This window comes from Malaclemys terrapin, chromosome 4, assembly GCF_027887155.1.
Source record: "Malaclemys terrapin pileata isolate rMalTer1 chromosome 4, rMalTer1.hap1, whole genome shotgun sequence".
In the NCBI taxonomy this organism is placed as follows: domain Eukaryota; kingdom Metazoa; phylum Chordata; order Testudines; family Emydidae; genus Malaclemys; species Malaclemys terrapin.
In genome coordinates this window covers 136,876,825-136,948,913 of record NC_071508.1, presented here as the reverse complement: position 1 = coordinate 136,948,913, position 72,089 = coordinate 136,876,825, and the positions used below count along the sequence as shown (strand labels likewise).

Genomic DNA, 72,089 nt, shown 5'->3' with positions numbered 1-72,089 from the left:
TGAATTTCCACCACCCTGCATCTATCTTGTCTATTTCAACTGTAAACTGTTTGGGGTGTGGCCTGCCTCTAACTATGTGTTTGTACAGCTGAGGAATCTTGATGCCACTGGACCACACCATTGTCACCCTGACCGCCAGAGCTATGCTGGAAAAGACCCTGAAGGACACCATCCGCTGCCACTATGCCGAGAATCTCAAGCGGAAGCCGGACCAGGGCAAGGTATTTGAGGTGTCCAGCAAGTGGGACGCCAGCAACCACTTCCTCCCGGGGGCAGCTTCACCAGGTTCGTTGACTGGCGGTTCATCCACAGGGCCCGACTTAACTGCGTCCCCCTCAACAGGGCCATCCGTCACGGCAACCGGGACAAGTGCTGCAGGAAGTGCGGCTATGCAAACGAGACCCTGCCCCACGTCCTGTGTGGATGCAAACAGCACTCCGGAGCCTTGCGGCACCGTTACAATGCCATCCAGAACCAGCTGGTGAAAGCCATCCCGCCGTCCCTGGGGAAGATCACCTTCAACTCCGCCATCCCCAGGACAGACAGCAGATTGCGACCCGACATCATCGTGATGGACGCAGAAAAGAAGAAGGTCCTCATCATAGATGTCACGGTGCCTTTTGAAAACCGGTCACCAGCCCTCCACGAGACCCGAGCACGGAAGGCGTCGAAGTACACCCCACTGGCCGAGACCTTGAGAGTCCAGGACTACGAGGGCCAGATACACGCCCTGATCGTGGGAGCCCTGGGCTCGTGGGAGCCCCACAACGAACTGGTTCTGAGAGCGTGCGGAGTCGGTCGATGCTATGCCCGGCTCATGAGACAGCTCATGGTGTCCGACACCATCAGGTGGTCCAGAGACATCTATACGGAACACATCACAGGACACCGTCAATACCACATTGAGTAACCGAGACTGCCGATCAGGAAAATAACCCACTTCCTTCCCTAACAGACCAAGGGACTAACCCCACCCATGTACTCATCCGCTACACCGATACTGACTTGGACTCCTTATTCATTCCATGGGTGGCGTACCCGAGCCCACCTATCCACTGACACTTTAAAAATCCTTGCACCCCAATCTGGGTCTATGCAGGTTATGCAATATGTATGTATCTTTTCATCCTTGCAAACGATACCTGTAACCCCCCATAACCCAAGCCTGACCCTAGATGTACAGTACCTTGCCTCTTAACTCGCGTATATTTCATTTTAAACATTTACTACTAGCTTAATTCTGAACAATTAGTCCAACATCTGAATTTGTCCCAATTTGATATTAAACAATGCTGGTGGGGTATTAAGAAACATTTGACATGAATTATTCCTAAAGAAGGACACACCTGAGGGGGAGGAAGCAGTTATGCCTTGGGATAAGATTTTAAAATTGTACACAACAGGTGTGTGCGCAAACCAAAGCTTCTTGCCTAGAGATGTTTGCTATGTTCTTTTGTTTCTCTCTTCTGATACTTTAGTAGTGTCAAGCCATCATATTCTGTACTGGGGAATGCTATATAAAAGAGAGATGTATATATGCAGATAATTAATAGAATGACATCTGCTGGCACATAAGAGTATTTAGTATTGTTCCTAAGTGAGTAGGTTCAATAAAGTTGTTATACATTGGAAATGGCTTCCTGTATTCAGCTATTAACATTCTGCACAGTGACTAAGCATATGTAATGAGGACTTTGCATTTGGGACAGAAAGATCCTCCAGCACAAATACTGTAAAGTCATAGTGGTTTCCCAGCTATCCTGGAGAAGAACTGAAATAACTTGTAGGCATCACTGTGACATGCAAGTTATTGTAAATTTCTCCCCACCTGAGACATTTACCAGTACTTCGTTCATGCTACTGCAAACTCTCATCTTTTGATGACAAATTCCCTTTCCTCTGTGGCATGGGGCTTAATCTGGGTCTCTGTACTTCCTTGCTGCATTTAATCAGGCTAGGCATGTTAACTACAACATTCTTGTAAGGATTTTAAACACTTGGGTCTCTGATCTGTGCCCTTAACTGCAACTTAATGAAGTTTTTTGCTTGTAAATCCACTGAGAGGTTTGAATATTTGTTCAGTTCCCCAGTCAATATGGCACTGAAATAATTGGGGTGTGTTGCCCAGGCTTATTGTGTATCTCTATCTATTTAAATGTCCCCGCATTGCTATAGTATGTGAGCATCTTACAGAGAACTAATTAATTGATTCTTATAATACTCCTTTGAGGTAGAGAAGTATTAATAACCTCACTTTACAGAAGGGGAATTGAGGCACAGGGAGATTAAGTGACCAGTCCAAAGTGACACAAGAGATCTGTGGCAGAGCTAGGAATTGAATGCAGATCTCCCCAGTCTCAGTGTAGTGTCTTATTTACAAGAGCATGATTATAGAAAATCTCCTTCACTGCTGGAGTGCACATCACTTCTTATCATGATAGACATTGCTTTCTTTAGCCACTGGGTTGATATTCTCTATTTTCTGGTGGTCTCTCCTTTACCACAAATGGAACGTATATCTGTAATCATGAGGACACGTTTTCAAAAGAGGGTGCAATGGGTGCACTCGCAAAAATGCAAGAGCACACACATTTGCTCATGCAAGTGAGTAACAAGGTGAATAACTGCCTCATTTGCACAAACAATTGCATCAGGTATAAATACCTGGCCCAGGTATTTTAAAACCTAGTTCAGAATATACACCTGTCTACATTTAAACTACACATTTGAAAATCCACAATGGCCTAAATTTTCAAAGTGATTAGTTACTTGGGCACCCCAATATTGGGATGCCCTAACTTGAGAATCTTGAAAGGGCCCTGGGTACAGAGTACAATTGCTTAGTGCTTTCTGAAAGCCGGACTCCATTAAGATATCTCAGTTAGAAGGGATGGGGAGTTTTATGGCCTCTGTTATACAGGAAGTCAGACAAGATGATCACAATGGCTCCTTCTGGCCTTGGAATCTATGAATCTCAACTGGGCACCCAAAACCACTGCCCATTTTTGAAGATGCAGATCATTCTCGTATACTGACCCACCAATACCTAATTTCAGGGCTCCCCAGCTGCATATGGTGACATTGATAATACCTAAAACAAAAGCTTGGCTAAACTGTTCCATCTAGGCACAGCCCTGCAGTGGGAGCTGTGCAGAGCCACTCCAACCCCAAAGGGAGCTTGGGGAAAATGTGTGCATCAGAGGAGCACAGTCTCTCCATAAATTCCCTGGGCCAGGGGTGGAGCGGGAGTTGCACAGCTTTGTCCGGTCTCTTATGATGGGTACTTCAGTCTATCAGAGAACAGCTGATCCATAACAACACAACTCCCTGCCATTGTTGTGTATATCTAAACTGACTAAAATGGTTTCATGGAGTCAGAAGACTTTAAACAAGGATTAATCTGCCAGGAATCAGACTGGCTGCTGCAGGCACTGGCTCATATATTCCCAAGAGTATTGTAGGCTGTTGGACCAAAAAAAGTTGCTAATTTCCATATTGGGTCTGCAGCAATATGTAGGTTACCGAACATGCTTCTCTACATTGACTCAGGTTTGTTGTCTTGGTATGTTACTTTTAAAAAAAATATATTTATGCATTTGCATTAAATTTTGGCTTTTGTGAGGGCGAGTGGTAATCATAGGCTAAACGTGTCTCTGTGATGGACGTTCACGTTATTATCATTGAAGTTTTGTCTCTTTAAATTAAGAAGCAATAAATAACTTGTTTAGCACCATGGGCTGATTAAAATCATTCTGACACTAGTTCATAAAAAGCCCTCCATCTTAGGCACTTTGGCAAAGCAGTTGAAACCCATCAGTGGTTCTGTTTTGTGAGAGCTGTCTCAGGGAGGATGGGAATAAACTGCTTTACGCTCTCTGAGAATACCGTTTGCTATCAGGCTGAAGCCGCAAAGGCAACATTATCCCAATTATGTTATATATTTCATGTCTTTATAACGGTGGTTTCATTTGTCCCTATCAGAAAATATTTGTTGTTGCTAACCAGAGTTCTGAGGAGAAGAACCATGGCTTAGTAGTAAAGGCATGGTCTTAGGAGATCAGGGCATTTCTAATCCCAGCTCTGCTGCACATTTGTTATGTGATGGTGTTCAAATTTCTTTATCTCTGCTGCAGTTTCCCCCTTTGTAAAATGTGAATAATACGGTTTCCTCCATCAGGGCATTGAGCGGCTTAACTCTTTAGCGTAGATACAATTTTGAGCCCATCAGGTAGAAGGTACTGCAGAAGAGCCAGAGGTCTTTGGAGCATTAACTATGTTTGCCTGTGTTTGCGCAGTGCCTAGTCCTAAATGATACATTGCAACAGCAGGTGTGGATTTCCAGGGCACAAGGAACCCCTGGCCAAGCTCCCTTTTTCCTCTTGTCACCCCCTGCATGAGCCACGGGGCTGGAGCTGCTATACTGTCTTTGTGTTAGCGGATGATACCCCTTCAATGTGGTACTCCCTGTGTGGCCAGCTATTAGGGTCACTTCCTGCCAGCAGTGTGGCAAAAACCAGCACAGACATAGAGGGAGAAACTAGGCCATTGTTCCTGATGAAAGCTCCACTGGAGTATCATACAAGGGTAGGGAATGAGGACGCAATGAACAACAGAAAACTAGGGCAGGATAGAAAGGCACTGAGCTCTTTCTTTTGAATGTGTCATCTCAGGGGGATCATTCCTTCTTCTGTACGTCCAAGGTCTGGACTCAGTCCTGTAAGGTGCTGAGCACTCTAGCACATGACTCATAAGCACGCGCTGAAGTACTTTGCTGGATCAGGGCCAGAGTGCCCAGCGCCATAAAGGCGGGATCCCTCTGAAAGCATCCCTGCAGATGAGGGCAAACAGATCCCAATTCAGGGAAGCGTCTCTGTTCAGGACAGCACGTATAGCGCATGCTGTGGGGTTGGACTTAATGCACATAGTTACGTGCTGTCCTGAATTGGAGCATTCTCAATCAGGAACCAGAGAGAAGATCCAAGAGGGACAGGCAGTTCTGAGGTTGATGTAGAAACTCCAAGGAAATGAGAAGAAATCAAAGGCTGGTTATGTGTTGGAGCACGGTCCAGGGAGGAAGGGCGGGCAGTGATAGCCCTGAAGGTCCTGGGGTCCTGTGAGTCTGACATGACATGACAGAACTGTATACAGATACAACTGGGGCGTTACATGCATGGCAGACAGAGGTATATTCTTTCCTGATAAGCTGCCTGTCAGGATGAGAGCTGTGAATGGGGCTTGGGGTGTGTTTTTTTAGTTCAGAGCTTGTGGATATAATTATGACAATCTTCATAAAAACCAAGTCCCTGTTAAGATTTAATGCAGTTTGGCATATGGATTCTGAAGTGATTAGCATGTCAGAGAGGTGCAGTCAGATCTGTAGCTGGAACTCTAATTACAAACTGAGAGGAAGTGTAGGACACCAGTCATTTAGCTGAAGGGCTGCTTGTAGGATGGTATAGGTAGCCCAGCACTTTCAGTCCCAGCATGCCTAAAGTTAGGCTCTTAAATCCACCTTTAGGCACCTAAGTAAAAGTGGGCTAGTTTTCAGTGTTTGAGCTCCAAGCTCCCATTAAGTTTTCAGCCTCTCTGAAAATCTGGCCATCTACTTAGGTGCCCACATGGGAGCTGCTAAGTGCTCTTGAAAGTCTGGCCATAAATGTGAATTTAGAAGCCTAAGCAGGCTTGGAAATGTTAGTGTTAGAGCTTTTATTATGCATGTATCAAAGGTGACCATAAAAGCTCTTTACCTGCCAAGATGGGCATTCAATTTTCTGTAAATCTCCTCTCCATGGCAAGCATCACTAACAATAAGTGGTGAACCACAAATGGAGTCTGATCCTGTGAGATCACTGACTTCAGTAGGTACTGAGGACATTCAGCATCTCTCAGGATCAACCCTTCTATTAGGAGTAAGTATATGAGTGAGCCCAAACTTTCCTGCTCCTTTAGGATTGAGAAACTAGGCTTGAAGTCTAACAAGAATGGACCTTTGCAAAAACTGTCCAGCCTTCCCTAGATTCCAGGAGGTTAGAAACATCTTGCAAATTGTTTTTGTTAACAGATTTCAGCTTTTCTCCAACTGGTGGAAAACAGGCAGTGTCGGAGGGCTGGAAAGCTGGTTCATTTCAGTTTGGGGTGAAAGTTCATGGTCCAAGGTTCTATTATCCAAAGTCAATCACAAGTATAATATACAACAGAGTTCTGTATTTTAATCAGAATGTAATTGACATAGTGGGCACTCAGCACCTCTGGGGGGGGGGGAAACAAACCAGACCACTTTTATTTAGATGCCTAAATATGAAATTAAGGGTCCAACTCTCGGCACCCAACTTTGAAAATATTGGGCTATATTCCTGGCTACACACTGTCGTGCTAATGCATAATTCAGTGAGCCCATCTCTCACGTAACACACAGCCCTACCGCCCACACAAAGTTCTACAGGGAAATTACAGAGTGCTTATGTAACTCCTTTCTTTGTCATTGAAATAGTGCCTTAGGTCTGGAAAGTGTTGTATGCGGTACCAAACTTTTTCTAGCCTAAGAAGATCTTGCTTTGATAATATATAAATTGAGTTTCCTGCATAAATCCAGTGCTTTTTTTCCCCAAAGCCGTATTGTAGCAGCACTACTCATAAATTGTAGCATTCATATTTGTAAATCTTCCGGAACTAGTCATGACGAACCAAACTTTCTGTTGTCAGGTCACATTAATTCCAGAGTTCCTTACAGGCAAAATGTATCTTGAATACTCTGCACAATTCACCAAAAAAAGGGGCCTTTTATTCTATGTAAAGCATCCACTCCCATTAAGCAGGAGAAACAAGTCACCACGTGCAAAAGATAGAAGCATCCAGATAGGCTGAGCAAGCTCAGAAAAATAAGTTCAGACCGTGGCGAGCAATTACAATCCCCTCAAATTAGCACAACAGTCCATCCAAAACCAAGGCAAACAGTCTTCCCTCAGCATTTGGAAAAGGGGAGAGATCACAGCTCACAGCTGAGTGGTAGGTCAGACAAGTTCTCCTGAGTTCTGGTTTAAACATTAGTCATTTCACCTGGCTCCTGACATCTAGATACTGTCAGGAACATTCGAGCACGGCCAGGAAGATAGACCAGATCAATACTTCTCAACCTTCTTATAGCTAGCACCAAAAGGACAGCTGTGGTTTCTTGCCATAACCCCAAATCCCACAATCCCTTGCAGCTACAAAACTGCAGTTTCAAAGGAGGAGGGGTGCACAACATGAAACTGCAGCTGGGTTTTGGGTACTGGGTGGGGGAGTGGTAGATGGGGGTTGCTGAGTATAGCACTACTTCCTCTTCCTCTCATCAATGCCACACAACATTCTGAGGGAAGTGCCTGTCTATATCATCCAGCTGTACAATGCTGTATTTTGAAGTGGTGCTTCCCCCAGTGAACTGAGCCTGGTGCAGACAAGGAGGGGAGAGGAGCAGCAAGTGGTGACAGAGCAGCAGTAGCAGCAGGAAAGTGGGTGTTTCCAGTGAATAATTTGTGTCAGGGCTGAGCCGTGGCACCTCTAGGCTTGGCGGTTTATAACCCTGGCACCTCTCGGCTTACTGCATCAGTTGTGAACGTAAAAAAATTGCTTGAGCCCTGGCATGTCTTTCATTACACATTAAGCACTGGGTGTTTCTCCTTCTGTCCCTCCTTCAATCTCACTGGGTCTGAACATACAGAAATAGCTGTTGTTTGTGTTGTGATCCATGGACTGTGACCCTGTGGTCACCCCTTCACAAGTGAAGGATGCAAAACAATCTGAGAGACACTGGTCTAGGGGAGCACCCAGGTCTTATTGTCTCTGGTCTCTAGGATTCTATGAGGAAGTTTTCATAAAATCACAGAAGAGAAGGTTACTCATCCTATGCAGTAACTGAGGTTCTTGAAGATAGTTTTCCCTTTGGGTGCTTCACTTTAAGTTGTTGGGATGTCTAAGGCTGGGACGGGGGCTGTTGTCGTCTTGCGGGTCTCTGTTTCTGTCTCTATGGGTCCTTTTGTCTCTGAGGTTGTGTATAAGGCACAGACCGGAATCTTTGCACTGAGTAGTACTTGCTCTGTTTTTTCTTATTCGTAGGCATGTATATGCCTAAGGCATTCAGCATCGGTCTGGAGTCCTTCAATGTGTGAAGGGACTCATCAGTTTTGGATGTGAATAGCATGGGGTCTTCAAATGGAAGATCCTCGACCATTGATTATACCTCTTTGGGAAACCCAGAGAGATGGAACAAGGATGCACGTCACATGACTATAGACGTGTCACCATGTCTGTTGAGTTCAGTGAGGGTTGCAAGGCTCTTTGAGTGAAAATATGGCCCTCCGAGATGGTCGTCCTGAACTGTTCCTTCTTTCCTTCAGGGAGGAACTCAAAAAAATCTGATAGTTTTGAGCAGTTTGTATAATTGTACTTAGCCATTAACACCTCATAGTTGGTGATCCTAAATTGTAGGGTCGACAATGACTAGGCCTTATGACCATAAAGGTCTAGTTTCTTCCAGTCCCTGTCACACAGGGTAGTTCTTGAATGGTGGTGTCTACTCCATTCGTTCACTGCTTCCACCACCAGGAAGTTTGATTGTGGGGATGTGAAAAAAGGAATTCTATTCCCTTAAAGGTCACACAATACTTTTCATCCACCCTTTCGCAGGTGGATGGGACTGTTGCTGGGGTCTGCCAGATGGTTTTGGCTGCATCCAAGAGGGCATCATTGATTGGTAGGGCGATTTTTGGAGGAAGTTGGCGTGTGTGTGTGTGTGTGTGTGTGTGTGTGGTATATCCAGCAGCTTATGCTGGGACTCAAGCACTTCCTCTAGTGGAATGTCCAAGGAATCTGCCACTCTCTCTTAAAGAGCTCCTGAAATTGTTTCAAATCATCCCCCATGGTGGGAGGTGGGGGCATGACGGCTTCATCCGGGGAAGAGGATGGGAAGTTCACTGCTGGTGCAGCTTCCTGGTCTGAAGCCGCCTCCAGTTCCTTGACCACCTCTTCTGGGGGCTTGGAGGGTCCTGGTACAGAGGGTGAAGGGGAATGCCTTGACCTCATCCTGGCTGGACTGGGAGGCTTGTGGTGTTGTGCTTGGTACGCTGCCCAGGGGTCCCAGTAAGGCCAGTATAGTGAGAAAGGCATGGGTAATGGCATCCGGGGTGTCCGTACCAGCTCTGAGTTTCAGATCCCGGGTGCTAATCCCTTTTTTGTGATGGACATGGTCTGGCAGATGTGTCTGGGGAGGCAAAGAGTGATGGGGAAATCTAATCCTCCCATCATTCTCAGGGTCAAATACAATAGATAATAAAAATGCTGCTAAGGAAGTGTCCTGCACTAAGTGAATTTTGATTCAATGGCAAATATAATAATATATGGAGATATCCTATCGCCTAGAACTGGAAGGGACCCCGAAAGGTCATTGAGTCCAGCCCCCTGCCTTTACTAGCAGGACCAAGTACTGATTTTGCCCCAGATCCCTAAGTGGCCCCCTCAAAGATTGAATTTACAACCCTGGGTTTAGCAGGCCAATGCTCAAACCACTGAGCTATTCCCCCCCTCCCCCCAGCTGACTGTCTCCACGTGGTCAGACTACATAGAATTGTTGCTTGCGTTAGGTTCTCCCTTTCTATCAGATGTGTTTTCATGTTTATTCCTTGGATAGATAAAGAGTGGAGGCAAACTATCCCTTTCTGTATCACAAAAATGTGAGGAAAGGCGATTACACTATGAATTGTAAAAATCCTCCTTTGGATGTTTTTAATGGTAGATCACAGCAAACTGTAATGGAGATAAAACATAAGGTATTATAAATATCTTTATTATGGGAGTCTTGGATGTATGAGATCAGTTTATCTGGGTAGTTTTAGTGACCAATGCAAAGTAGTAATTTCTTTTGTACTCTACATAAACTGTTAGATTAAAATCTGATGTAAAGTTGTTACCTCTTCCTGCTTATCAAATGCAAATAGATGATATTGCACAGAGCATGTTATTAGTAAACACTGCTGTCATTTTCTTGTTAGCCAAGATAGCCCCAGATCCAATCCCAATGGATTTATCTGGCTTTAAACATCCACAGAATTATTTAAGTCCCAAAACACCAGCTGAATTGGAAGTCAATGAGCCCATTAATGTTTCATGGAACTAAAATACTGGAAGAATGAGGATTGCACTCTACAGAGGCATGGGGAAACTAATTCACATTGTAGTGGTAGCTGCAGCTTCACCATGTGTGTGCCATCCCAGGATCCACATACAGTGAAGTCCTGGCCTCGTTGAAGGAAACGGCAAAACTCCCATTGGCTTCAGGTTGGCCAGGATTTCACCCACAGATCCTGCCAGAGCGAGTGAGAGTGTATTCTGTTCCTCTGCTGCCCGGTCCACCTGATGCTGACTTAACGAGCAGTGAGACTGAACACTGGCACTTTTTTAAGCCCTAATCCAAAGATTGACTTCAATGGGATTTGAATTGCGTCCTTACCTGGTTTATATTTCTGATCACCAAAATACAGCCACGTGCCAGACCAGGCTAGCTGTACCTTATCCTTTGAGCTCATCAAATCTATTGCTGATTAGGGACATAGCAAAGAAGTCAAGTACCCTGTACTCATTTAATTTTGTAAGACATCATAGTTGAAAACTGACTAACTTCCTGACTCCATGGACTGAATTTATCTCTGACTTTCGTAGTCTTGCTTCAGGGATGTGTTTGATCCACTAAATCTGTAACACTGGTTATGCATGCACTATCTGACACCTATATTTCAGGGTGTGGGATGATTATCTTTTGCCTGTATGTAGATAAGATGACTTGTGCTCTCATTGTGATGGACCACCTAATGATTAAGTCTTGAAAAGTTGGGCAGTATCAGTTATACTTGTAACAATGTTACATAGAATGCTTGTCAGATTGGATGGAAATATTTTATTGGCTTGAACATTTTGTGTTCCAGGCATGGTCTTATGACTTTGGATGTAATGAGCTAAGAAGGACAATACACCCTGTGGTTGCTATTAATCCAAGAAGAGAAAAAGGTGGTTTAATTTATAAAAGCACGTTGGGCTTAGGAGCCTAAATCTGACATTTAGGTGCCACTGGCATTCCCAGAATCCCCATTCAGCCACCCAATATCCCTGTAGGTGCCTACAGACCCTAGGTCTCCGTTTCTGCCATTCATGTCCCAAAGGTGCCTGACCCTGCCTAGCACCTTACCCAAGGTTTCCCAAACTAGTCATTCCCCTGCCTATTTTGCCTTCGGGGCCCAATCCGGTAGGTGTGCTTACTGGGCTATAGTGTATTCAGAGTCAAGTCTGTCTCAGTCTATCTTGAAACTGTTCCACTGTGTATAAATACTTCAATAGTCATGGGACCAGAGAGTGAGTGAGAATGAATTGCTATACTGGTGATTAAGGGCACTCACTTGTGAGGGAGACCCAAGTTCAAATGCCTGCTCCACCTCAGGCAGAGGGGGGAATTGAACCCAGGTCTTCCACATCCTTGCTGAGAGGCTAAAACCACTGGGCTAAAAGTCACAAGGAGGGTGGCATTACTGCTACCTTTTTGGCTGATGTAGCTTAAGCACCAAACTTCAGGAGTGGGTTCAAATCTGTGAATCATGACTGGAACTTCCTCCACGGGGGTAGGACTTAGGACACACCCTTCTCCTTGCATTTCCTATTGGTTAGCTTATGCAGTTCCCCACTCAGTCTGCTGGCATTTGTGAATTCTTTTCTTAGGCACCTAACTCTCCCCAAGTGTTGCATAGGAAGACTTGGCACCTAGTTTTAGGGCTGTGAATTCTATCTGGTGGCAGGGCACTGAGCGTGGTAGTACCTAAGTTCCGTTTGTGAATCTATCCCTTAGTTTCTGCCTGGGAACTAATAAATCTTGACAGTGTCAGTGAGCCACTGTGTGTAGACATAAACTTCTCATTTCACTCCCAGTGAAACCAATGTTGGCATCAAAATTCAGTGCCAGGCAATTCCTTTAAACCATGTCAATGAACTTTAATGTACTTCCAAAAAGAAGCACTCTCCTGGCACGATGGGTAGATGTTGTAATGAATATGGCCAGGAACAGGGACACACAGAGGTACAAATCAGCAATGGTGCATGACAGAAATTAGTAACACAGTGGTTTAAAGATGTTCCACAGGCTTCTTGAAGAATGTAAATGTTCATTCTCTGTGAACCAGAGCTGGATGAATAATTCACAACATAATTTATTCAACAAATTTTGCCTCTTTTAAGGGTGAGCAAATTTCCCATAAACAGACACATTTTTATTGAACTTCTCCCCTATCCTCAATTATTTGCTGAATTAGGCCCAATCCTGCAAACATTTACACGCATGCTTACCTTTACTACCCTGATTTCAATGGGAATACTCACGGTAGGAAAGTTAAGCTCGTGTGTAAGAGATTGCAGGATTGGGGCCTAATTCAGAAATAATTATTTGGGCTGTAGATTGTTGAGGAGCAGCTTGTTGTGCGGATTCACTTTTTGTGCTGTTTTGATTAGACCCAGAGTGTAAGGAATGCCAGGAAGCTGTGGTTGGAAAGGAATTTTTAAAATAATTCAAAAAGACCATATTTAAAATGTATCAGAATCTTCAGGTTACATGCAGGTTGCTAACCTAAGTAACAATTTCTTCCCTCCTATTGTTACACTGATGTTGCATCTTACCTTATATTAGATGGTAAGTTCTTGAGGACAGGGATGGTGCCTTCTTGTGTGTCTTTACAGCATCTAGTACAAAGAGGCCACACTTCGTATTATCACAAGAGTACTGTAATTACAGTGTAGTTACATTGCAATCACATTTGTAATTACACTTTTTGATCCTGGTTTATATAAACTAGTAGTAACTACAAGAAAGTTTACTACACGACTGAGAATAATTACAGTGTAAATACAATGTATTTAACAATATATGTAGTAAGAAGAACACCAAAGGGGAGATAATATTAATACTGCAGTTAATCTTCAAGTTATAAGAATGCTAATGACATGTTGGAAAGCAAAAACACAGCATGACTGCATTGTTATTGTGATTCTCTTATTATAAAATGTGACCTGATTCAGGTTGGGTCCTCAGTACAAAATTAATAATAAAGTAAATAATAATCATATACTCTGTGCTTTCTGGTGAGTATGTTAGGAATATACAGCAGTTCTGATCATGGCTCTGGAAGGATCAGAGCCTGAGCTCCTTTGCTCTCTAGTTCAGTTTCAGCACTGTGGGATACACTGACTTTTTCTTCTGCTTACAGAGAAACTAAAGCACCGACTAGGGATAACAAATATATCATGTTGTCTTCTAACGGTCTCAGAAGCACAAATTAAAGTGAACTTCAACACGTTCTAGCATGAGAGAGGCAACACTGTACTGTAATACACTATGCTGTCAGTAGGAATGGGGAAAGGGGGGATTCCCACAGAGCAGTTATAATACTAACTTGCTTCCAGATCTGAAACAATAAAACTCAGGCCTTTTCCATGTGTGAACTCTGCAACCCAGGAGAACATATCCTACAGATAAACAATTTCATTATCTTGCAAAAAGTACTTGCGGTCTGTGTTATAAGCCAATCCATGGAGAAGTTATTGGGCTCCCAAATTTAATTTGAGCAGCAATCAGTCAGTGAGTACATTGAAATTAACACAGATTTTGTACATCCACATTGTTTTTACATCCTGTAGTAAATGTGCTCTAGAGGACAATGCAAGTCAGTACTGACAGCAAATACTCCATAATATAGAGCCCCAGCTGGTATAGAAAAAAAAATACACCCATAAATCAGTGTCTCATGGGTATCAAGATTATTTTCTACCCATGCCAGTGCCATGTATCAAACAAAAAGATAAGAAATATTGTAATACTAATATCAATGCATCAGGATATGTTGAGTGATGTTGTTTTTCCTGGTTTGTAATATCACCATAACACAAACTCATCCCAATGCAGATGCAGCATCTGACTTTTTCAGTGACATCCTTTACCTAACCTTTCAGTTGCTCATCTGTCTGTCATTCAAACAGAATTCTGTGACTCCCAATGCCTCATGCTTACCAGAGATTGGTAGAACTTGGGGTTAAATTGAACCAGCTTCACAAGTTGGTATAATTTTGTGAGAGAGTTTCTGTAGCACAAGATGACAAAGCTTTCATTTTTAAAAGAGTCTTGTAGCCTTTATGGCTGGGACGATAACCTTCATGTTGTGAACAGAGTTTAACTGATACAGTGATGTCTATCTGAATTGGCAGACAGCCTGAAACATCTGAAATGTCTTAACCATCACCTCAATCAGATGTTGACTCTGAAGCCTAATGATGGTGGCATGAATTTCAACATTAACGGTTTCAGTGCTGATCAAATCGCACAGAAAAACAAGGGAAGATCACATTAGCAAAATCTGCTGTAAGTCATGTGTCATTTGGCCATCTCCTTTTGGATACTCAAGTGGGTGGGACTTGGTTTGTGGATAGAGCTTCCATTACCTTATTTTCTTTCAGATTTGGCCCCTGGGTATTCCTATTCATGGCTGCTAATATTGTTGCTTCATTACAGATTTAATTAGAAATTATAAAATATAACTGCCCCCCAACCTGCCTCCCCACTAAAAAACCTCTACACAACAGGACATAGTAAGTGATGGATCTGTGAATATTTTTCTCCCCATCTCTGCTCATAAAGATTAAAATGAAACATCTAATTTCTCTGTAATGCCAAATATAAACTCTGGATACAATGAATTAATTTCAATATGTTTCACATTTTATATTCCAGGTGCTTATGAGGCCACTTCAGTTACCTCCATGGACTAAAATTGGGTCCCTGGAACATCTACATTCCTTCATGCCTCAAAATCTCTTTGTGGAACCTGCAGTGTCAATGCTTATCCATCTTTGAAATATCTAGCTGGACTTTTTATATTTATAATTGTAATATTTCTCTAACCTTATGCACATTGGACCAGAATATCATGGGGCTTGACCATTCTCTATTTAGGAAAAAAAGGATATGGGAGTTGGAAATCCAGTGATTTCCCATGAGTGGAATTTCCATCGAATACTCCCATTACAGAGTTGGGAATTTGACCTATGTAGAATGAGCAAAAACATTTCTGCCCCGAAATCTGCTGATCCCATCAAGATCTCTAGAGATCAGAGCCTAAATTCTGGATCCCTTCCCCTCCATGGCAATGCAGCTCCCCCAAGGAGCTGGGAAGAGAGGAAGGAGTGGATTCCTTGTGATTTTTTTTTCCAGGCGAGAGGTTGCTGAAAATGGTGGCAGTCTCTAGGAGTGAATTTCACTTTCTGCAATGATACAGAATCATATTTTGCAGTTCAGGGACTTAGATGATTGCACAGAATAGATCTAAACAGTTCATTCCTTGTCACCAGTTAAATATTCTATCAGGGTTGCCAGGGGAGAATATTCAATTGCTTTTTAATCTGGAAGCTGAATAACAAGTAGTTCTTCCTGGAAGTAACCTAAAGTTACGATTTTGTTTTGTAGAAGACAGCATTCTTCCCATTCTCCCATTCTGTAATGGAAGAATTCGATGGAAATTCCACTCATGGGAAATCACTGGATTTCCAACTCCTATACACTATTTTTCCTGCATAGAGAATGGTCAAGCCCCATGATATTCAGCTTTTCGCATTGCTGAACTTCTCTGCTGGCTCCTCTAAATTTAAACATGACAAAAGGAAGCGCAAATGAGTTGAACTTTCTCCTACTTAATTTCAAAGCAAACAGAAACAGAGTGAATCTGCATATAAAAATGGGTATTTAAAAAATCTAACAAGGAAACTGATTCAGGGCCGAGGCTCATTTTGAGTGTATCCTTGCAATTAACTGAGAGAGAAGCCAGTGATCACCATACCTATTTTGAATAGATGTAGCCTTCAAAGTGTGACTGCTATTTATAGTCAAAATGAGTCTAAACATCCCTGGTATAAGCCTCAGTTACCCCAGTAGTGACTTTGGCCCAGTGTTCTATGACAATCACAAGTCTCATCAAGGATCTAAAAGGAATCAATGTAGTGGTTAAAAAAAAAAAAAAGAGTGAATTCACTTCAATTAAATTCCATAGTCCTCAAAGGAGAAGTCGGTAAACTCAGTCAGATGGGTTTATCCTTGACTAAACTACTGAAAAGAATGATGATTCTGTATAAGCAAGCTGTGATGGGATGAATAGAAAGGATGCTTTATGGAGTTTAGCACAGTTGTTGGGTACATGGAAACAAGTAACATTTATGTATTATAGAGAATAAATACTATGATGTATTCCAGTGATATGTCTCTAAGGCTTGGTCTACAACCCCAACTTATGTTGGTATAACTATGTCGCTCAGGGGTGTGGAAAATCCACACTCCTGAGTGATGTAGTTATGTCCACATAACCTCCAGTTATGCTGTGCTGTGTTGATGGGAGGGCTTCTCCCGTTGACATAGCTTCTTCCACTGGCGTAGGTGCTTCAAATCCCCAAGAGGCGATAGCTAAGTGCTACAACGGTGCAGCTACACTGGTGTGGCTGCATCGCTGCAGCACTGTGCGTGTAGAAGACAAGCCCTAAGTAATTAGGGAGTTTGCCTTTGGAGAACTTGCAAGTTGCTGTTTTGTCATGATGAAATCTTAAAAAGTGGGAGAACTCAGTCCAAGAAGGGGTGGAGGATGACTACAGCATTTGAATCCATCCCTGATTATCATGGCTGGATTTGCAAGCTTTATATTATAAGTTATTGAATGTTTTGGTAAAGTATGGTGAACTTTGTAGAGTGATCTGTGAAACTCCAGGAGTTCAGTATGGTTGCTAGTCCACTGAGTCTACTAGCTGATGTAAATACATCCATGTTTAGTTGTGACCTTGTCTTGGAGCCTGTTTGTATCCTGATCCATCTTTGTCATAATCCTAAAATGGGGCTCTCAACCTAGACTGTGACTCCCTAAGGGAGCGGCAAACGCTTGTCAGGGAATCATGATTATCCGCTTCCCATATTGCTAAATGGGGACCTAGCAAAATGAGGAGATGGTTGGAGAGGGAGGAGACCCAGTTTGGAAACCATTGAGAACCAGTGTCCTATACTTTGAGCTCTCAGGAACAGGGACTATTTTTTTTTTTTTTTTTTTTTACTCATTTGGACAATGCCTAGTTGTATGGGGCCTTGATTGGGGCCTGCTGGTGCTACCACAATATAAATAGGTAAATAAATAAATCATTGGTCCAATCTCTTTGAATTAGAACTGAGCTGAAATTTGGTAACTATATTGGATTTGGACAAATTTTCAGATTCAAGAAAACATTTGTATATCTTTAAAAAAATTTTTTTGCTCAACTTTGTGTAACTAGGCTCCATTTAAGAAAGGCAGGGTCTGATTCTGTTCTCACACCAGTTTTACACTACAGTGAGTCCATGTTTTTCACTTGAGTTACTCCTGATTTATGCTGGTGTAACTGAGATCAGAATCAGGCTCATAGGTCAGACGTATTTGAAACGTGACTATGCCCAAAATAAGGCCATGAGAAACTTGGGTGAGAGAAATACAAGAGAAATGAGTAATATGGGTGATTGAAACAAAGTTCTTCCCTCTTACTCAATGTAATGTAAATCCCAAGAGTTCTCCCTTCCTTGTACAAGTTTGGCCCAGCTGAACAGTCGTCCTCCATGTCATGGGGACACTCTGGAGCTCTCTATGCAGTATCAATTGCCCTGGGTAGCTCTGGGCCTTTTTTTAATACTGCAGAAGTCCTTTCTCTTCTGGCAGGATCTCTCTGCAACATTTGATACTGCTGACCAGAGAATCCTGCTCTCCGACATTAGAAACAGGCATAGCAGGGGTTAGAGGGACTGCACTGTTCCTGTCCGACCTCACCCAGGGAGTCATGGTGGGCATGTGCCTCTTCACCTCGAGAATTCTCACCTGAGGTATGCCTCAGGGATGCATCTTGTTTAACTACCATTTGCAGCTGCTGGGGAGATTGGACTGTCAGAAAGCCTTTGATAAGGTCCCTCACCAAAGGCTCTTAAGCAAACTAAGCAGTCATGGGCTAAGAGGGAAGGTCCTCTCATGGACTGGTAACTGGTTAAAAGGCAGGAAACAAGGGGTAGGACAGTTTTGACAGGGAAATAGCACTGGGACCAGTGTTGTTCAACATTCATAAATGATCTAGAAAAAAGGGTAAAGACTGAGGTGGTAAAGTTTGCAGATGATACAAAATGACTCACGATAGTTAAGTCCAAAGCAGAGTGTGACGAGTTAGAAAGGTTTCAGAGTAGCAGCCGTGTTAGTCTGTATCAGCAAAAAGAACAGGAGTACTTGTGGCACCTTAGAGACTAACAAATTTATTTGAGCATAAGCTTTCGTGGGCTACAGCCCACTTCATCGGTTGCATAGAATGGAACATACAGTAAGAAGATATTTATACATTCAGAGAACATGAAAAGGTGAAAGTAGCCATACCAACTGTAAGAGGCTAATTAAGATGAGCTATTATCAGCAGGAGAGAAAATGTTTGAAGTGATAATCAAGATGGCCCATTTCAGACAGTTGACACGAAGGTGTGAGGATATTTTAACATGGGGAAATAGATTCAATTAGTGCAATGACCGAGCCATTCCCAGTCTCTGTTCAAACCTAAGTTAATGGTATCTAGTTTGCATATTAATTCAAGTTCAGCAGCTTCTCATTGGAGTCTGTTTTTTGAAGCTTTTCTGTTGCAAAATTGCCACCTTAACGTCTTTAACTGAGTGATTAGAGAGGTCGAAGTGTTCTCCTACTGGTTTTTGAATGTTATGATTCCTGATGTCAGATTTGTGTCCGTTTATTCTTTTGCATAGACTGTCCGGTTTGGCCAATGTACATGGCAGAGGGGCATTGCTGGCATATGATGGGATATATCACATTGGCAGATGTGCAGGTGAACGAGCCCCTGATGGCGTGGCTGATGTGATTAAGTCCTATGATGGTGTAACTTGAATAGATACGTGGACAGAGTTGGCATCAGGCTTTGTTGCAAGGATAGGTTCCTAGGTTAGTATTTTTGTTGTATGGTGTGTGGTTGCTGGTGAGTATTTGCTTCAGGTTGGGGGGCTGTCTGTAAGCAAGATCTGTCTCCCAAGATCTGTGAGTGAGGGATCATCTTTCAAGATAGACTGTATATCTTTGATGATGCACTGGAGAGGTTTTAGTTGGGGGCTGAAGGTGACGGCTAGTGGCGTTCTGTTATTTTCTTTGTTGGGCCTGTCCTGTAGTAGGTGACTTCTGGGTGCTCTTCTGGGTCTCACAAAACTGGGTGACGGGGCAATAAAATGGCAGATGAAATGCATATTGGAAAACATAATCCCAACTATACATACAAAATGATGGGTCTAATTTAGCTGTTACTACTCAAGCAAGAGATATTTGAGTCATTGGGGATAGTTCTCTGAAAACATCCAATCAGTATGGCCATTCTTATCTTATGTGTCAAGTTTGCTCAAAGTAAAGTTCTCTTGCTTTGAACTTGACTTATCCCAGAGTTTGTTAGAATTCCAACAGGCTCCAGGTCTCTGCTCGCCTCACAGCAATTCTGTAAAGGAGAGGGGAGTCAGACAACAGAGGGGATCACAGAGCAGGCGAGGTGGTTGCAGTGGGGCAAGAGCATGGAAAGTGGAGCATGAATAAGAAGGGGCTCCTTAAACAAAGCTTTAGCTTGGTTTGGATTCAGTTCTGCTTAGGAGCTGAGGGAAGGTTTGAGAGGGTTCTTATTTCTCCAAAATCAGTTCACCAGTTTACGGTGATATGGTTCTGCTCCTGCTACTGTTCGTGGGACAAATGTGCCATAGTGCAATAGCGGATAGGTTACTATTCATTTGTTCTCCAAGGCTTAGTGGACCACAGAGGTCAGTTCATGAGCACCAGTGTTGGCCAGGAAAGGTTCGTGATACCAGTGTGCTCAAGAGATTGGGTTGTACTTGAAGGAGGAAGAATGGACTTTATGGTGTTTCTGTGTTAAGTTATTTTGGGGAACCCCCAGATACCCACTCCTAATATGGCTCATGAAGCTGTACCCTGATATTGCCAACCCAAGAAAAAGGGAATTCAACTACAGACTCAGTAGCTGCGGTTTGGTGGTGAGTGCACCTCACTGGAAATGCCTGCGGACCCATGTGGATGTCAGTGTGGCCAGCAGGATTCATGTAATCATGGCGTGCTGTGCTTTGCACAAAATATCTGAGTCTAAAGAGGACTACTTCAGGAGTGAGTGGGCACTGGACAGATCTGGTTTGCCAACCCTATACAGCCAGCTGGGTCCCACCCATGTGCACACTGCTCCTGGTTCCTGGTGGGCAAGGGAAATTTGTGATGCTATGTGCTTGCACATCGTGGAACAGTGGGGAGCCAGAAGGTGACTTTGGACTGGACTGAAGGCACTATGTGCTGCTTGAAAAGCTCAATAGATCATTGCTACACAGTTGTGTTGCACCATACCTGCATGGGTTTCGATCCCTGGCAGCTGACATGAACGTACTAACTGAAAGCAGACAATTGTGTGAGGGCCCCTCCACAAGGCTCACACTTTGGGCTGTGGTTTTGTGGGGCAGAGGGGTATATGCAATTTCATGCCAGTATTGAACAAAGTTTATATATACATCTCTACCCCAATATAACACGACCCGATATAACACGAATTTGGATATAACGCAATAAAGCAGCGCTCCGGGGGGATGGGGTGGGGACTGCGCACTCCAGTGGATCAAAGCAAGTTCAATATAACGCGGTAAAATTTTTGGCTCCCAAGGACAGCGTTATATCGGGGTAGAGGTGTATATATAAATAGCTCTGTGTAAGGATGCTCTAGGTCTTTTCTGGTCATGGTCCTGCTCCCTCTGGGCATATTCCCATTCCCATTCCCTGTGGCATGACTGCATTTCAAGGAGCCGGTTCATGAGTCCCTCATCCTGCCTGAGGAGCCCAATCCTCCCTTGCCCTAAGGAACTTGAACTGCTCCTTGAGGTCCTCCAGGGTCCTTTTCTCTCTGCCTCTGCTGTCCCTGGGGTGCTGCTCCTACCCTCCTGCAGAATAGTTTCCCTGTCAGCCACAGAATGTCCTGCCGAGACAAAGAAAAAGGACCCATGTTTCGTTTCTTCTTTGAAGGAAGCCAACCAAACCTCCATGTAACATAACTGACAAAGGCCACAATATTGATACTTTTTTTTCAGCATCTCAAGAATGCAACTGTTAGTCTCCTTCCTTCTCAGACAACTTTTGCAGCCCACAATGAAAGACCTGGGTAATAAGGGTAAGAGATCTGCAGTCCTGTTAAAATGTTGTAATGTTTACAGTGCATAAAGGGGCTGGCTGGGGTGGGGTTTGGTTCCTTTCAGGGGCAATGTTACCAGTTACCTGTTTGTTCTTTAAAGGCTGGCTACCATCTGGGCTACATAGCAGGAAGAGAGCAGTATCGTTCCAGTCCTGTGGGGAGGAGAACTGCCCTCCTATGCCAAAGAGATGTTTCTGCTAATGGTCACGGCTCTTCCCATTACTGAGTGGAGGAGTTAGGTGAGTTACACAGGTGGACCAAGCACATTTGCCTAGCCATTAAACCTGAACAATCAGCTTAATGCCAAAAATATGCTGAGTTGTGTTTACAAGACTGGGAGGCAATCTGAGAGGAAATTGACTGCATTCTAAGCCAGCAGACGGCATTCCCGGGGAAGAGGAACAGAGAATCACAATGAACATTCACCCAGCTCCTAAAAACCCCTCTGCATGGCCAGCTACTCCAGCGAACAGCATTGAAAGGAGCAGGGAAACAGACTGTCTGACTGCAAGTGCATTTTCTTCCCTGAACTATTAACACTGCAAGCCTGTCACTTTCCACTGATAAGGCACATGGAGTTGTATTTGCAACCACCAGAGCAGATCCTTCACCCATCCCCGCTTCTCCTGGCTTCTGCAGTGCAGGGAGAGTCCAGACGCCAGGGACTGGGATGGGAGAATGGACTGCTCTGACATTCCTCAGACAACTAAATTGTTTCTTCCTTCCTGGGCCTAGGCAGGCCCTCACCCAAACCAGCAACCACCCCCTTCTGTATGACTCATGTTTCTAAGAAGGAAAGACAGAGTGGGGGTGGGTGGGGGGGAAAGGGTGACTTGGGATCTTTGAACAACCATTAGGGTGACCAGATGTCCCGATTTTTTTTTTTTTTTTTTTTATAGGGACAGTCCCGATATTTGGGGCTTTTTTTATATATAGGCTCCTATTACTCCCCCACCCCTTGTCCCCATTTTTCACACTTGATAACAACCATAAATGTCATGAAACAGTTCTTTCCCTACCTGGCCCTTTTCCAAATCTGCTCCCTTCCTCCTGGTCCATGCAGCCCAGGGGCTATTGCTACCAAAGTGGTGGTAGAGAAATGCACAGACACTGGGGCACAGTGATTGATCATTAGTGATTTTTGTTACAGCTTCCACTACATGCATTACAATGTTTCAATGGATTTTAATACAATCACCAATTTACAGCTGTGTGTTGCTCAGGGGTCATGGAGGGGTGGTGGGGAGGGAAGGGGAGAGGGAGGACGCCGGCTTCAGGCATGTATCATGAAGTAAGAGGGGATATTTCCAGGGAGGGGCGGGAGGCAGGCTGGGGTAAAACTTTCCAGCCTCAGATTCTGGTTCCTGTGGAGGCTCTGGGTCCTCCTCAGACTCCTTGTTGTGGGGCTTCCTCAACTGAGTCCACCGGGTAGCAGAGGTGCCTATGTACTCCCACCCCCTCATGCATGCTAGTTTCCTTACTGTGTACTCTCCTTCAGTGGTGTGCTTCAGAGGTGAGGTCCTCACACCACAGCGCACATGTAACTGCATATAGGCACACATGTACATGTAGCCAGAGATGACTGGACCGCTTCACACCTTTCAGGGCCTCCTATGCTACAGGTGGGTGTGGAGAGGAGCCCTTTCCTTCCATCATCCCTCTATCCCTCCTGATTAAAGGATCACGTTTTTCAGTGCTCTAAAATCCACATGCTTTTATGGATATTCTTGAAATTTGCTATGCGTCATGGGAGTGCAGGGTAGGGTTAGTGACCCAAATTAGGGGTCATTTTGAGCCAGGGTTTGTAGAGATATGTCCCCCCCACCCTCCAAAAAGTTTCTATGTGTGTGTTTTTTGCCCACAGAGCTAGAGCTCAAACTGTTGGTGTGATGTGAGTCAAAGTGGTCTCAGTCGGTCATTTTTTACCCAAGATAGTGCCTGCCACCCACTAAATCTTTGGCAGACTCAAATTGTGAATGGTATTTAAGAACATGTTCACTCCTTTGCTTGAGTAGATGTGACATCTGGGAGGATTACAGTGTGCATGCACCAAGAAAGAAAAAAGGGTTTCTATTCAGCCATGGGTAGTTTGAGCAGATGTGCTGATGCCATTGCCCATGGTGATCTTCCCCCCACCCCAACATTTCTAGCCCAAATCTTTGTACACCTTTGCACAATACGGATTTATAGATTCCAAGACCAGAAGGGACCATTCTGATCATCTAGTCTGACCTCCTGTGTATAACACAGGCCATAGAACTTCTCCAAAATAATTCCTAGAGCAGATCTTTTAGAAAAACCTCTTGATTTAAAAATTGTCAGTGAGGGAGAATCCACCATCACCCTTAGTAAATTATTCCAAGGTTACTGTTAAAAATTTACACCTTGTTTCCAGTCTGTTTGTCTAGCTTCAACTTCCAGCCATTAGATTGTGTTGTACCTTTCTCTGCTAGATTGAAGAATCCATTATTAAATATTTGTTCCCCATGTAGGTACTTATGGACTGTAATCAAGGTCCCCCCTTTAACCTTCTCTTAAGCTAAATAAATTGAACTCCTTGAGTCTATCACTATAAAGCATGTTTTCCAATCCTTTAATTATTCTCATGACTCTTCTCTGACCCTTCTCCAATTTATCAACATCTGTTTTGAATTGTGGACATCAGAACTGGACACAGTATTCCAACCGCTAGTTGCACCAGTGTCAGATACAGAGCTGCTGTTTTGCAGGTGTTAAGTCTGTGTCTTCCTGATATCCTGTTCGATGGTGATTCTAGCTGAGGTGATGGGAAATGTCACTCTGTTCCAGGATGGGTATAGTTACAGTACCTCTCAATCTTTGTGTGAATCATGACTTGCTGATTTGGATTGAATTTTTATTCTTAGGCAGGTTGTGTACTTCTGATGGATTTGACTGAAATAATCAGCACATGCTCTATACCACTGATCCTAATGCTAGCAACAGATGCTCACATGCTCACAATTTCCTGGCAGATGGGTCCCATCTACCATCTTTCACTTATCCAATTTTAGGCTCAAAGCCACAAGCGAACTAAGTGAACATGCTGGAAAAGCATAAAATAACAAACAAACAAAAAAAAACCACTTTCATTCTAAATTCTTTAATCCCATTCACACCAATTGAATAATAAGTGGTACCTGATGTGTTATCAAACCCAAAGTTTTGAGACTAATAAAAGAATAAATTGGATCTGTTTTGACAAGGCAAGTACACCTTAGCATATAATAATTACACTAGTCAATGCCATTGATAATGACAAGCTCAGATGCATTATTTAGGGAAAGGGAAACAGAAATGCACACACATTACCAGCATGGCTTCTAGTGAATAACAAAACAGAGTTCTTATCCAGTTCATTTTTCTTTGGCAAGAGAACATGGGACAAACAGATAGCGTTTGAGTCTAAGTTAGATTTATTATTAGTAGTAGTATCGTAGCACCTAGTAAGTCTAATCAGGGACCAGATGTGCTAAGTACTGAATAAAGATAGAACAAAAAGTGGTCACTGCCCCCAAAAGCTTATGAGCTAAGTATAAAACAAGAGATAGCAGACAGATACAGATGGGGGGAAATACAAGGACACAATGAGGCAATACTGGGCAACAGGATAGGCAGTGGTCTTAGCACATCAGCAGCCTAACCACTGTGAAGGTGACAAGTTCAGCCAAAAGCCCATCCTGGTTTAGTGGAAAACGTATCCTGGAAAGCAGTGTCTGAAAAGGAATCGGGGTCTTGGTGGACATATGACTCGGAACATGAGGTCCCAGTGCAATGCTGTAGTCAAAAAGGCTCACGCGATTCCTGGATGTATAAGCAGGGGAGTCGCTAGTAGGAATAGGGAGGTGATGTTCCCTCTGTATATGACACTGGAATACTGCATACAGTTCTGGTGTCTACATTTTTAAAAGGCTGTTGAAAAATTGGAGAGGGTGCAGAAAAGAGCCACAAAAAGGGGCTGGAGAAAATGCTTAACAGAGAGAGAGACTTAAAGAGCTCGGTCTGTTTAGCTTATCAAAAAGATTGAGAATTGACTTGACTGCAGGGGAGAAAATACCAGGTACTAAAGAGGTCTTCAATCTAGGGGAGAAAGGCATAACAAGGACTAGTGCCTCGAAGCTGCAGTCAGACAAATTCCAATTGGAAGTAAGGACAATTTTTTACAATTTATATTTTATTGATACCCCCCAAATAAAGAGAAAACAATAAAAAAGACAACCCCTCCTCCCCCACAAAAAAAGGAAAGGAAGGGGACAGAGAAGGGAAGGGAGAACGACAGCTTGGTTTCCATCCATTAGGCATTAACTGAAGATTTCTACAGACTGCCTTCGAGGCGTAAATTATTAGCGTGATTCTTCCATAGAACAACCTGTGACCCAGTGTACCTAGCAGGCCACACTGGAAATGCCAGAGCAGATACTCCCAAGACTGGTGGGTAACACTGAAGTTAAACTCCCCCAGCCAGTCACAAATTGTGCTCCTGATCCCCCACCCTGGTTATCGAGAAGCTGAAAAAGGAAATCACAGAGTCCCCTTTATTGCATTCCGGTTCTCTGGCTCCCAATGAGCACCTAGGTCCAGTACAGTGAGAAGTTATTTAAAAAATTCTGCTCACTATACAAAATGTTCTTTAGAACCCCAAAGGGCCTGCCACATTGCCAGGCAATATTAGGTTGGCTCTTACCCAAAGTACCACGCTGCCAGCCAATCCTTTAGTGTCTAAAACTAAAGGGTTATTATAAAGAAAAAAGAAAGAACAAGATGAGAGTTGTTAAATGATAAAGCACTCAGCTATATACAGAGACTTCAAAGTCCATATATCAGGTTCTTAGCAGTAGTGGTGAATTTGCTGGCTTTAAAGTACCTCTGGAAAACATCCACAGCTTGGATGGGTCATAAGTCCTTTGTTCAGAGCTTCAGTTTGTAGAAAAATTACTCCAGAGGTAAGAAGCAGGAATGAACAAAATGGAGATGATGCCACTGCCCTTCATATTCCTTTTGCTATGTGGCTTGCACTTCCTGTGTCCCAAACACAAGCTTCACAGCATCGAAAAGCCTTAGAGTTCTGTGTCCGTAGCCATGTCCCTTCATGTCTTGCTGAGTCATAAGATGTACCCCTGATTCCTTTCAGTGAGTTCATTGTACAGTTGACCCTTGATGGGTCATCGATCAGGTTAGGCACTGCTGATGCCAATCTGTCTGGGGGTGTCACCCAGAAACAGCACAAGTTTGGAAATACAGATATATCATATAGATCTATAACTTCCAATACAGAGGTGATACAAACATATAAACAAGATTACCATACTTAGCAAATTATAACATTTTCACAGATACCTCACATGGCATATCTGGTCAGATTCCTTGCAATTTTATAATATTGGTATCAACACTATCATAAAGTGTCCCACATATTCCATACAGTGTCACACCCCCTATGCAAAATTTATGCAGAAAGGGGTGTCCCTAGACACTGCCTCAGAAGAATTCCCAGTCCTGGACAATACAACCAGTCTTGGGAGTATCTGCTCTCCTTTTTGCAGCCTGTCCTGACCTTGGCATTTCCAGTGAGGGCTGCCCTAGGCACACCAAGTCACACAGCCTACCAATGGGAACTAGTGGATTCTCCATTTCTTGATGTCTTCAGCTCAAGACTGGATGCCTTTCTGGGCAATATGCTGTAATCAGGGGTTTTCAAACCTGGGGGAGGGTCACAAGGTTCTTACATGAGGGGGTCGCAAGTACATACCGCCCAGTTAGCTAGTAAGTTTGCTGTGACATAGAAATATTACTTTAAATAGGGTTAAATATAAAAAATGGATTTTTAATTTATAAGGGTGGGTCACACTCAGAGGCTTGCTGTGTAAAAGGGGTCAGTAGAAAAAGCATGAGAACCACCGCATGTAGCCAAACACAAGTTATGCTTTAGTCAAATGCAAACTATTGGGGTCAATACAGGGATAACGGTGACATTTAATGGCCTATGGTATGCAGTTCAGACTACATCTAATAGTCTCTTCTGGCTCTAGACTCTGTGACTGTATGAAGTTTTTTTGCAGGCATCATGGAAAAGTAGGATTTTGAAGGAAGAGAATGAGGCAGCTTTGCAGAGAGCTCCTCCCAAGTGTGAGGGACACCTTGGGAGAAAGCAGGAAGGTTCTTGTTTGAAAATTTACCAAGTGGGCGAAGGAGGCAGGCATCATCGGCCAGTTGAAGGTGGGAGTCGACAGCTCGGTGGTGAATGAGAGGTGATAGGTAGGGCAGAGATAGGCTGAGAGGATCCTTGAAAGCACAGACAAGTAGCTAATGTTTGATGCCCTAGAGACAAGGGAGTGAGTCAGGGGATGTAAAGAGGGGTGACATGGTCACAGCAACGGGCTATGAAAATGATCTTTGCAGCAGCATTTTGAATGGTTAAGAACAGGGCCATATTCATTTGTCAAGAGAGGAAGGTGTTGCACTATTCGAGATGTGAGCTGACAGCCTGGATGAAAATTTTAGTTGTGTGGATGATCGGTAAAGCTCTGTCTAAGAGATGTTATGCAGGAAGAAACAGCCAGGTTTAGACATAACCTACATGGGAAGACCTAGAGAGAGGCCCAAGGTGACATCCAGTTGACAGGCCTGAGTGATGGGCAAGATGGTGGAGTGATCCACAGAGACCAAGAACAGAGGTAGCGGGGAAGTTGGGGAGAGGGGGAGATAAAGAACTCCATTTTTGTCATGTTGATCTTAAGCTGACAGCTAGGCATCCAAGGAGATGTCAGAGCGACAGGCCACCATTTTAGTTTGGACAAAAGGAGACAAGAAGAAGATGATTGAGGTGAGGGTTCAGCATCCAGAGCATTGGTCAAGATATTCTGAGCATCCAATCTCTGAAAACCAAGCACCTTTAAGGTCAAGTATCAAATTGGGTACCCAAAAAATGAAGGCATTTTAAAATCACTACATATGAAATCTTGGCCTTAGAGCAAACTCACTTGAGCCGCTCACAATCTTACCATTACCATAGTATCTGAGCCCCTCCCAATCTTTATTTTATTTATCCTCACAACACCCGTGTGAGGTAGAGCAGTGCTATTTCACAGATGGGGAACTTGGGAGCAGAGTCACAAAGCCCCAGATTTTTAAAGGTATTTAAGTGTCAAGCGGACTTAGGCACTTAGGAGCTCAAGTCACTTTTGAAAATAGAACTTAGCCATCTAAGTCACAGAAACACCTGAATGCTTTACAAATCTGGCACTAAGGGATTTGCCCAAGATCACAGAGGAAGCCTGTGGTGGAGCAGGCCTTTGAACCCAGATCTCTTAAATCCTAAACCAGTGTGTTAACCAATGGACGATACGTCCTGTAAATTAGAGCCGCTGTGAGAAAGAAATGTATCAAGATCAGCTCTTCTCATGAGTTCTATATCTGAATCAGAGCAAGAGAATAGCTCCCTGTTGGTCTCTGGAGAACTGGTTGGCAAACTTTTTCCACAGCAAAAGATTTCAATGAAAATTAAAATAGTTCTTTCATTTTCTTCAACCATATTTTTTGAGTTTTTCTTGAAAAAAACTGAAATTCCACAAATTTTTGATTTTCATTTATTAAAAGAACATTTTAAAAATTGATGAAAATAGATTTTTGTGAAAATTTTCATTACATTGAAATGACATTTTTTCATCAAAAAAAAAAAAAAAAGAAAAGAAAAAAGAAAAAAGTTTAAATGAAATTTTTTTGACTAGTTCTGTTTTTTGGATCCATTCCAGAACCAAATGAGAAGGAGGGTGAGCTCTGCTCCAGTCATTTGAAGCCATATTTCATGAAATTGAAAAGAATACAAGGTTCCACTTTGGGGGTCATCTCTAATTAAAAGGAAGATTTGCTTTCATTGCTTCTAATGCTGAGAAGCCCCAAATGTCCTTGAGCAAGCCACATCTGTGCAGAGCTGCTCTAGAAGCACGTTCCAGCTGTGATTGACAAACGCTAATCCCAGAGTCATTGAGTAAATATCCTTGAAGAATTATGGAGGAAAAGATTTTTTAAAAAATAGGAGATTACTAAGCAACACAGGAATGAAAGCCTAGAGAGAGGAGATGGACTAGAAATTACTAAAATGTGAGTAGCAAACACCCACCTCAAACGTGTTCACAGGCACTCAGTCTGTTTTAAAAAGGCTAAACTGCCTTGCTCCTGAAATCTTAATGTGGCCTGAAAAAATAAACAGTAGAAGTCAGATGAGTACATTACTTTTCATTTTTAAAAGGTTTTAAAAGACTGTTTTCTCCCAGCAAAGTGCTGCAAAGTGCTCCCATCCTTATTTATCACCCCTTAAATTACAGCCATCTGCAGTAAAGATCTGAGGTGAAAACCTGGCTCCATTGCAGACAATGGCAAAACACCCATTATCTTCAATGAAGCTAAGACTCAAACGCCCACACCTCCCCCCCCCCCCCCCCCCCCCCGGATGTACAGCCCTACCCAGTGCTGGGTGAAACAGCTGTGCTGACAGTGAAATAAAGACCATGTTGCATTATACTGCTTGGAGGTAGGATGGGATTTGAGGCACTTGCAGGAGATGGTTAATTGCCTGCTAGTTCACTTTAACTTAAAAACCTAAATAAATTCACATATCGCCAATTTTACTAAAATTGCAGGTCTCAGCAAGGGCTGGCTTTGTGTGCTCTCCGTTTTGTCTTTAGGGGTTATTTCCCTGCTCAGCTCTCGGGTAAACTTTACTTAATGGCAAAGCTGATGCAGGAGTCAAAAAAAGTGTGAAGCACAGCAACCATCATAGAGTCTGTACAATTACTGCTTTATTGCATCAAAAGAGGAATGCTGGCTCAGAGGAAAAATGACAGCTGATAAACATCTTCAGGGCCCCGGGAACAGAAAACATTTAGGGATCAGAGCACCAAAAAGTGAATTCCACGGATAGGTACATCTGGGGGTAGGGGTTTGGGCCCAAAATTGGGTGATGACAAGAAAGCAGTAACAGATGAAATGGCACATGTGAGCATAGCACATGTGTAGTAAAGTGGTCAGGAACACTCTTACAATACGACAAGCCAGGAACTTGCTGCTTTATTCCTCTACAGAACACAGTGGGGGAAACAGTAGCAGCGGTAGAGCATGGCTCCAACCCATAATACTCTGAGTAATCCAGTTAACCCCTTGATATCCACTTTACTATAGTATAATTATCTGTGGGCCTGTGCCTTGTGTAATCACTGGGTTGGTCTACAGTACACTGCAAGCAGGGGTGTGACTGCAGCATGTGTAGCCATACTTGAGCTAGATTAGATCTGGCTAGTTTAAATAATGATAACAGTGGAGTCACAGCAGCATGGGATAGCCACTCAAATACATTCCCAGGAAGACTACATACATGCCTCCCTTGTTGCTGCACGTTCACTGTTATTGTAATTTATACAAGCTAGCTAAATCAAGGTACGGGTACATTTGCTGCAGTCACACCTCTGATTGCAGTGTAGACATACCCATTTTTACAAGGGGAAAATGGGTGTAAAAGGCTCCATCATCAGAACTTTACAGCCACTTTGCACTGGTGGTAGGGTTGCCAACCTCCAGGAATGTCCTGGAGTCTCCTGGAATTAAAGATTAATCTTTACTTAAAGATTATATCATTTGATGAAACCTCCTGGAATACATCCAACCCAAACTGGTGTAAGCAGAGTCTGAATGAGCTCTCCCCTAACATCTAGTGGTGAGCTGTGGAAAAAGACTTCAGGAGCTGATCTCGTTTGCATGGAAACACCCACCTTGCGTAGGTGCTCAGCATGATGGGATTGCTTGCCCAAATGATCACTTGTGGCTGGTGTTGGATCCCCAGTCTCCTTGTTATTGGGGCAGGAGTAATAAAGGGTTGTTATTCTTGTTGCGTGAACTGAGGGCAGCAGAACTGTACGTGGCATACCCCAATGGAGGGACTCACCCTCAACTGAACGGCACTCTCTAGACAGGGGACATGGGTTCCAAAGCCCAATGAGTTGAGAGAGAGTGGGGTAGGTGCTTGTACCTGATGTTGTGGCTCCTGTTAAGGGTTCTAGACACTTTGATCCCCCCCTGTAGTATAATAAAAATGTTAATTTAGACTTAACTGTGAGTCTTATCACTGATTCCTAGGTCTAAGTATTAGACCTACTTTAGGACAGTGTCTCTATTGCAAGAGACTGCCCAGTATGCACCATCAGTGAGGCTCCACTCACTGAGAGCTGTGTTAAGTGGGGGGTCCTGAAGACATCTTGGTGAGTGACCAGCAGGGTGGCTGGTGGAGAGGCGTGGCCAGCAGGGCAGCTGGTGGAGACATGTGGCAAGCAGCCAGTGGGGCGGCTGGGAGAGGTATGGCCAGCAGGGTGGCTGGTGGAGAGATGCGGCCAGCAGGGCGGCTGATGGAAAGGGCCAGAGCAGAGCCCTGCAGAGAGGCATGGCAATTGGCCATTGGGGCGACAGGCGAGTACCCGAACAGCAGAACATGTAAGGTGCCTTCTTACCCCTCTCCCCCACAGGGTGGGAGGTGAACTCTGCAGATGAACCTCTGAATTCTGGGGCTGCACTGGCCAAAGACAGCAACTGTGAGTGGAGTGCAGAGAAGGGATGGGCACGTTAAAGGGACTTTTGGGTTGCTGGAATTAAGAACCTTAGGGAAAAGGACACTGCCCAACTTACCTGGGGGTTGGTCTTTTGCTTATGGTTTAAGTTTATGAACCCTAGTTGCGGTGTTTTCCCAAATTAATGCTGAGTTACTTCCCTCCTTTTATTAAAAGGTTTTTTTGCTACACTCAGACTCTGTGCTTGCGAGAGGGGAAGTATTGCCTCTTAGAGGCGCCCCAGGGTGGTGTGTAATTGTCCCAGGTCACTGGGTGGGGGCTTAAGCCGGTTTGTGTTGTATTGTTGAAAAGGAACCCCTAGATACTGAACCTGGCCCTTGTTGCTGCTGGCTCCACCTGGCAGAAGGGTTACACTGGCAATCCTAACTGGTGTAAATGGTTACACAAGATACAATGAGGGCAAAAACCCGTACAACTAAGTCCCATCAAGGATTGCTGACAGAACAACTTACAAAAGGTGTGCATGGGACACAGTATGATGGAGATTGAATGGTGACATTCTCAAGCATTAATGTTGAGCTGATTAAGGATGCCACAATGGGTCAAGGCAGCAGGTAAAAGTGGCAGCAGCCACTCCCTGCTAACACAGGCCTCGGCAAAACTAGGTCTGACAGATGGCAGAGATTGCAAGGCAGCATTGCTTCTCATTGGCTACATGTGTTGCAAACTTGCTCTCAGTTACACAGAAGTTCCTGTTTCACTGCCATGTGGCTGCTATTCTGACTTTAAGGCAGTTGCTAAGCAGAGAGGATTCCTTTATTCTCTGAAAAACAAAGGCGGGTGACTAATGAAGGTGCTATGATGATACCTTTGGCATATAAGCAAATGCACAACTGCTTAAACAGTGTTCAGCTATGCCTGGCTCACCAGCAGAATTCAAAGTCTGTTTCCAATAATTATGTTCTATATGAAGTTAATAGTTAGCCTTCCTCAGGTCCTGTTCAGGCCTAGGGTAATACCTTTTAGATGTGTGTTCATCACTTTCAGGACTGGGTTAGAATACAACAGCATGTTTGTCTTTTAGGAAATACCACTGACTTCTCCTGGGACAACATTGCATGTATTATAACACTTAATGGCAAAATCAGTATGTTATTTTCTTGCATTCTATTGATATATGCCCTCTTTCCAAAGAATCCAAGCACAGAGAAAACTGTTTCTCCTCCATTGAGGAAGCTTGCACTTTCTCCCAGCTAAGTCTCCACATCCACTTCTTTCCTTCTGTATCTACCACCTCTATTTTCATGGACTTGTGTCCATGAGCCAATTATCTAAAACAAGGAGGTCTCAGCTTTACTGAGTCCAGGCATCTCAGTTCCACAATCAGTCATCCATTGAGAGCACAAGTACATCATACCTGGAACTCTTGCATGACGGCAGAACGCAGCACCCTGCACAGTAAAGTCAAGAAATCCTTAATAACTGGTAAATGTTCTTGTATGTGAGCTGAAGGTGGAGATCGCTAGAGATGTTCTGATTCAGTTAACAAAAAAGAAAATATACAGCTAAAGTTTTTAGAGAATGCTAAGGATAAAACAAGTGAAACCTCAGTTAAGTGCATCATAAGTTGCTTGAAGAATCAGAGAGATGCTGCTCTGTTCTCTAGCAGACCACAGAGTCTCTCAAAATAAATATTTTGTTCTGCATATTTCTTTTGCAGGGACTGAGCTGTGTACCGTTATCCCAGGGGTCAGCAACCTTTCAGAAGTGGTGCGCTGAGTCTTCATTTATTCACTCTCATTTAAAGTTTTGCGTGCCAGTCATACAATTTAACATTTTTAGAAGGCCTCTTTCTCTAAGTCTATAATATATAACTAAACTATTGTTGTATGTAAAGTAAATAAGGTTTTTAAAATGTTTAAGAAGCTTCATTTAAAATTCAATTAAAATGCAGAGCCCCCCAGACCAGTGGCCAGGACCAGGGCAGTGTGAGTGCCACTGAAAATCAGTTTGCGTGCCGCCTTCGGCACGCGTGCCACAGGTTGCCTACCCCTGCATTATCCTATCTCCTGCTCGCTATTAAGAAGTCTTTTGTTATTAGAGCTGGTCAACATTTTCTGAATTTTGTGTTTTTGACAACAGTTTTCATCAAACTTTTGACTTTCATCAACACTTGTTTTCTTTCCTCACATAGCCACCCTCATATCACACAATGTAAAGATGTTTTTTCCTGAGAAACTTTTTAGCTATGATACAGCATTAAAACCTCTGACTGATTAAAGGTGTCCAAGTAATACAAAGTATTAAAAAGCAATCCCCAGGTTTGTTTACAATATAATTAAGGGTTTAAATTATAGAATCATGATGTTGCTAAACAATTTTTAACATGGATAAATAGAAAAATCCCATTGCTTCCTGTTCAAAAAAGTAAAGACAATCATTGACATGGAATGCCATAACCTAAGCTAATACTTGGTCATACAGCAGTTTTCTTTTTTAGGAGTAAATTTGAAATGATGCGTGTTTGATCAGTGGTAGAAACAAATGTTTGTGGATTTCGCCTGCTGTAGCTTTTGAACCGTAGTTCTGTCATTCACTATCCATATTTCTTTTACATTTCTAGAGCACTTTCCGTGTGAGGAACTCTAAGTGCTTTCCATACAATAATTAAGCCTCACAATAACTCTGTGAAGTAGCGAAGTAATGTTACCATGATGTTACAGACAGGAGGCTGGATTGTCAGCTTCTGTAAATTGGCATCGCTCCACTGACTTCAATGGAGCTACGCTGTTTTACACCCGCTGGAGATCTGGCTCTCCTTCTGCATTGAACTCCATAGCAAAACCACCAGACTTGGAACACTGAATTTAGGGAAGTTTGCAGTTACCTGAATTATATGTATATCTAGTACATATATGATGCAGGAAAATCTAAAACTATAGATCTGTTATTTCTTTGTATTAGGTCAGATCATGTCCAGACATTTTGGAGAAGCACCGATAAGCTGAGTTGCTCTTGCTGAGAATCGGTACCTTTCTGACCTACCCTCCTTAATTGTTTCTTAGGGCTTGTCTACTCGGCGCTGCAATGTGCACTATGGGGGTGATTTCTAAAGCACGCTTACATGTTGTGCACAGATTGTTCCATGAAGACTTGCTCGTGTTTCCTGAAAGTTCCCTGGTGTGCTTTAGAAATCACCCCCCGACACACACATACACACACACACAGAGGATGCACTACTGCTCCATTAGACCAGCGGTTCTCAACCCATGGCCCAATTAGCGCGGCCCCCAGCTCACCTGTATGCTAAAGGCTGGCTGGAGTGTTGGGGACCGGAGGGGTCCAGGCTGCCCTGCCAACCAGTGTAGCAGGGGAAGGGATAGCTCAGTGTTTTGAGCATTGGCCTGCTAAACCCAGGGTTGTGAGTTCAATCCCTTGAGGGGGCCACTTAGGGATCTGGGACAAAATCAGTACTTGGTCCTGCTAATGAAGGCAGGGGGCTGGACTCAATGACCTTTCGGGGTCCCTTCCAGTTCTAAGAGATAGGATATCTCCATTAATTTATTTTTATTTTTAATTTAGGGGTGGGGTCTGGGGCAGCCAGCTGGCACACCCTGTGAGCTCTGGGGTCCAGGTCTGGGGCAGCCTGTTGGCCTGCCCCATGAGCTCCAAGGTCCAGACCAGCTGGCCGGCCCTCCTTGCATGGCGTGTGTCCGGGACAGCTGCCCAGATGGCCCTGGTCCAGGGCAGCCACACGGTGGGCGTTTGGGGCAGGCAGCCAGGGTAAGTGCAGCCGGCATGCCCCATGGGGTCCAGGGCAGGCAGCCCTGTGCGGCAGGGGTCCACAGTCAGGGTCTGGGCTGCCGCTGCCCTGCCATCCGGCCCCTGTGGCCCAGGTAACACATTGTGTGCTACATATGCGGCCCACAATGTGTAATAAGTTGAGAACCACTGGTGTAGACAAAGCTGTAGCCTAATACACTCAGATAGGATCAATTTCCTGCACTCTGCTTCCTCCCAGTCTAAACCTTGATGCTGGCAGTAGAGCCCTCTTACTCTCCACTCCACACCTGCTATCCTTCTCTGAAGCCTGACCTCTCCTTAAACCCACCTGCGCTGTAGCATTCTAGAGCTGACACACAGCACATACACACTTCCCCTCAGTAGCTATGATCTCATCTCAGTGGTGATTACAGTTGCAATTACACTTCCACACCAGATCATACAGAGACTCTGTAGGAACTCAGATGATACAGCTTTCAGGACTAGTTACACTCCTTGAGTTGAATCAATAAGTGTAGCCTGGAGTAATAAAATAAGAAGCTTCTCTCTTTGTACTGTGGCAGAAAATAGCAAACAGACAGACAGTGAGTAATTCCCTTTGCCCTGCTTCTTGGACGTATCAGTTTATACTATGGCAATTCTGGGTTAGAGATGGAGCACTGTGTGTACTGCCTACAGGTCAGGTGATCTGGAAGTACTTACATTGGGTCACTCTTTAAGCAACCAAGATCTTGAAGTAGAGTTACCAGAATGTCCATCTCCCTGGGGACAGTATTTACGACACAAAAATGGAAAGCCCACCACCGGGCATAAACCAGATCAGCTTCTCAAAGAGCCCAAACTGAGAACTATCTAATGGTTAGACCCCAGTTCTTGGGTGGGCGTTAAACAGTAATGGATGAAGAGATGCTATTTTACATGACATGCGCCCTTAAAGGAGATTCCCAGGTCCTATTAAAATAATCCATCCACTGATAATTAAGTGGGAATAATGCCAGGTAGGTGTTTTAAAGGCACCATTTGCGTGTGTGCATGCAGAAGTGAAGAGCGATTCAGATAATGATACTGGTATGAGAATGCTGCTGCAGTCCATTAGATGGAGGTGTTATATTAATATACAGCTATAATCCAGTAAGCACATAAGCTTCTGTGGATTTAAAAGAGAATATCTTCAGGGTTTTCATAATAAATTTAATACTTCAAAGAGACATTGCCTAATGGCATTCAGATATTATAGGGCTCATGCTTCCCTACAGGAAATCAATTAAAGTTGAAGCTTATTGATTTTAACCCATTTCTTCATAGTTAAACCCTGACTTTGAACTCCCTTTAGAAAAAACCCTGATCTATTCTCTTGCATGACTGAGGTAGAAATAATTTCTAAATCAGATCAGATGAAGAAAGGAAATGTTAATTTAGTGGTTTTTCTCAATTTTAAAAATCAACATTCCATGTAATTTCCTGTAGGTGAGGAACTATTATAGAAAGACTGAAAAGCTGGAGATGTATATCATTTTGTACATGTATAACTTATAGGTCTTAAAAGGGACTTTGGTGGTGCATAGCCCTGCTGTTGGTCCTCTGAACAATGATGACTTAATCATGGTCTACAAGTACCTACCTGGGGAGAAGATATCTGACAGCAGTGGGTTCCTTAATCTAGCAGACAAAGGTATAAACAAGACCCCGTGACTGCAAGCAGAAGCTAGATACATTCAGGCTAGAGAGAAGGCACACATTTTAAACAGTGGGGGTGATTAACTGTTAACTTACCTGTGGTGGATATGGTGGATTCACAGTCACTTGAAGGCTTTAAATCAAGACACGACATCTTTTTAAAAGATGGTTTAGCTCAACTACAAGATATGGGCTTGGTGTAGGAATCATTGGGTAAAATTCTTTGGCCCGTGTTACGCAGAAAGTCAGACTAGCTGATCATAATTGTCACATCTGGACTTAAAAGCTATGAATCTGTACTTTCCAATCCACATAAAGTAAAACCTATGGAATTTGCACAACCATATTGAAACAAATCTCATATTTAATTGATTTGACTTATAATAACTTTGTAGTGTGTAGACTTTGGGAAATAACCATTACAGACTAGTAATATCCAATATGCCACACTGATGAGTGCTCAGTATAAAAGGACAAAAATATTAATGTATTATTTTTGGTAAATATTTGATCATAACACAGTTCCAGTAAATAGTATCAGTGGCCAGGGATGATTAATTTACCTGTGAGGAAGCAAGTATAACATAATATTGTTTAAATAATCAGTGTAATAAAAAAGGTATATGTATAATCTATGCTTACAGAAAGCTATAGGATGTGCCATGACAGGGGGCACTATAGAAATTAAAATAATAGTAGCAGCACCGAGCCCAGGTCCTTTCATCCTGTGCGGAGCATAATGCAGCTGGCAGGTAGAGATGCAGAGTAAAGATGATTTAAAACCAACCTTCTACTCTCCTGTCCTTGGGCAGGTGTGGGATGTTCACTCCCCAGCATAATTTAGAGCAGCTTCAGGGCTGCTCTAATTTACATCAATAGATATGGTCCACTAAGAGCTGTTCTGCCAGCTGTGCTCCGGACACACCTCATTTCACCTCCAACATACCTCCTTTAGGGGACAGACTGGGAGTAGATGAGACATTTTTTTGCACTGTGGAGCAGGGACTGAGAATCTGTGCCAATAATCCTCCAACTCTGGAAACAAAATCAGCACTGGAAATAAAATCCCAGAAGTCATTACTTGTCTTGCTTCTGATACGAAAAGATAAAATAGAGCTCTGTTTAAAAAATACACATACAAAATAGACACTATATTTTCATTTTCAAAATTATGAAAAGAATAGAACATGAATTCTCTTCTGTAAACCTGACAAAATATTATTTTTCTTGTGAAGATTAGTATGTAATATAATATCACCAGTAAACGTCAGAGTAAGTGTAATTAGATGTAACTAATGTTCCATAGCTATGAAAAATGTTCCAAATACACATTAGTAATGAGAAAAACTAAAGCTTCAGAATATTTTTTCCCAGTGTGACAGACCCAGACCAGTGGGGTACAGGAGTCTGGTAGAGGGCAAATACACTGGTCACTGGATGAGTAGTTTTCTGTTCCCTGAGTGACCAGAGAAGGGGCTGCACTAGGGTAATCAGGAACCTGCTAGAATCAGTTAAGGTAGGCAGGCTAATTAGGACACCTGGATCCAATTAAGAAGAAGCTGCTAGAATCAATTAAGGCAGGCTAATCAGGGCACCTGGGTTTTAAAAGGAGCTCACTTCAGTTTGTGGTGTGAGTGTGAGGAGCTGGGAGTAAGAGACGTAAGGAGCTAAGAGCGAGAGGGTGTGCTGCTGGAGGACTGAGGAGCACAAGTGTTATCAGACACCAGGAGGAAGGTCCTGTGGTGAGAATAAGGAAGGTGTTTGTAGGAGGCCATGGGGAAGTAGCCCAGGGAGTTGTAGCTGTCATGCAGCTGTTACAGGAGGTACTATAGACAGCTGCAGTCTACAGGGCCCTGGGCTGGAACCTGGAATAGAGGGTGGGCCTGGGTTCCCCCCAAACTTCCCAATTGACCTGGACTGTGGGTTCTTCCAGAGGGGAAGGTCTCTGGGCTGTTCCCCAACCCACCTGGTGAATCTCTGAAGCAAGAAAATCCACCAATAAGCGCAGGACCCACCAAGATAGAGGAGGAACTTTGTCACACCAGTGATGAAGTTATTTAATCCTTATAGTACAAACATGCTATATGTTAGTGTAAAGGAAATATATGCATTGAGTAGTGTTGTAATGTACATTATGTTCAATGTAGTGACACTATATTTTGTACTTGCAGTGGCTCTTTCATTCAGGGATCCCAAAACATTTTTCAAAGAGGAATTAAGTATTCTGGTATTCCTAAGAGGTAGGGATTGGATTGGTGCCTAAAGTTAGATCTCTAAGTCCTTATTATGGCACCTAAATGTAATAATAGTTAGGGACCTACCAAATTCATGGTCCATTTTGGTCAATTTGACGGTCATAGGATTTTAAAAATTGTAAATGTCATGATTTCAGCTATTTAAATCTGAAATTTCACGGTGCTGTAATTTTAGGGGTCCTGACCCAAAAAGGAGTTGTGAGGGGGTTGCAAGATTATTGTAGTGGGGGAGGGGGTTGTGGTACTGCCACCCTTACTTCTGCGCTGCTGCAGGTGGCGGCACTGCCTTCACAGCTGGGCAGCTGGAGAGCGACAGCTGCTGGCCAGGAGCCCAGCTCTGAAGGCAGAGCCTCTGCCAGTTGCAGGGGGGTCGCAAGGTTATTTTAGGGGGGTCCTGGTATTGCCACCTTTACTTGTGTACTGCTGCCAACAGAGCTGGGCCCTCAGTCAGGAGGGGCGTCTAATACATACAATGGAGGGGGGTATAATATATACAAGATGAGTTTGTTGAATTGGCCCAGCTTTGTAAGTTGTTTTTTGGATTTTATCATTTTAATTGGGCATAAGGGAAGGGGGGGGTGGAAATGACAGGAGTAGGGGATGAGTAAGGGAGCAGGAAAAGAAAGGGGAAGAGGGACTATCACAGTAGTTTCACTGCATCAGATCTCTGGAGGTGCCTGAAGAAGAACTAAACAGAAAATGAAGACATCACGAAAGGGTTAAGGTGGCAAACAGTAACCCTCTCATGACGGCATTCTTGGAAGAAACAACAATTCAGAGGACATGAAAGAGGAGCCACTGGGTTCTCCATTGCTCCTCGGTGCTCTGCAAAGGACTGTGACAGATGCAGCTGCCCCTAAACAGCCAAGGAGGCTTTTGTCTCATCATTTTGTGAGCAGGCCCTCATGTTTTTGCAGGTTGCAGTCTATGACAACCCTAGAATCTTCGCAGGTGTGTACAATACTCAGAAGCAAGGCTGCCGTAATTTGTTTCTTCTTTGGATCTTGTTTCTGCCATGCTTTGTCTTTAACAGTGCTGCCTGCCCGAAAAAAGGAGCCCTGCAGTGGAGTGATCATGTTTCTACTGCCTGAGGTGCATTCAGAGACCAGCTGCCTTGAGAAGACTGGAACCTCTCTACATACCTGCCTACAATGGGAAATTGAAATGCCTGAGATTTTCCTCTTGAGTGCTCTCCTCCCCCTGAAGGATTCCGCCTGCCATATGGAGCAACTTATTTAAAGGGAGGAAATAATATACCTATGTGCAGATCTGATTATATTTTCCCAGTTAAAATATGTGCTATTTATTTACAAACACATCTAATGTAGCAATGCATATAGATTCATGGATTCATAAGATCAGAAGGGACCATTATGATCATCTAGTTGCCCTTTCTGCACAACACAGGCCACCGAATTTAACCTTGTGACTCCCATATTTAATTTAGATGAATCTAGACAAAAGTGAATTCAGAATCAAGGACTTAAGAAATAGCCTTGAAGTCGCTTAACGAGGCAGGCCCCATATCTCCCTCTTTCTGGGTTCACCATCACTTCCCCCTGCATCACCCCTGGCTGAATGTCATGAGATGAGTGTGTCTCCGAGAGAGTATTGTGTGCCCCACATGCCTGAATCTCAGTTCAAAAGGCTGAGGTTAGGGGAGGACAGACATATGCCTGGATGATGGAATGAAAAGCAAACTGCAGTTGTACAAATCATTTAATAGAAAGGAAGGATTTTTTCATAATTTATTAAGGAAAACATTAATTGCCTGAGCTGCCACAAAGAAGGAATTCAATTAAAAACCTTTGTTCCCTTTAAGAAAAAAAATGAGGAAAATTCTCCCCCCTTCCTTTACAAAGTAAATTACCACATTCTAGCAAAGCCACCCAAGGAAAGAGGCCATCCACTGGTAATTTACTAAGGCCTGGTCTACACTGGGGGGGGTATCGATCTAAGATACGCAACTTCAGCTATGAGAATAGCGTAGCTGAAGTCGACGTATCTTAGATCGACTTAGAATTATTTACTTCACATCCTCATGGCGGGATCAATGGCCGCGGCTCCCCCGTTGACTTTGCTTCTGCCTCTCGCCAAGCTGGAGTTCAGCAGTCAACGGGAGAGTGATCGGGGATTGATTGATCATGTCTACACTACACGTGATAAATCAATTTCCCATAGATCGATCGCTACCCTCCAATCCAGCGGGTAGTGTAGACATACCCTAAGAGTCTCCAGTCCTTTGGGCTTCTGCTTAGAAGTGGTATAGGTTGTGTCTGGACCCTGTGCAGGTATCACCTTACCCTGTGAAAGTCCCAGGCCCTGCGCTCTGAGGTTCCTCGGGAACAGCCGGGAGAAGACAAGAACATAATCCTTCCCCTCTCTCCCTATATTGGGCAGCAGAATTGGCTGGCCTCAGTGAGGATCATGCACCTTGCATGCTCTCCTTCTGCTGGGGAGTGCCACAGTCACTCCTGGTACAGGGCAGCTCCATCACTGCTTGTGCAGGCTGGTGTCTTTTTAGCACAACTGAACCTATGGGGAGAAAAATCCACAGAAGAAGCAGAGACCTGCTCAGAACGTTTCTGACTAAATGAAATGTCATTGAATCTCTAGGGGGAGAGAGAGAGAGAGGCAGGCAGACAGACATGGTTCTTTCTCACAATCTATAGCTGGGTGGGTAGGACACTGGGGTGGGAGACTTAGGGTCGCGTTCCGGCTCTACCTGATTCAGAACAATTTTTCAACCCAGATCACTTTGAATTAGACAGCTTAAGGGCTTGAACCTGGGTCTTCTACATCCCAGCCCCCTAGGGGTGGTGAGTTGTATGGGCCCGTGGTACCTGTGCTCCAGGGATATTCAGAGCACAGGAGCCTGGTTTCACCAATGTTCGGGGCCGGGTCTCTCCCCTGGCCCTGCACACCTCCCTGGAGCATCTCCCGGCCCCACCTGCCACCCCCGGGTGATTTAAAAGGACCTGGGGCCCCCCGCCACCATCAGCGGCAGTGCAGCATGGCTAAAGTGGCTTCCTGCCTGCCCTCGCTCCGCATGGCATGCCACTCCTGGAAGCGGCTGGTACATCCCTGTGGCCCTTGGGGAGGTGTGTCTCCGTGCGCTGCCCCCACCCCAGGCGCCGAATCTGCCATTGGAACTGTGTCCAATGGGAGCTTTGGGGGCAGTGCCTGTGGGCAGCGGCGCGTGGAGACCCCCGCCCCCCCACCTAGGAGCCACTGCCAGAGGCGTGTGTGGGTTGCTTTTGGGAGCCGCCCGAGGTAAGAGCTGCACCCCTCATCCCTCTCACACCCCAGCCTCCTGCCCCAGCCCAGAGCCTGCCCCCAGCACCTCCTCCTGTACCCCAACCTCCTGCCCCAGCCCAGAGCCCAAACTCCCTCCCAGAGCCCACCCCCAGCACTCCCTCCTGTACCCCAACCTCCTGCCCCAGCCCAGAGCGCACACCCAAACTACCTCCCATAGCCTGAACCCCCTCCTGCATCCAAACTCCCTTCTAGAGCCTGCACCCCAAACCCTCTCCTGCACCCAAACTCCCTCCCACAGCCCGCACCCCTTTCTTCACCCCAACCCCCGGCCCCAGCCCAGAGCCTGCACCCAGCACCCAAACTCCCTTCCAGAGCCTTAGGCAGGTGTGTGTATGTGGGGGCAGGGGGCGGGACTTGAACCCATTCTGGGCACCACCAAAAATTATACAAACCTGCAGCCCCCCTAAACAAACCAGACACACACACACATTTCCTGAATCGGAAAGCACAGGTTTTGATCTGAAGATGGATATGTTGACACCATTCCATTTTTGAATGGTTTTGTTTCATTCTAATGCAGAACAAAAAACAGATCTGCAAACTGTGGTAGTTGCTGCAACGTGCAATTATCACATCCAATCTGCTGTAAGCATGCCATTCAGTAGTGTTGTCAGTACATGACCCTAATAAAAATCCTCACAACCCTGTCCTCCCCAAATCTATATCAAACAATCAGGGCTAGATTAAGGCATTGGTATTATAAGTCCATGCCTGGGGCCCCAGCTCCTTTAGTCATTTGATGAGATTAGAATCGCAGTTTTCATTTTTAAAAAATTTGTTTCTATTCTTTATCGATGCAAAGACAAGCTTGAAAATGAGGCCTATGCATATCTGAGGTCTGTCTGAGTCTGCCGAGAGCCGGAAACAATAACTCCAAGAGATGTGAACTTCCTCATTGATCATAATTACAGCTGTTCTAAGGAGAAGCAGGGCCATGGTGTGGGGATGGGACCATGGCATCGGGATGTGCCAAGATGCTGTCAGTGCCTTATGCAGACCTGCATGTAATTATCAACTTCCACTTTCAGACTCATAAAACCATGTTCCCCAACAAACACAAGAACATTATTTTTCTTATCCTGACTGAAGTAGTTTGGGCCCACACTGAAAACCCAGGGCCCAAATACTCCTGAACTTTAAAAAAAATCATAGTTCAGGCCCATCTTCAGCCTGAGGGTACCAGGACTGAAATATCAGGGCTCCTGAGACAAAAGTAGGAAGGAAAATGTCAGACACAAAGGAGGGCACAAAATCTACAACTAAGGCTGTTCTAGGGTGTTTTCATACAAAGGCCATGACAGTAGAGAACATGTGCCCCAAGAAGCTCGCCTCTGCTGTCTCCTCCAAAAGTGGCAGTGAGATGAACACTGCTGCTGCTAAGAGCCAACATATACCGGTACGTGTTTGAGCTGCTGTATGTACCTAAATGCTCATCAGCTTGCCGGTCAAATTGCTATTTGGGAGAGAAGGTTTTGGAATAAACAGGTGAATTTTATTTAGGGGGAAGAAAGCTGTTGGATTCTAAAGGCCAGACTTCTTCTAAACTCATGAAAACCGATTAATGTGATTTGTGGTTTGACCGTGATTCCTTCTTACATTGATCAGAAGCCAGGTGCAGTGCCAACTTGTTCTTATAAACAAGAAGGTTGGAGGATTTATTACTTTCTAGACAAAGCTCTTCAAGCAGCTGAACGGTTAACGATTATGCACGCTGCCTTTTTTTTCTGCTCTTCAAATTCCTCATTCATAATGTATTGAGTGATGTCATTAAAAAGCAACATATTGGCTGATACCATCACAGCTGCTAACTAAACTCTAACACTTCGTAGCAAGGAATAACGTTACTTTTGAGTTACATATGTGCTCAGAAAGGGAGAGAAACAGCCTTATAGAGGTGAGTAGTAAAGTGGAAGATGTCATGGAAAAGGCTTCGCAAAGAGAGTTCTGAGAATGAATAAAAAAATTAATCCCCCGTCGCTATCTACCCTTTCCCCCTTTCTCTATCACAATAAGGCAGAGTATCCCCCGCCCCCCAAATCAATATCACATTAACTTCCCTTAATAAAAAAGATTAGCCCATGCAATGAACAGGAAACTTCATCTCCCTCTGCAGAATTTTAAACTCTCCAGTCCCTGACTGTTTAGAAACATAATTATGATTATTTTAAGCCAAGATGGAATGCCTTGGTCTTATCAAACGGAAAGGAAGATTGTCTTAAGGCTTCCAGACTTAAGCTCCTAGGTTTGGTGTTTTCATTGCTTAACTATACTGGGGCTGATCTGGTTAAACAGATTAAATGAATGTGTATTTAACCTGACAAAAAGAAACTCTTTCAGATGAAAAAGGCACTTTCCATTTTTCATGGGTTGTCTGAATCTTTACAAGCTTTGCTCCTACATTTTTCTTTTACATTTAGCGATAGAAGAATGAAAGGAGCCTGTAGCATAAAGCTGGCTTTTAATTTCCAAATATCTTATTTCTTATCCTAAGCTGAGATAGCTGCTTAGTCTTTAGAAGTCATCTCACATAGCTTTGTTCCATTGCATGACTTTGTTTCGGGAGTGGGGAGGAGGGGGAAAGGGGAAATGGCTGAGTCCAAACTGATATGAAAAATAAATCACCTCTCTATGAAAGAGAGGGCATTCCCTCCGGGCATGTAGCAATAATTCCTCCTGCAGCCATCTAAGCCCAAGCTGGCTTGCCTGTTTAACCATGCCGAACCCAAACTTGCAAAGATAGGTACCGCTAAGAAATGAGGGCCTGATTTATCTTCCCTCTTTCATTGGTTTTGCATCACTGTGACCCCACTGCTGTCAGTGGAAGTGTTGCTGGTTTATGCTGGTGTGAAAGGAGAACAGGGCCCCGAGAGTTCATTATTCTTAAACTTTGAATCAAGTAGCTAAGATGAGATGAAAGGATCCATTTATGTTAGAAATTCATAGTTCATTTTCAGTTTCATACATGAAACAAAGCAGTAACATGGTCCTCTTCAAAAATCTTGTTTTAAGGTTTTAATTGTGTCTCAGAGGAATAAAGAAGGTTTGTTGCCCCCCTCCGCCCCTCCCTCCCCCCCAGTAACAGCTTGATTTGCATTGGCATCACTCATGGCCTTTTTTATAACTCATTGTTGATACGTGCAAAGTAATGCACACTGGAAAAAATAATCCCAACCATACATAAATTAGATGGGGCCTAATTTAGCCATTACCACTCAAGAAAGAGATCTTGGAGTCATTGTGCAGCAGCGGTCAAAAAAGCGAACAGAATGTTAGGAACCATTAGGAAAGGGATAGATGATAAGACAGAAAATATCATAATGCCACTATATAAAACCATGATATATCCACACCTTAAATACTAAGTTCTCATCTCCCCATCTCAAAAAAGATACATTGGAATTGGAAAAGGTACAGAGAAGGACAACAAAAACGAATAGGGGTATGGAACCGATTCTAGGATTCTCTGCATGTGGCTGGAAGGCTTTCCTGCTGAATCACCCTGACATGCAGTGCCTGAACGCTGTCAGAATCAGGGCCTGCAACAGTGACTCTCTGGGCAACGCACTGAGTGCAGGTGGCCTGTAGGAGGCTGCCTGATTGGCTACGTTGCCTGATTGGTTGGGAGAGTCGGAAGACTGACTGGCTCTTGAACCCAGCAGCAGCTGTGATGGTGTTAGGGTGACCAGATGTCCTGATAGTATAGGGACAGTCCCGATATTTGGGGCTTTTTCTTATATAGGTGCCTATTACCTCCCACCCCCTATCCCGATTTTTCACCCTTGCTATCTGGTCACCCTAGATGGTGCCTATGTCTGCTTGTTCCCAGCCCTACCTCACTCCAGGTCACCAGGTCCTGCCCCTTGGCTCTGATTCCTATCTTTTAACTTTGACTCTGCTCTTTGGCTTTGACACCTAGCCTCTGACCCTGATTCTAGGCTCTGATTCCTGGTTCTTGCTCTAACCATGAGGCCTGACCCCCTATGTTCTGGTCACTGACAAACTGCTCTGAGGTTAGATGAGGTGTATTCGGTTAGCTTGAAACTAGGTGTAATAAGGGCCAATTTTTCAAAAGTGCTTAGGACCTGGCATTTCTGGGCCCAGTATGGCAAGGTCTTTTGAAAATCAGGCCCCAGAGGGTACATGCATACATTTTGTACATTCTTTGGAGTAGGTAGGAACCCTGCCTGCTTCCATCCATATCTGTATTGCAGGGGGAGATCATAGGCGCACAAGTCCCACGGACTTTGTTACCTTTTGATGCTTTTGAAAAATCTCATCCTTAATCTCTAACTTCTTTAAAAGAATGTAGAAGAGTTTTGCATTCTATAATGTGCACTAACACCCCCTCCCACAATTTCACTTTGAAAACATTATTTTGGAATGCTTATTAAGACTAATGCACAGTAAATACTCGTGTGGATTTAGCTTTTTAAGGTAAAAAGCATTAGAAACCCATACACTTTCTTGCACTCGTGTTTTTTAAAAAATGAACAAATGCACTCAAAAGACAAAACATATTGCTCTTGTGGTGTGCCTTTTGAATACCATATTTTCATCTGGAGTGAATCTTTTCCAGCCAAATTCTAAATCCCCTGAAACCTGGAAATTCTGATGTGTCTTCTCTGTAGTTTAGCTGTACCAATGGACGCCACTGTGAAAATATTGTTACCTTTACTCACTGTGAGTCCTGCCTTCTCCTTTCTTACATTCAGGTCAGCATAAGAAGAGCTTGAAATGTAAAACACATTCCTGTGTGACAATGAAAGAAAAATCACTTAGAAATTGAAGTTACTCACTCAAACAAGTCAGACTGACAAATTGCCTCTGCTGTTTCAATTCACCCACATAATGGATCCTCCATTCCCTGGCCAGTTATAGAAGAATAATTATCTCTTCCAGATCGACTGCATTGGCTTCATCATAAATCAATTCCTTCCTGTCCCTCCCTCCCCATTTTTATCACTGTAGCATTCCCATAAAACTTTCTATGTCCAGCTTTTTAATTGACTATGAATCTGATGACAAAAGTGAAACCAAAGACCTTCATGAACTTCAGTGCCGATTCATTGTTCAACCAAATCCCTTAACTTCATGATATACCTGCCCAAGTTAATGGGCGTATTTCTCGCTCACAAGTTCACAGCGCTTGGAACAGAAAAAGCTGGATACTGTACTTAAGAGAATCTATCAGATAAGCAAGGCTGCTAAAGCTCAGATCTGCAGCGAGAAGTTCCAGCCCTTTGAAAATCTCATACATACACATTACCTACTAAGGCCCTGATCTAGCAAAACACTTAAGCATGTGACTAGCCCCACAAACATCCTCGGGGGTCATTGCAAGAGTCCCAGTGGAATTACTTATGTTCTTAAAAGTAAGCACGAGTTGATTCTTTGCTGGATTGAGCCCTTATATTGGGCACTGTGTACAGCCAGGTTTTAGATGCTGTTGCCCCAAATGTGCCTGTTCCAAAGCCCATTGAAGTCAGCGGAAACAAACCTATTGACTTTAGATCAGGCTCAATATAGTTACCTGAGAAATTGGAAGAAACTCACAACCATCAGGGGGGAAAAAACCAACCCAAACCTGTGAGGTCACCTTGTCCATGCCCTCCACAGTCAATGCAACATTGTGCCTCATGCTATGTTCTTCAACGTGTTGTGTAGCTTAAGGGTCTGGCTACATTATAGCTTAAGTCAAATCAACATAAGTTATGTCACTCAGGGGTGTGAATTAGCCATCCCACTGAGCAACGTAACTTCTGCCAATTTAAGCACTGGTGTGAACAGCGCTATGTCAGAGGGAGAGCGTCTCCTGCCAACACAGCTACTGCCGCTTGTGGGGGCTGGAGGAATTAAGCTGATGGGAGACCTCTCTCCTAGGACCAAAGCCTCAGTCTGGGAGAGCTACCACTGAGCTCCATTGGGATTTGGACTCGAGGCGCGCCTTGTTTGCACTGCACAGTATTTTAGTTAATGGTGAAATGCTGTTACTTTCTGGCCTGATTGGCAGAATCGAAAAAGCCTTTTAGCAGGAAGGCAAGGGAATAGAGCGAGGAGTCAAAAGGAGAATGAAAGATGACTCCAGCTCCATTTATCGTGTCTTGGATTGGTCATTTTTGACCCAGCACTAGCTATTTCCAGAGGGTGTGGCCGGAGGGTCCAATCAGGTGGCGTTCCTTAATTTCCTTCAAGAGCGTTCAGAATGAGTGTGGGCTCTGGGGGATATTCAAAGGATGCTGAAAATAGGCAGATAGAAAACAGCACACTGAGGCTGCACACTATAGTACAGCTGCCTACAGCAGCGTGATGATGAATTTAGTGATGTTATTTGCAAGTTTTTGTGATACATTCCTCTGTTCGTCAAGCTTCTGAAATACATATTTTGTGCTCTCTTTTTCTCTCCTCCTGCCTGGTTTAATTAGCTGTCTGCTGCGAGAAAAGCAGATAGATTAATTATGCTTGCAGCAAAGGCACAGATAGGTATGCTGTTATTTTTCTTTGGCTCCCAGACAGTTATTCTAACCTTTGAGTGGTGCAATAAGGATAAATCACTAAGGTGTGGAACCCATCCATGCTCCTTCCCTTGCTTGCTTGTTCCACAAAAGAGAACAAACAGTTTAGCTTTAGGCTTGACCGGTCAAAGTGCTCAAGCTCTAGAGTAGCAATAGTGATTATGATATTTTTGACAGGTGTCAGAGTAGCAGCCGTGTTAGTCTGTATCCGTAAAAAGAACAGGAGTACTTGTGGCCCCTTAGAGACTAACAAATGTATTTGCGCATAAGCTTTCGTGAGCTACAGCCCACTTCATCGGATGCATAGAATGGAACATATAAGAAGAGTATATATATATATATATATACATACTGAGAAGATGCCATACCAGCTCTAAGAGGCTAATTAATTAAGATGACCTGTTATCAGCAGGAAAAAAACTTTTGTAGTGATGATCAAGATGGTCAATCACAGACAGTTGACAAGAGGTGTAAGGATAGTTATATAAGGAAAAAGATTCAAGTAGTGTAATGACTCAGCCATTCCCAGTCTCTGTTCAAGCCAGAGTTAATGGTATCTAATTTGCTTATGCTCAAATAAATTTGTTAGTTTCTAAGGTGCCACAAGTACTCCTGTTCTTTTTATGATATTTTGCTATGTTCTTGAACCTCCCGAGGCATCAGAACTGTCTGGATTTTCACTTTCTATTTTAGTTACCTGGCCACATTCCCTGCCCCTTCCATTGCATGTTAACCTTTTGGCCAGTATGTATAGGATGGGTGCCTCCTAAAGCTTCCCTGCCAGAGCAGTTGAATTGATTTCTCGTCAAGGTCTTCTTCCCCAGACATTTGTAATTGCCCACCACCACTGACCACTAACATCCTAGCATAGTCCTCCTTTCTCCTTGCCTTATTGCTAGCACACTTAAATTACAGCACATGCTCTTGGCAGAGCTGCCTTGTTTCAATCTGCTTTTCACACTGTTGGCCTGAGTGTTTCTACTGCAGCAGCATAGTCTCTGTCCTATCTCACCCCTCTAGGGTCTAATCCTGCCATCCTCTCTCAAGCAAATCTCCCACGAAAGCTGTGGGGGTTTTGCCTGGGTAAGAATGGCCCTACGCAGAGCTGGGATCTGGATTTGAGAGGATCAGACCCAGAGTTTGTTTATCACTATTCCCATCTCTACAACTGGCCAAAGTCAAGATCTGACCCTTCCCAAGCTGTCTAGGTCTTGGATTTGTTCAGGCCTGTTCCTAGCTCCAGGATATTTGTGTATAAACAGAAGTTCTCATTTTACCCTTCTCTTGGGACCCGAGTCATGTAGTCAGCTATCCGAGGCCCTCACAGTCATTAATGCTGTTATGTTCACAATGCTGCTGTAAAGTAGGGAAGTGTTGTTCTCAGCATTTTACACTTAGCGCAGAGAGGCTAGGGCCCAGATCCTCCACGGTATTTAGGCACCTCACTCCCATTGATTGCAGTCAGTTGCATTGACGAGGAGTTAAGTCCTTACACACCTTTGAGGATCTGGCCCCGAGGGACTTGTTGACAATTTCACAGCACATGTGAGGTAGGGCAAGGAAGTGAACTCAGGTCTCCTGGGTCCCAGGCTAGCAGCCTATCCACCATCCTTCCCCTCTATTCACAAAGCTAGTGTTTGTGACATCACAAACCTGTTCACAGTGACGGATTGTGATGTCACAAAGCTGATTAATTAGGCAAGAGGGACAAAGCCAATTGTAAAGGAGGCAACTTGATGTATCCACACAGCCTGGCAAGGAAGTAAAGGGAAAAAATAAATGCCAGGATTGCCGCTGGAGCTTTTTCTAACAATAGGCATTATTTTAGCTCTCCTCTAGTCATCTGGTACAGAGGCTGCTTTAGGTGAAAGGTTACATACCACACTTAGTAGTTCGGCAATTTTGTATTTGAGTTCCTTCAGAACTCTTGGGTGAATACCATCTGGGTCTGATGATTTCTTATTGTTTAACTTACCCATTTGTTCCAAACCCTTCCATTGACACATCAATCTGGGACAGTTCCTCAGATTTGTTACCTCAAAAGTTGTGAGGCAGATTCCTATACCAGAGACGTTATGGGCAAAAGCCTCCCCCTAGGAGCCGGACCTGCTGCTGGCCACTTCCAGAGTGCAGCGTGGTCAGCAGTGCCAGGACAGGCAGGGAGCCTGCCTTAGCAGCCCTGCTGCTCTGCTGATCGGGAGCCGCTGGAGGTAAGCCCATGCCCCAACCCTGCCCCCCAACCCCCTGCCCCAGCCCAGAGCCCCCTCCCACACCCTGAACCCCTCATTTCTGGACCCACCCCAGAGCCCGCACCCCCATCCCAGAGCCCTCACCTCCCTGCCACAGCCTGGAGTCCCCTCCCACACCCTGAATCCCTCATTTCTGGACCCACCCCAGAGCCCGCACCCCCATCCCAGAGCCCTCACCTCCCTGCCACAGCCTGGAGCCCCCTCCCACACCCTGAATCCCTCATTTCTGGACCCACCCCAGAGCCCGCACCCCCAGTTAGAGCCCTCACCCCCTCTCGCACCCCCTGCCTCAGCCCAGTAAAAGTGAGTGAGGGTGGGGGAGAGCAAGCCATGGAGGGGGGGAGCGCCTAGTGGAAGGGGCGGGGCTAGAGTGTTCGGTTTTGTGCAATTAGAAAGTTGGCAACCCTACTTCCTGGCCACCTTCTCTGGAGAGGATATAAGTGGCCATGTAGCTCTGCTTGCTCCTGCATGCCCAGCCCATGGTCCAGACAGTGCACAGAAGGGTGTGAGTGGGGGGAGGAGGTTCTCACTCCTTTGTGCGGTCACACAGTCCAACTCACAACCTCACTCCAAGTGCTGAGCGTTGCCTTTTCTAAACTGGCTCTGCCATCCAAAAGAACTGAGCAAACTTATGGGAAACGTGTTTTCCTGTTCTCCTACATCCTGTTCTATTATGGCCTTCATTTCTAGAAACAACAGGGATAGAGGAAAACGGAAAAAATATCAAGCTCTCTGCAAAGGATTGCCCTTTACCTTCCAGGAATTGCCTTAAGTGCCCTAATCATTTTCATCTTGCTGCACAGAGATACCTTTATCAATATTTGAAGCATTTCAAAAGAAATGAAGCCCCAAATCCCTGGCTAGCATTATGCCACAGTTTTCACACATGGGACTTACATCATTGCAATCTTAACTTGGGCAAAAGACCCCTTGCCCTTTTGCCTGAGGAAAGACTGCAGTATTGGACCCTCAGGCTATATAATTATATCCATGGAGCAATTGCTAAAACCAGCCCCCCCCTTCCAGCTCTGCCAGGGGTGCCCCACGACCACTCTTGAAAATGCCATTTTCATATTTTATTTAACTGAAAAGTCCATAAAAGCCCTTTAAATAGAAACAAATATTTGAATAATTTATCCAGGTGTAATTTCACTTTCTAAGCTGTTGGAATCGATTTAGTTGCTTGCTTCTGGACATTGGCAGAGGCTTGTGGATTGCGGCATTCCAGGAAGAAACAAGAACAAACACACACAAATCCTTTTGCCGGGCTCCTTTGTAGAGTCTGACTTCTCTTGCTCTTGCTCACTGCCTTTTATTGACCTTAAAAACAAGTCAAACATCAACAAAGGGAATAAGCCTCATGATTCTTGAGGTTTGCAGAAGGGATTCAGACGTGAGACTCTGAGAAACAGCACAGCGCTTGCTAGTGGTGAGGGCAAGAACTCCACTGTCTTTTTTCCCCACATTCATTTCATCAATGGGAAGGCCTCGCTTTTTAAAGTGAGCATTGTAGGTAATCCATTAAAGGAACAATCTTGCAGGGAAGTTGCCATTTTGAGTGACAGGGAGACACTTTCTCTTATTTCATTCCCTGCTCTCCGGTCCATAGCCCCATCTTCCTGGGACGTAATGACCCACAATTCCCCTTTTCCCACTTAACATCAGACAAGCCTCAATAAGCATCTCCCTTTCAGAAAGCTGGGCCACTAATGGGATGTCTACACTCCAATTGAATACCTGCGGCTGGCCCATGTCAACTGGCTTGGGCTCGCAGAGCTCAGACTATGGGGCTGTAAAATCGCAGTGCAGATGTTTGGGCTGGACCCTGGCCTTTAGGACCCTCCCGCCTCGCGAGGTCCCAGAGCATGGACTCCAGCCTGAGCCATACAATGAGCCTGAGGCAGATGACACGGGCCAGCCACGGGCGTTTAATTGTAGCGTTGACATACCCCAAGGTGGCTTGCAATCTCTATCTCTAGGAGGAAAACAAGCCTTGGCCCTGGAAGTGGTTTGCAGGAAGAGATGGCAGCTGCTTATATGCCACTTTGCCCATGTAGTTAGATTTCATGACATCCCTATGTGGTAGTTAAACCTCATTGCCCCCATTTTATGGATAGAAACACTGAATGATTTGCCTGGTGAACACTGTGAACTCGGCACGGCACTAATTGGGTACTGTTCCTTTAAATAGTTTGTGTCCCCTCTAGAGGCCCTCACTGTCTGCTACATTTCAGAAGCCACCAGAACCCTGCCAGAGGAGCAGTGTGTACATATCGCTAGGCCTGGCCTAGCACAGTGATATGGATCCCTCTGTGCCCGTGTGGTTCCTTCATATTATGAATGTTATGTAAAGAGCAAAAGACACAACACACTGGGGGGTCACTTCACAACACACTGGGGGTCGCTTCAAGTAAATTTTAATCCTGATTTTTACACTGACTCCTTCTGTGACCTTTAACAAGGCCCTTACAACCCGATTCTACACTCTGAATAGTACTCATACAAGCAGCCCCATTGTACTACTTGGTGTGGGTAAGGTTTGCAGATCAGGTCCCCAGACTTTCTGAGCCTCTGTTCTGCCATCTGTGAAATAGGGACAATATTATTTACCTACATAACAGTACGGGTGTACAGCCAACTCAGCTGACATTTGGGAATTTTATAAAAGTGCAAAGTCATATTATGATGAGCTATTGGACAAAGTGAAAACCTGTGAGTTCTTCCAGTCCTGGGTGTGATACTCTATATGATGCTGCTTCTGTGTCTTTGTTTTAATCATACAAAGCCAGCTTGGTTATAAAGCATCCATTGTATGCCATGTAGCAAGAAGACTTAGTAAGTGCCAGTTTTTATTGCTGTGTCATGCTTTGAGACAAAATCCCCATATTGCCTCTTGCACTTCCAAAAAGTCTCTATCTAGGTATTACCCACCATCAGCTGAAAAATATAAATATCCTTTCAGCAATTGGTTCCACCTACAGAATCCTTCTGCACTGACTGAACACAATCTAATTTTCAGGTATCATGTGAAGTAACTATTAAAAAGAGAACTGGATATTTTTTTTTACTTAAGGTTAAAAAGTATAATTTTCACTGTTTCATAATTTATCTCGCTGAAGGCCAAAAATATGTAGCTTGGCAAAGTCTTGAAGCACTGTGCATAATCCAGAATGCTCTGAGGAATATGTGTATAAAATTGCTTCTGTCCCGTTTGTGATCTTGAATAGACCCTTGTTTTTGCATTTCTTCTGACTGAAAAGTCAATGATTTTTCTGCTAATTAGACTCCTAGAGACTTTCTTAGCTTTTCAAGGAGGACCATTGGCCTATTTTCAGCACCCTTCTAACTTCAATAACAGAGTGAAGACTCTTTCATCTCATGTTTTTCTTTTCCTGCAGCTAAGAGGAGTGATTACTGAGAAATCTAACTAATTTGTTTCTCTGCTAGCTTAAAAACCTTTTATTAGATTCTGATAAACAAACTTGTAAATTAAATAACCCAAATGACATCCATGCTACTGGATGGGAAAGATTTTTCTCAATTGTACAAAGCACAATATTTGTTGTTTGTACTTTAAGGTATTTTCAACATCCTGCACCAAAGACTGAACATTTTATTTTAAATGCTATTGAGATAGAGTTAGATGATGGAAAAATGTGGGGGAGGAAACCCCCAATTTCAATATTCAAGTTAATTCTTTATTTGCTTTGCAGTAGCACACAAGTGAGATCAGGTCCCTTTGTGCTAGGCACTATAAAACACGTCACTGGAGAGCTTACTCAAAATAGATGCAACAAAGATGGGAGGGAGAAACAGGTACAGAGAGGCTAAGAGTGTCTTCCCCATACAGTTTGCTCGAGAGTTACCCCTAACTCAACTCCTCTCCCCCTTACCCCCTCCCCCAAAAAATCTTGAGTTAAGTGGGGCTTTAAGCTTGAGCCATCTGGCCTGTGTGTGGGGGAAGGGGGGGATTATATTTTTGGGACGGGGGGGAGGGGTTGCTGAAGTGTGCTGCTGATGCTTGAGCTAGTAATGCTGTGGGGGATGCAACAACTTGAGTGACAATAATTCATCACAGCTAATGCAGTCCCTGTGCGCTGCTCATCCCATCACTCCGCATAACTCCCGTGTCACTGGGCAGCGTGGCTGCTCTCAGGCAAGCAGGGCTAACTCGAGTTCAGTCACTCCCGTGTGTTGACTTGCAGTGAAGACAAGGCCTCACTGATTTGCCCAAGATCACATGACAAGACAGGGGATAAAACTCAAGTCTCGAAACTCCCCGTCTTGTGCCTTTTCCACTCAGACCCACAGCCTCTTTTTAAAGCAAAGCAGGTTTAGTACTCAAAAGCAAAGCATGTTTGGTATGGATATTCAGACTCAGTGGATGAAATCGAGTTATGTATATCTCTAAAAACTATTGGTAAAATATTGAACTACTATCCAGAATGGCATGAGTGTCCATATTCATCTATTTGTATTTCTTTCTGCCTGTCCTTGTACATCACATTTAAGAATGAATCACAAAGAACATAATAGTAAAAATGACTGTGCAGCCTGGCCAAGCAAAGACGTGGAGAAAACATTTCAGTGTGTCTGAAGGGAGGGAAGATCCAGTAGTAGCTTCAAGCCTGGGAGGATTTGTCAAGAAATAACTTAAAACTAAGGAAATAGGATAGAAACCAGATAAGCCAGGCCGCCGTTGTTCCTCGTGGTAGAATGGTATTGAATAGAAATCCTATGGCGCCCTGAGGGAATGACCATAAGGCAATATGGATACCTCCTCACCTACACAGAGCAGTGCATTAATGTAGCCTGCAGCTGATTGTCTGGCATGGGTGCTGGAATTTAGGGGTGCTGGGGGTGCTGCCGCACCCCCTGGCTTGAAGAGGTTTCAATCAGATTCAGTTTTACAGCTTGGTTCAGGGGCTCTCAGCACCCCCACTGTACAAATTGTTTCAGTGCCCCTGTTGTCTAGGGTGAAATTCACCCTAGGCAGATGGCCAGTACACCGCTTGCTTCAGTGACACCTAATAAGTGCTTAGACCTCGCACGGGGTTCGCTCTGGCTGCTTATATGCTGTTGAGTAGAATGTCAGAAACACTGCGGAGACTTCCCCCTCCACATCCCTTTTGTTCCTAGTCCGGGTGTAAAGAAAACAGCTGCTTCCTCCCAGTCAGGAATATCAGGGCTGCTCTTTTATTTATTTTTTGCCATGGGATTCCAGTTTAGAGGCTGCCATTTCACTAAGTTGTAGCCTCTCACCTGGAGCTGACACTGCACACAAAGCGTTGCTAGATGCTCCTCGAGCATCTAAAACAGCCGCAGCCTCCTGTGCAAGGCAAATCTTTGTTTACCTTTCAGCATGTCAATCATCCTTCAGTCTCTCTCTCTGTGCTGACCTGCTTACTCTCAAAATAAATCTACACGAACAAAACATAGTTGGTGTGTTGTCTAGTTCTGCAGTCAATAATCTCTTCTCTCTCTGACCATTTGGTCACAGATGTGAAAAATTAATATAACATCGATTTTAACACACTATACCTTGGTTTTGAGCATGATGGGTTTGGCTGCTCTGTAGGCAGGCCGGCTCCAGGCACCAGCCCACCAAGCTGGTGCTTGAGGCGGCACCTGGAGGGGGGTGGCACTCCGGCCCGAGAGCAGGACCGCGGCCAGGCTCTCCGCCCTCCCCCGTCGCTCTGGCCGCAGGGGAGAGCGGAGCCACGGCCGGGCTCGGTGCCCTCCCCTGCCACGCTCCGAGGGCGGGGCGGCGGGAGGCTTTTTTGCCAGGGGCGGCAAAAAATGCCAGAGCCGGCCCTATCTGTAGGCTTCTGCCCTTGAAGTTCTGTGAAACAGCTGTGCAACTCTCTTCCTTCACTTTCCATTGGAAAGCCTGATTAATAAACCGCTGTGAATTTCAGAGCAAGGGGCTTATTCATCAGAACCTAAATCTGGGGCAGTCCTTGGCTCTCAGCCAAATATAAAAAGTAAAGAAAATGAAGCTGCAGATTTATAATTGTTTCTTTTGTCACTTACACATTATGAGCTGGATGCCCAGTGGGTGTAAACTGGTGTAGCTTCATTAAAGTCAGTGGATCTATGCCAGTTTACACGAGCTGAGGATCTGGCCCTATATTCACTTGTCACGAGATGATGGAAACAGCGGTGTGCCATTTTTGAATATGTTTATTGCATTCTTTATTTTGCATTGGGTTTAGGCTGTCACTGTGCGTAATAAAACATGACTAAATTATGGTTAGTGGTAATAGTGCAAATTTTGGGGAATGGCTTTTATTTTGATCAATATTTCAATTAAGTTACTAACAGCTGGAGGGAAGGCAGATCATGCAGAGCCTTGAGACTGATATAGGTGAAGAAAGGAACATAGCCAATTGCTGATTGATGTTTTATAGGACTGTAATACAGGAAGTTTTTCTTCTGAGACAGAAATGTTGGATCTGTCTCTTAGGGATTTATTTTGCTAGTACCAATGGGAAACAGCTGGGCTGGTTGCCTGGAGAAACAGAGAAAGAAAGCTAGTCAGGATGTTCATGGTGATTTAAGGTGGATGCTGATTAGTGATTAACATTTGTCTGAATAATAAAAAAAACAGGCTGGGATTAGTTGCTTCTCTATTTCTCTGTTGCATCTTTATAAAAAGAGCTGCAGTCTATAACCTAAGGCTGGGAATTTTCCCATAGAGATTGGCTTATTTCATTGCAAAGAAGAAAGCAGTACCCTGGAGAGGCAAAGATGTGCAGCATGATATTGCAAATGTTAGAAATTCTGCACTGGGGACATCTGTGTCAGTGAATTATTGAGAGACAAAACTCCATCTCTGAAATATACGTGAGAAAGGCTGTCTCAGCCCTGGAGGTGTTGGTGTGACTTGCTAGTCTTGGAGTCAGATTCAGCCTACAACATTGCTCCTGGTCTGGACCAAAACATGAGTGACTTTCCATAGTCCTCTTCCTCAAATTCAGTCTGAGAGAGTCTGCCATGCCTTACATGAAGGGATGGCTCACTCCTGCTAATTAATCAATCATGCTTTAACAAATAAATACCTATATAGTTTGCATAATCAAGGATGTATGAACTCCAAAGAAATATTGTTTATTGGACTTCATGGTAAATCAGATGTATATGTTTGTTTTCCTTTACTGCTGTGAATATAAATTCCATGTTTTGAAACCTTTACTCTGAATTTCCTAACTTCTTAATGGCTGGGATTTTTTTTTTTTTTTTTGGCCAACTGCAACGTCCTTCCAAGGATTAAACAACCCTTAGTTATACAGTCTCCACACCTTAACTTCCCTATAACAAAGTTTTCTTCAAGGAAATAGTATTAGTGGTAGACTCTGATGGTTTCATAACTATGTAAAGAATGGATGCAAGGAATAAAATGCTACGGGTATTCTTGAAAATCCCTAACTTGGTATAAGGAAAGAGTTTGTTTCTGAAGCAGAATCAGAGGACAACTCTTTAAGTTGTGCATATATTGCTGATGAGTTTGCAGACTGGCTGGTCTCTGGAATAAGGATCTATCTGATATTTGTATGGCAGGTTTGGTGACTTTGGAATGGAAGTTCCACCAACAGAGAATCTGATGATGCCAGGACTTCTTTCTGTGTCTAAGCCAGAGGCACTAATCTGTTTAGGACAGAACTTGACAAGTTCACTTAACATTTAGAGTGTCAAGGATTAAGATGAAAAATACCCATGACATCTCCCAACCCAAGGCTCTGCCCCCTGAAATTTAAAGAAATAAAACTACTCTGCACTGGATTTGACTGCCACATATTGTCAGCCAACTCTAATAGCAGAACTGACTATGTTCCCTGTGCTTTTTTCATACCTTCTTTCTTTCCTGGCTTATTCTACTATATCCCCTCTGTCCTTTCCAGCAATTGAACACGGTGTATCTTTTCCTGCATTATTTTCTATATTTGTTTCTTCTTTTCTTTCTCTCCTGCTGCAGCCCCATATGTCTGTTCCTTCTTTCTCTCCCTAAATTGTGTTCTCTACCTTCATCCCTGCCTTCTGCACTTCTCCCCCAAATCAGTCAGTCACTGGGGAGTGGCCCTGACTTACACACTGTATTTAGCATATGGCCATGGCAGATGCCCTTGGTCTTGTAGTGTTAAATCGCTATGGAAAACAGTTACAGTATGCTGGCCATAGTCACACAGCACTAAAAATAGAAAAGAGTGACACCTTGGTAGGGTTAAGTTCAGATATTTGTTTGATACCGTGCTATAAAGACTCAGCTATGTATCCTGGATACACAAGAAATCTAATAGAGATGGGAGTAGCTTTATATAGCATTCATACACTAGCTTTCCATAAGGCACTCCAGTACTGCAATGATGGGGTTCATAAAGAGAGAGATTTAACCTAGTTCCTTTTTCTGATCCACCTGGGGTAAAAGTCTTCTTCTCAGAAAGGGATGCAATAGAGAATCCACCCAAATAGTCTTCGATAATAGGAGGAAATGGAGGGCCAGATTGTCATCTGGTTAAATTGATACAGCTCCATTGATGTATGCAGTGTAGTTGTAGCTGTGTCAGTCTCAGGCTATTAGAGGACAAGGTAAGTGAGGTAATAGCTTTTATTGGACCAACTTCTGTTGGTGAGATAGACAAGTTTTGGAGGCACACAGAGATTTTATTCAGGTCTGGAAGGTAACAAACCTGCACAACACTTTCAAAAGATGGTACTGGAAGCTGAAATTCATAACTCTGCTAGACACTAAAAAACATGTACTGAACAGAGACACTGGATTTATGGCTTATTACAACAATCTATAATCCACCAACCCCCTTCTTTGTCCTATGACTGCACTGGTGTTAACGGGCCACTCTACCTTGAATGGTCCCTTACAAGATGTTCTAACTACTTATGCTAAACAATCTGTTCCACTTTGCATTTAGTTGTGATGCTCAGAGTACCTTTCTCAGACCCGAAGAAGATCTCTGTTGTCTCTCTCTGGTCTGGTCTACATTACAGACCTATATCAGTATCACTGTGTCACTCTGGGGTATGAGAAATCCACATCCCCGAATGATGTAGGTATACTGACCTAAGCCCCCGTGTAGACAGCGGTATGTCGGGGGGAGAAACTTTCCCGCCAACGTAGTTACCACCTCTCAGGTAGGTGGATTAACTACACGGACAGGAGAGCTCTCTCCTATTGGCATAGAGCGTCTTCAATAAAGCACTACAGTGGCGCAGCTGCATCGGTGCAACTGTGCCAATGCAGCATTTTAAATGTAGATGTGACCTCACCCACAGAAGTTGGTTCAATCAAAGATATTACCTCAGCCATCTTGTCTCTCTATAGCTCCACTAAACTCTAAAAGAGCTATACTCATTTAAACCACCTGAGGTTCTGGCCTGAGGTTTCAAAAGCTAGTGAAGCTCCCTGCCTATTGTTGCAGATCAGGGTTCTCAAACTTTTTCAGCACATGAACCAAATTTTAGTAGGTAGACTTTGTGGACACCTCCCTCTTATTCAAGACTGCGTGGGCTGCCCCGCCTCCCATGTAACATCCTTCTGGAACTAGAACAATTCCTTACATGGATGAGTAACCCTAGGACAGAATTTAACATATTTTGAGCTGTCCTTTAATGAGATTTAGCAGATGGAAACAAGATGATGGACCAACACCATGTGACCCACCAGCAAGTGGATCACCAGTGTCTGCAGACCACAGTGTGAGACCTACTATTACAGATGATGAGCCTTACAGAGAAATAGAAATGAAGTTTAGAGATAGAGGCAGAGCAGACTTTCCTTTGGATTGGAGAAGTCTCTCATTTTAAATGTTTTATATCAGTGCCAATTAGATGAATGACTACGCAAAAGTCAGATAAGTCACCTTCATTATAGACTGGTGGAAACTCCTCTGACTCACAGTATGGGTCAGAACTGGCCTGCTCTCAAATTTTTATGAATTCCCATAATTAGAACAGCAGAGCCCAGGTAAACAGCAGTTCCAAATGATCGCACTGTTTATGTGTCAATAGAGTAGTGGGCTATGATAGGGCCCAGTACACAGAAGTCTGGTGGAAGGGGAAGATAGTAAAGAGGGGAAAAGGATCCCATCTTTTAGTAGCTGGATTGCCAGAGTAGGGCTGAGGTGAATCTGCAGAGATCAGATTTTTTTCATATTTGACTTTTTTCTTCTGATTGGGTTCTTCCTTGTTTTGTTCTGTAGGGGCCTGGTGTTTGCTTGGAACTCCCACAGGTCCAGCTGACTGGGTGTAGGAGGGTTTTGATAACCTGTACATCACTAGTGCGAAGAATACAGTGGCAGGACTACTGCACTTGTATAATCCAGAAGCAAAGACTGCTCCGAGAGTGACAAGCTGGAAGCAGGAGGCCGATTGACAAGATGATTGCCCACTACAGCATCAGTGTAAATATTAAAATGCTCCTGGAGCAAATGTTTGAAGTTGAGGTCAAGTGTTTAAAGGCACCAGTCACAGTGGCCCAGAGGGTTTGTACATCTGGCCATCTCATAGAACGCTTCCTAGATTTTAAAAAAATCAGAACCGTAGGCTTGTCATACTCAATGAAGCCAACTGACAGTGACAGTGTCTCTCTTTGTCTCTCCCCATTGTGCTAGGCACTGTACAAACACAGAACCCAAAGATGTCTCCTGCCCCGAACAGCTCACAATCTACATATAGAAACAACAGCCGGGGGGGACGCAAGGAAACAGTGAGAAAATACATTCAGTCAGCATGATAAGCAATGATCACCGCACATATGATGCTAAAGAAGGAATAAAATCCAGCTCCCTTTTCTATAGCTCTCTTGGTTCTGTAGGGTGAGCAGCGGTAAAGAGCAGTAAAACGTCCCCATAGCAGTGAGATCTGACTCTGAATGCAGAGGGTGTGGCTCTGTAGAGAAAGGAGGTGCCGGTTTCCATAGTTGCTTGCATTGTTCAGAGTACATAGGGCAGAATAGAACTGCACTCTAAATATTATTTAGACTGAGATTAATGTTGAATTTTTCTTTTCATTCCTTTTTGTGTCCACATTACAGGCACTAGAATCAAGTTTATAGCCATTGCTGGCAGCCTTAGCAGAGAGGCAGAGGCCTGAATTAGCACGACAGAGATGGCCCTTCCAGCTCAGGCCGGCAACTGAGTGAGGGGAAGCTTACATTGCTGTTGTCCATGCTGTAGTTGTTCAATGGCAAGACAGGTCTCTATTTCCATTGCAATGCGTCTAGCAACGTCCACAAGCATTACATTCTCTCTGGCACTCGAACCCACACAGCTAATTAAAACTGGGCTATTAATTTGGGTCAGACAAAACAAGTATCTCAAAACAGAATTTAATTTAGACTTGAGAAGACAGTTACTTAAGTACTAGCTAGCCCAGCAAATGTTTAGCCCTCTCAAAAGTTGCAGGATTGATCACCGTGGATGCCCTGGTCTTCTATCCACGCAATGAATTCCAATGAATCTTGAACAATGAGCTGTTTGTTTTTTCAAGATTTTGATCATTGAAAGTTTTCAGCCAGTTCTGTAGCTGTTTTTTTCTCCCCCATTGAAAATCAAATTTTGAGAGAGAATTAACTTACAACTTAAGGAATTGCAGTCCCTAATTATTTAAGATGACATTGCACCAGGCTGTATTTCCTTTACTGCTGTAAGTCCATAGCCAAGGTGACACGGTAAGGAATTTTTCCGCAAGATGCTTCAGCACAACAGTTTGATATACAACAACCCATTAAAAGGCCCATTATTTATGGGGGAAAGTTTGCAGTGCAATTTCTCATGTTACGTCCATATAAATTATATCTGTTTACAGTTCCTCAGGCCCCGCGGTCCCTGTGTATAAGTAGGTTTCTTATGTACAGTTTGCACCAAAGCATGCACTCCAAACAGAAGGAGTGAGCTGAAACACAGGTGAGCAGTAACCTAGACAGTGACATTCTTCAGATGTTTTATGCAATCCTGTAGTTTATCATTCAATAACGTGCACTATAGCAAGTGGCAAATCCCCTGGGGATGGCAGAATGTCACCGCTTAGCTGCTGACTCCATTAAAATGACTCGCAAACTGTTATTCCATGCAATGCAAACACATGTATTTTGGGTATAGGGCGGGAAAATGTACAGATATACTTGCTCCTTAAGGACACTCTGGAGCTCACCTTTGGACACTGTTTCATCTTTATTTTCTTACATTTCTGTATAAATGGTAGACATGAAGGGGCTATAGCTGCTACTGAAGAGAATGTGTTGCATTAAGGGCCATCTAAAGAGGGAGTTGTTTACTCTGCACTACCATTTGGCTGTCAACACAATCTAGTCTCAATTACCTTGCCATTACAATCCTTCTGTAACATTTATCTATCTATATACTTATGAAGTCCTCATCCCCATAGTTTCCAAGCACTTCTTAATTATGAATGGATTTAATTGAAGAAGGGAAGTATTATCCTTAATTTGCAGTTGGGGAAATGTTACACATGGTAAATTAAGTGACTTGCCTAAGGTCTCACAGGAAGTTTGTAGCAGAGTCAGGAATGGACTCCAGCTCTCTTAAATCCTAATCCAATGCCCTGTCTATTAAAGCATCCTCTGAAAACTTCTGTAAGTAATCAGGAATGTTCCTTACACATGGGCATGATTGCTGCACAGAGCTCCTTGTACTCTGGCGCCTGATCCAAGCCACATGAAGTCAAGGAGAAGACTTGCTCTGACTGCAGATCAGGCCCCTTTCCACCTCATGTGAGCACAATTTACCATCTAGTTTCATAATTTATATTTTTTCCATTAGGAATGCGAGCAGTTATCAGTAACCTTTTAGACTGTAGCATGTGCCTGACATTTTGACAGCTTGTGTGTGTGTTTTTTTTTCTTTCTTTTTTTTTTTTTTAAGGAAACTGAGGTCTCTGCATACTGTCAATTCAGATCTTCATCAGGCGCTTTTCTAATGCTCACCCTAGACTCATGAGCCTGATTAACTTTCAAGTAACTTTAATTTTTTTTTCATTTTACTTTTAAATAACTTGCCAGGCAAACTTTCGCAAGTTGGCAAATCTGTGCTTTTAAGCTATAAAGGAAGGTTCGGTGATCTCTAGATTTCTTTTCATGGACATGTCACAGCCAGAGAACAAACATTTACAGATTTGTATTGTTTGTTTTCCCTCCGCTTCTCACAAACCAGCAGGAACATGTTATTTTATGAACTGCTGTTTATACAAGTTTTGGCAGAGGATCAAAGGATATCTTTAAACTATCTTTATTTGTAGCTCACTTGGGATGGAATATAAAGTTTGGGGCAACAGCTAAACCCTGGAGCCTCTTTCAGGATGTAGGGGGGAAAATCAATCAGAATTGAAGGGTAAGAAAGAGAATCCTGGCTATAATTATGAATTATAATGGTGCTTTCATATAGCTGGAGCGAAGACTTGTGTCAGCACTTCACACATCCACTGCTGCATTCATGGTTCTGGAACTATGGGCTGTTTCAGGTGCAAAGACAGAAGGTGACTATAACATTTAAGAAGAAATTAGTTTGCAGATTGTAACTTATGAATGAAAGGAAATAATCATTTGAGTACGACTTGCTCCAAGGTTGTGGAACTATTCAAAACAAACTTTGTTTAAAAAAAAAACACAACGTTGGCAAGATTCAAAAAAACAAAACACGCCTTTAACACATCCCAGGGCGTGTTTTTTTCTTGGTTGATACATGTCTTAGATGTATGCGGAGACACAAACAGTAGTACACATTTTTGGCCTCCGTCCACCATAGGTTTTAAGAACACACTTTACTTTAAGCACATGAATAATCCCATTGGAGTAAGCACGGGAGTAGACTCTTATTCAAAGTAAAACATGTGCTGAAAAGCTTTGCTAGATTGAGGCCTTAACCACCCTAAGGCATATATTAATAGAGAAAGAAATACACCTGGATTGCTTAATACTATTAGAATACTGTGTGCTGTTACATTATTAAAAAGTTCTCTGAAACAAGAACATTTTTGCACATATAACGTGCTACCTTATGGATATTTCTAAAATGCACCAGACACCTTATAATAGTATGAAAACATTCCAGAATGTCTTCTTTCTTCACTTAATACACGCCATGTGTGGCTGAAAGTGTTGGAGGGGCTATTATGGAAGACTCATAGGCTTTGAGGCCAGAAGGAATCATAATGATCATCTAGCTTGACCTTTGACGTAACACTTGCCATAGTATGTCCCCCAGCAATTCCTGCATCTAGCCCAACAACTTGTGGTGGAACTAGAGCATGTCTTCCAGTATCAACTTCCCTACCAGTGACAAGTTCATGCTGTACATTCTGTCTTTCTCCAGCTGTGACATTTAGGTTGGATCCCTACTTGTCATGTCCAGATGTTTCGGATACTCTCTCCTCCACCTTTTTCCACAATGTGTTCCTGATCCTGCAGACCCTAACGCATGTACTGTAGTGAACTCATGCAGGAAGTAATAACCAAGTCAATAAACATTTCAAGGACTGTGGCCTTGGAGAGCAGCCCAGCCTTTGGTGAATAGCGCCTCTCTAGTTTAGTTCTTTGTATTTAGGGGTCTAAATATGGATTGAAGTTCCTGGCCTTGAGGCACCCAGATCTGAAGATTCTGTCTGACCCAAGGTTATAGGTGAAGGGCTGAATCCCTGGCCCCTGTTTCAGCTGCTCTGTGGGGCTCGTATAGGGAAGAGCAGCCAGAAAGCTGCCCAAACAAGACAGCCAACTATTCCCCTTGATACTGGGGAAGCCTGGAGTGACACAAAGCCAGCATAGGCAGCTCTGTGCCACCCTGCAAAGCTCCAAATAGCGAGGGAAAAGAACAGGGCACGTCAGGGAATGGTTGGGTCAAGTGCATGGCCTTCTGCCAGACTCTGGGCTAGTGCAGCAGCTGGCTGTAGCCAAAGAAAGGCTGCTCTAAGTTTTGCTGGATGTAGTTCTGGTCCACGGCTGGTCCAGGACTGAGAGAGCAGAAAGGAGGCATGTTTCAAAGGGTCAAGTGGCAGCTCCTGTCCCATGGGGCTGCCTGGACTCATCTACCTGCTCCAGGCCCTGCAACCCCTGGGGTCCCAGCACCACTGAGGTTTAGCCCATGATGACAGGAGTCTGGGTAGACCAAATTTGAGTGAGTGGCATGGCAACCCCACCCGGGGGGAGCAGCATCCAACCGAAACTACCCCAGAGCCTCCACCCCCAGACCATTTACTGGGTCATGACAGGCCATAAACATTTACAAATGGGTCCTGATCCCAAAAAGGTTGAGAACCATAGTTTAGACCAGGGGTGGGCAAACTATGGCCTACGGGCCGAAACAAGCTGTTTTAAGCCGGCCTATGAGTTCCTGCTGGGGAGCGGGGCCTGGGGCTTGCCCTGCTCTGGTGCTCCAGCTGGGGCGCAGGGTCGGGGTCGAACCACATGGCTCCATGAAGTCGCAACATGGCCCTGATCAGGCTCCTATGCCCTCCAATGGCCCCCTCCAGTGCTCCAATGGGAGCTGCAGGGGCGGTGCCTGCGGACAGGGCAGCGTGCAGAGTCACCTGGCCACGCCTCCGCATAGGAGCCAGAGAAGGGATATGCTGTTGCTTCCGGGAGCCGCTTGAGATAAGCGCCGCTCGGAGCCTGCACCCCTGAGCCTCTCCCCATGCCCAAACTCCATGCCCCAGCCCTGATCCCCCTTCCACCCTCCAAATCCCTCGATCCCAGCCCGGAGCACCTTAAACCTCTCACCTCAGCCCCACCCCAGGGCATGTACCCCCAGCTGGAGCCTGCAACCCTTCCCCCACCCCCACCCCCTGCCCCAGCCCACAGTCCCCTCCTGCACCCTGAACGCCTCATTTCTGGCTCCACCCTGGAGTCGACTCCCCAACCAGAGCCCTCACCCCCTGCTGCACCCCAACCCCAATTTTGTGAGCATTCATGGCCCACCAAACAATTTCTATTCCCAGATGTGGCCCTCGGGCCAAAACGTTTGCCCACCCTTGGTTTAGACAAACAGCTTGTGGCAAGCTGAGGTGACTTTCACTAGCCTGCCATACACTGGCTCTGTCATACGCTTATTAAGTTTGCGGATGATACCAAACTGGGAGGGATTGCAACTACTTTGGAGGACAGGGTCATAATTCAAAATGATCTGGACAAATTGGAGAAATGGTCTGAGTTAAACAGGATGAAGTTTAACAAAGACAAATGCAAAGTGCTCCACTTAGGAAGGAAAAATCAATTTCACACATACAGAATGGGAAAAGACTGTCTAGGAAGGAGTACGGCAGAAAGGGATCTAGGGGTTATAGTGGACCACAAGCTAAATATGAGTCAACAGTGTGATGCTGTTGCAAAAAAAGCAAACATGATTCTGGGATAATGTAGTAGGTCCTAGCCGGGGCTCGACCCTTCCGGGCAGGAGGGGAGCCACACCGACTCACTACTCTGGGAATAAACAGTCAGTTAGTCCTGAAACTCCGGCTCTTTGGTGCAGAGTCGGAGCAACCACAGTTAAAGCTCAGGAGCCCAGGCCCTGGATCAGGGCGGGGCAAACACAGTTAGCTCAGACCCTTGCTTGCAGGGGCTGAGCGAGCAAACAGTTCAAAGCCCAGGCCCTGGATCAGGGCGGGGCAAACACAGTTAAGCTCAGGCCCTTGTTTGCAGGGGCTGAGCGAGCAAACAGTTCAAAGCCCAGGCCCTGGATCAGGGCGGGGCAAACACAGTTAAGCTCAGGCCCTTGTTTGCAGGGGCTGAGCGAGCAAATAGTTCAGAGCCCAGGCCCTGGATCAGGGCGGGGCAAACACAGTTAAGCTCAGGCCCTTGACTGCAGGGGCTGAGCGAGCAAATAGTTCAGAGCCCAGGCCCTGGATCAGGGCGGGGCAAACACAGTTAAGCTCAGGCCCTTGACTGCAGGGGCTGAGCGGGCAAATAGTTCAAAGCCCAGGCCCTGGATCAGGGCGGGGCAAACACAGTAAGGCTCAGGCCCTTGTTGCAGGGGCTGAGCGAGCAAATAGTTCAAAGGTACGCCTAGGCTTGCTGTAGCCGAGCGTTGGGTGAGGGGGAAGCCTGCCACCCGTACGGAGGGTGGCAGGGGGGAACGCAGGCCCACCCACTCCACTGCGTTCCAGCCCGGGGCCCTAACAGCGGTTGCTGCCGCTGCTGGTCAGTGGGGTATCCAGACCGCAACACACTGACATAGGCTCACACTCAGTTGCAGCCGGACCGGGGTCGGCTACCCCCGGGCTACTTCCGTGATCCCCCTCACAGCCTACCTCGGTCGTTGCGCCGGGATCGGGCCAGTCCACCTGCATGGGCTCCTCTCTGCCCGGGCTCGGCGGCAAGTCTGGTAGCTCTGCCGGGAAGTCCGGCCAATGGTCCTCAGGCGGCTCCTCTGGATAGCAGCAGGGGCTGAGGGGTTCGGGTCCAGTCTCACCCTCAGGGTTAGCGGGGTTCGGTTCCCAGGGGTTCTCCCAGTGGCGGGCGTGAACGGGCTCCGGCGGCTCCTCTTCGTAGCGGGCCCGGGGTAGCTCAGGCCAGCCAGGGTCCAAGCCCCGGTCTTCAACGGTCTCCTGGGCAGGAGCTCCCGGCCGCACGTCTGCTCCCTGCGGTGGCTGGGCTCCAACTGAGCTCTGGCGGCCGGCCTTTATACTTCCTGTCCCGCCCCTTGACTTCCGGGGGGCGGGGACAGGCGGTGGTGGTCCCACCCACTCTGGTGCCGGCACGTGGGCTCCCTCTTCTGGACAGGAGGGGAGCCACACCGACTCACTACACACCCCCCCCCTTAAGACTGGCTCCCGCCTGTCGGGGCCAGGTCCTCCCATCTCCCCTATGCGGGATAGGAAGTCCGCATTCGTATGGTCCTTACCAGCTCGATGCTGGACCGTAAATGCGTAGGGTTGTAAAGCGAGGTACCACCGCATAATGCGGGCATTATTATCTTTCATCCGCATTAGCCACCGGAGGGGGGCGTGGTCTGTGACGAGGGTGAACGGGGCCCCGAGGAGGTAGAAGCGCAGGGCATCGCAGGCCCACTTCACCGCGAGGGCCTCTTTTTCCACCACGGCGTAATTCCTCTCACGGGGGAACAGCTTCCGGCTGAGATATACTACGGGGTGGTCCTTTCCCTCCACTTCTTGGGACAGGACTGCCCCTAATCCTACGCCAGAGGCGTCCGTCTGCAGGATGAATGGGCGTTTAAAGTCTGGGCTATAGAGAACCGGTTCCTGGCAGAGGCACTTCTGCAGTGTCCGGAAGGCCGCTTCACACTCGGGGGACCATCGTACCTGCCGGGGGCTGTCCTTCGTCAGAAGCCCAGTTAAGGGTGCTGCGATGGTCGCGAACTGGGGGATGAACCGTCTGTAATACCCGACGAGGCCCAGGAACTGCCGAACGTGCCGTTTGGTCGATGGGGTGGGACAGTCCAGGAGGGCCTGGACTTTCCCGACAAGGGGCTTGACCCGTCCGCCCCCGACGGTATAGCCGAGATAGTTGGTCTCTTGCCAGGCAATCCGGCACTTTTTGGGGTTGGCGGTCAGGCCCGCCTGTCTTAGGGACCTTAGGACCGCCACAACCCGGGGCAGATGATCCTCCCAGCCGCGGCTATAGATGACCACGTCGTCTATGTACGCCGCCGCATAGTCCTGATGGGGCTGCAGAAGTTTGTCCATCAGCCGCTGGAAGGTGGCTGGGGCTCCATGGAGACCGAATGGCATCCGTGTGAATTGGTACAGCCCCGTTGGAGTGGCAAAGGCGGTCTTCTCTTTTGAGGTCTCCTCGAGGGGGATCTGCCAGTAGCCTTTGCTAAGATCCAAAGTGGTGATATACTGGGCCTCCCCCAGGCGGCCCAGTAACTCGTCTACACGGGGCATCGGGTAGGCGTCGAAGCGCGAGATGGCGTTTACCCTCCGAAAGTCAATGCAGAAGCGGCGGGTACCGTCCGGTTTGGGCACCAGGACCACCGGACTACGCCACTCGCTCTGCGACGGTTCGATGACGCCCAGAGCCAGCATGGCTCTTACTTCCTCCTCGACCGCACCCCGCATCCGATAGGGCAGGGGCCGGGTCGTTTCTCGAACCACCTTTCCCGGCTCGGTCTGGATGGAGTGTTTGACCAGGGACGTATGGCCCGGTACGGCCGTGAAGGTTCGCTTGAAGGTTTTCAGCAGGCAGTTAGTCTGTTTACATTGCTCTTCCGTGAGCGATTGTCCCAATTGGGGTGCCGGGGGGTCATCCGTCGAGGGTACCTGGGGTCCCAATTCCGGCTCGGGCGGGCATGGGTTGATTAAGAGGCCCTCCCGGTCCTGCCACCGTTTCAGCAAGTTGACGTGGTACCGCTGGGTTTCCTTCCGCTTGTCCGGTTGCCGCACCTCGTAGGTGACGGGACCGACCTTACGCACAACTTCGTAAGGTCCCTGCCACCGGGCTAACAATTTTGACTCACTAGACGGGAGGAGGAGTAGAACACGGTCTCCTGGTTGGAACTCCCGGACTTGGGCTCCCTGATCGTAGGTCCGTTTCTGCCGTTCCTGCGCTGTCTTTAAATTTTCGCGAGCCAGGGCTCCGGCCTGGGCAAGGTACTCCTGTAACTGGATGACATATTTCAGGAGGCCCTGGGCTGGGGATGCTGACTGTTCCCAGGTCTCCCTCATCAGGTCTAGGAGGCCCCGCGGTCTGCGTCCATACAGCAGCTCGAAAGGGGAGAATTTTGTTGAGGTCTGCGGGACTTCTCAGATGGCTAGCAATAAGGGTGGAAGGAATTGGTCCCAGTGGCGGAGGTCCTCTGCGGGGAATTTCCGCAACATGCTTTTCAAAGTGCGGTTAAACCGCTCCACCAACCCGTCCGTCTGTGGGTGGTACACGGACGTCCGGAGTTGTTTAATGCCTAAGAGGGCACATACCTGTCGCAACAATTGGGACGTGAAGTTCGTTCCTTGGTCGGTCAGCATTTCTCTAGGCAGTCCTACTCGGGCGAAGATTTTCAGCAATTCCCCCGCGATAGACCGGGCGGTAATGCTTCGTAGGGGGATAGCTTCGGGGAACCGAGAGGCATAGTCCACCAAGACCAGGATGTATTGAAACCCCGCGGCACTCTTCGGGAGGGGGCCCACGAGGTCCATGGCGACCCGTTCAAAGGGTGTCTCCATCACTGGCATGGGGACCAGGGGCGCCTTGGGGATCCCGGGCGGGGCGACCCTCTGACACTCTGGGCAGGAGGCGCAATATTCTTTCACCTCCTGAGAGATTCCTGGCCAAAAGAAGCGCGCCAGGATTCGAGCGAGGGTCTTCTCTCGCCCCAGGTGCCCGGCGGCTGGCACATCGTGGGCCAACTTCATTACCGCCCGCCGGTGACACAGGGGCACTAACAGTTGGGTTTGCGGCTCCTGGGTGCGGGGGTCACGGTCCAGGCGGTAGAG

The 72,089-nt window shown here is 45.0% G+C and overlaps 1 long non-coding RNA gene across 1 annotated transcript; it reads left to right on the top strand.

Moving 5' to 3' along the window:
- The first annotated feature begins 21,015 nt into the window (after positions 1–21,015).
- Positions 21,016–62,083, top strand: LOC128835273 (uncharacterized). Its single transcript, XR_008444624.1, has 3 exons — positions 21,016–21,294; positions 21,416–21,554; positions 61,895–62,083. It is a non-coding gene; the product is annotated as an uncharacterized LOC128835273 (long non-coding RNA).
- Positions 62,084–72,089: the final 10,006 nt, after the last annotated feature.